The sequence below is a fragment of the Neodiprion virginianus genome, chromosome 6, assembly GCF_021901495.1.
Source record: "Neodiprion virginianus isolate iyNeoVirg1 chromosome 6, iyNeoVirg1.1, whole genome shotgun sequence".
Classification (NCBI taxonomy): Eukaryota; Metazoa; Arthropoda; class Insecta; order Hymenoptera; family Diprionidae; genus Neodiprion; species Neodiprion virginianus.
This window is the reverse complement of record NC_060882.1, coordinates 15612758-15684846: the sequence shown is the minus strand read 5'-3', so window position 1 is coordinate 15684846 and position 72089 is coordinate 15612758. Positions and strand designations below refer to the sequence as shown.

Here is a 72089-nt window from a genome sequence, read left to right as displayed (position 1 = left end):
TTTACAGTACCGCGCGCGTAAAGACCAGACTGTCGTAGACTTCTAATTAAAAACTGTTCTCTAAGAGGGCTTTCACTCCTAACAATCTGCGATGATTTTCGCCCCGACAAATCATCTGGAATTAGTTTTTTGGGTGAGTTCCTGTTGAAGAACTCGACTGAGGATTTGCTTCCCCTATTTCAATATTTTTCTTACGCCAGTTATAAGAGTTTGGATTCGAGCCTTGCATAGGTTCTCTACTAATTTTTTCAATTAGAAAACAATGATTGGCGTCATGGCCTGTTTTTTTACAAAATATACAAGTCAAGCCGGTTTGACTTGTCATAACCGCGTTCTTAATTACACGCTTGTTTTTCTGGTTTTGAAAAGAACCTCGATTTCTTGGTTTAAAATTACTATTGTTATTTTTATTTCTATAATTTTGAGGTTTTGATTCCTCCGAGTGTTCAAAACTTCGTCTTTCTGAGGTGTTTTCGGACACCTCAATCCGACGAAGCTTGTTCAGCCCAAAATATTGTTTCCTCATTGCCTCCACCTCGAGGGCTTTGGCCGTTGCCTCCCTCAGAGAAGTGAGGCCCGATGTTCCAACGGCCATTTTAATTTCTGGATCATTGATTGCGTTTAAGAAAGCTTGTGTCGCTAATAAATTACGAGACGGCTCGTGATCTGGCAAAGCTATACGAGAAAGCCGTTCAATATCTTGACTAAGAGACGCGAGGTCTTCGTCTCGTCTTTGTCTTCTAGTCTGTAATTGAGCCGTGTACAGTTTCGTCAAGTGGTCATTTCCGTATCTTAATTTAAGTGCAGAGCTAAGTTTCTCATAGTCGGATATTTCTTCCTCAGACAATGCCGTTAAAACATTCAAAGCCGGCGTTCGAAGACAAGAGGCAAGACTGTGGGCCCTCATGGCGGAGTCCCACTGGTTATGTTTTGCAATCATATTAAACTGGCGTTTATAATCTGCCCATGGAATCTTTCCATCAAAAATTGGCGGTTTTAAAGGATAAAAAGGTTTCTCGTTAATTTGAGAAGCAACCCCAGGAAATCTTGTATTATTTAATTGGCTTAAATGGGAATAACGAGGTTGAACGTGAGGCAAAGGCTCGGAAAAGCCATCCTCATTATTAACTATTACTTTACCAATTGGGGATTCATCTATTCCCCTAATAAAAGGCACAGACCTTAAGTCTCGTACATCTTGGAACTGTCCTGGATGTTGGACCTGTCGAACAGCGGGAACGGGAACAGGAGAGGGAAGCGGAGTAACGACTCTGGAACCTCGTGGGGTGACAGCCGGTTCTCCTGAGCCATTCACCTGATGAACAGCCTGAAGAGCTGCCACAGTCGTCTGGAATAGTTCATGCAAACTGCTCTCGGATCGTTCTTGAGCTTCTCTATCAAGCCTGCGCTGCTCCAACTGAGAGGCAATTCCCCTTTCTCGTTGTTCTTGTTCTCTTCTTCGCTGCTCCAACTGAGAGGCAAGTTCTCTTTCTCGTTGTTCTTGTTCTCTTTTTCGCTGCTCTTGTTGATCAAGAAGCAGCTAAAGAAGTTGCTGTTGTTGGCGCTCAGCAGCCTCTTGCTGTTGAGACATGATCTTCAGCAGATCAATTTGAGGGATTGTCGAAGGAATTGGATGAGGGTCCACTGAAGGTGATGGAATCGTTTCAGGGACCCGCGGATTCTCCATAACGAAAGGTTCTTCTTCGCCACTTTCCCTTCGACGTGAGCGCGTCAAACGACTGTTGCTCATAGTTTATTTCACGCACTGAATCGACTCAATTGAAAAGAAACTCAAGATCCCGCTTCCGACACCAATGTAACGTACTTTGACGTTACGGAAAATAAATATGGATCCGCGAGTTTAATTATCAAGTCAAAAGAAATCAAGAGCGTGAATAAAATGTTGTGAAAATGCTTTAATGCAAGATATGTGTTTCTCGTTTAAAGTCTGAAACAAGACTGTTTTTGCAATAATGTTGGTTGACGCAGCAACCTTATTCTTTTGAAAGACATAAGAGGTTTATAAACGTCTTTTATCTATGCTGACTACTAGATCATTAAAGAGGGGGCAAAACAGGTGATTTCATCCTTTGTAACAATAATAATAGTTATATAACAGTAGTAAAAATGATAAAGATAAACGAATAAATGAGTTAGAAAATAATTGAAATAAATAAATAAATAGATAGAGAGAGAGAGAGAGAGAGAGAGAGCAAGAGAGAGAAGCGTTTATTTATTCGCCCTGGGACAAGCCCCGTCAGGCAGCATATGGATAATCAAGAACGAAAACACAAAAATTAATAAATAAGAAAATAAGTAAATTAATTCATTAATACAGAATAAAAATCGAAGGGTCGATGATGAGCTTGAGATTTATCGATTCCTTCCGTTTCATGGCCAGCAGTCTTGACAAACTCTCGTCATATTTGGCCGATGCCGATAAACATATAACGCGTAAATTCTACAATAATCCGACTCAGTTCAGTTTGACAATGAATTATTTGCTTAGTCAGATGAGCAGCCATTTTGATTTTTTGCTTAGTTAGATGAGTAGCAAATTTGATTTTACTTAACTTTTAGACGACCCTGAAATGGCGTTATTTATCGTAAGGAGCAGTCGAGGCTGCGTAGCACAATGTTCTAATCGACACGCTCGGGCCAGTAACAGGTTTATGGGCAAAGATTTTGATCCTGGGAACGTGGGATCGTATCTCATGTATTTTGACGTAAACAATCTATACGGTTCGTTCGAGTGGAGGCATAATCCTGTCGATATATCAACTCACCCGGACGACCCACCGATCGGTTACAGCCTGAACCGGTGGATATCCGAATATCCTATAGAGCTTCACAAGGATCATGAAGATTTTACCTCTTTTGTCTCGAGCATTTTACACCTCGGGGTCTGATGAAGGATGGGAACAATGGAAAAATTATGACCGAATTCATCGGGGATACAAGTAAAACTAGGCACATTTACCGTAAAAGTGAGCAAACGTGCCAAGGATGCCGAAAGTGCAACGTTGAACACCATCACGTTTAACGATTATAAGCACCGCCTGGGAAGGCTTATAAAGAGTTGGTCCATACCACAATACCTAATACGTAGCAAAAAATAAGAAAACAAAAGGCAAAGTTAGCTCCATTGTACGTAAAAAATTGACGCTGAGCTGTTAAGACGATAATATGCAACTGACCTGCACCTGGACAAACAGGCACCAGACCTTGAGGGGTGTGCTGCAACTCCGCAATGAACTAGCCGTAAGATAGAACTGAGGATATAGAAATATATATGCATACACAATCGTGTGAACTCTAAATCCGGGGGTAATTACTACCCGAGCAAGGACAGCTCCTGCGACGACCTTGGAAGGGCGAGGATCGCGGTCCTCTTCGACTACGGTAGTGATGGGCTGCAGGCGGCCCCGTCGTCGATGGCGTTGGACCCTGGTAGCAAGGGGCACCTCCACCATCGCGTGCCGTGTCCGAAGGCCTTCAAATAACAACAACAACAACAACAACAACAACAACTGCAGTAGCAGCAGCAGCAGCAGCAGCGGCAGCGGCAACAACAACAGCAACAGCAACAGCAACAGCAACAACAACAACAATAGTAATGATAATCTACAATTTTTTCATACGATTAATGTTCACTCTATTTTTTGGAAAACATTTTTTCATTTTCAGAAAACTTTTTCTCGTTTTCTGAAAACCGTTTTGCATTTTTTGAAAACTTTTTTTACGTGTTTGTTACGGGGTAGAATGCGTAGGCTCCGATGAGCGGTAATCGGAGCTTACTCCACGCCCAGCCAAGGTGTTATTTGGCTATTATAGGGTCCGTTCACGTCGACTATGCGTAGGCGTGCTATCACTCCCAATGCAGGAAGTGAATGGAATAGAACGGGATCGGTATTAAGGGGAGGTAAACGATCTGAAGTATATGATTGTTTATTTGTAGTCAATGCAACGGAGTCGGTCGAGGGAAAAAGGTATGGTTTTGGTGTAGAGGGATAGGTGTCTTGCTTGAGCGCTAGGATGGATCTGCCGAGTTTAGCGGGATTTAGAAGGCAAGCTAGCCGCCAGTTACAAAAGAATCTGCTGACACGCGGACGATAAGAGTAGACTACAGAGCGTAAGGTAACTAAGAGTGTGGGAAAGGAATATGAAGTCTGGAGGACGTAACACGCCCCCCCCCCTTGGGGAAGAACATTCGGTGAGGGTACGGAATAAGATGTTCGGAAGGAAGTGGAATGCTATGAAACGTACTGACTCACTTACAGAATATTACAAAGAAGAGTCTTGAAATATACCGCCTACATGTTAGTGCGCGTTTAAGTGGGTTAGTAGACATTTGCATAAAAAAAATTTGTAACGACATCTTTGTAATACTATTTTCAAAATTAAAAATTAGGCTAAATCAATATTAAAAATCTTTTATAAAGTCCGAATAGTAGAGTGAAATTTTAATTCATTTGTAAGTATATTAAACATGAGTCGTCATTAGGTTTAAAATTCATTCATTCATCCATTCCACAATTCATTCATTCCATGTGTATATTGTTTCAAATAGTGTATATTGTTAAAATTGGTGGATATTGTTGAAATTATAAATAATTGTCAATAACTGTCTTTCGTCGAGGCACTATATTTTCTGATTTCACTTTTAATGTTCTTCGTTTTATATTGTCTCTCTTTAAAATTTGGCTTGGCTTTTCGAGTATTTAATTATTAATTTGAAAGATTTGTCCTCGTAGTTTAGATTTACTTTTTTATTCTCAGTTAGTCGACTTTCGATCAGTTACGATTTCGTTTCAGAGAGGGGAACCTCCGCACCTCCTTCCTCCTGGAGAGACCTCGACCAAGCAACTTTCCTTCTCAAATTTGTGACTAGGTGCCCCAATTCCTGGGTCTAACCTAATCCGCTCGTGCCGTGTTCATTGCGCGGTTATATTTGAATCATTACAATCTTATAAATGTGGTGGTATATATGATAGCTATTGTGTATATTATAAACGAAACTTATGCAACATGCTGATGATTACATTATGGCTTGTGACGTGGTATTTCGTACCCCGTCACATGGTTTAACCATCGCACTTCCCTACGTACAGAATATTGCTAAAAATACCGAAAGCACGTCTGAGGCCAATACTCTAAAAAGAACGACTAGTTATCTTTAAGTGAAATTGTCTTTATTAAGCTAATTTTATTATAGTTTTCAATTTTGTAACGCTCTACGAGAACCGACTCCGAGACCTCCGCTTCAAGATACCAAGACACTTCCTGACAGGAGTCACGTACTAGCTCAACACCGACCACCACCGACAACAGACGAACGAATACCGCTGAAACCACTCCCGATGGATGCCTATCTAAGTTGTGAATAGGGGCGTGCGTGATGCACAAACGGTACCTCCAACTATTTAAGACTTATCGGCCAGGAGCCGAACCACGAATCATCGCTTCTACCGCTCGGATGCATCGCCAGACGGCGTACAAGGCTGTGCGTCAAAAACACAATAAAGCCTCCTGTCGACGATACTTATCAGCCTGGAGCTGAACCGACCATGACATCTACTAACTCGTTGTCTATCAAAAAAGGGACGGTTGTCTCTTCATGAACCGTCCTATCGAAGGGCTGTGGCGTGGAATACGCTAGACTATGCCGACCACGTGGATCTGGTGGATATAGTGTGGGGATCCGGGTCTAGGGCCATCACCACCAGATCGTCCCGGCATAAGGGCTCCCATAAGCGAGTGCTGGAATGCAACGCCAACGAAATAGCCACAACGGGGAGTACCAGTAAAGCAGGGAGTGAAGTCCAATCGGTCGCAAGTCCAAGAGATCGGTAACGCAATATTATCGCACACTTCAATATCGCAACACATGAGTAGTACGACTTTCCATCTCACCAACGATACCGCACAGCTGAGGGAAAACATCTCCGACCACCTTCCGACGTCCCGATGCCTCGATATCTGTCAGCGAAGAAGAAGAAAACAAGCGGCGAGGGATTATCGCCCCCTACCTGTAGACCAGACCTACGCGACCTGATGGCCCAATTAGAATAACGCAAATTCGAGGAAGAATCACGTGACAGCAGCACAACGAAAATCAGGATCATCGCTCATCTCGACACTCTACATTCAGTTTTCGATTAATAAAGACGTGCTCTCGAAGTGTTTAGTATTATTATCGCTATCTATAAAGTCAATTTCTCGCTTTATTACTGCATCTTCGGTGCCTGTTCTATCTTCTTTTCACGTAAGTGAGGTTCTTTTTCTATTTTGTGGAGCCACGAAATTACTTGCAATATATCGTATCTTTATCTCCCTCTCTCTCACCCACCAATATGGGTGTTCCACAGGGATCGGTTCTTGGTCCTCTTCTTTTTTCAATCTTCATCCGTGATATTGGCATTGGTCTGAACTATACCCAATACCTCACTTATGCGGATGATACACAGATTTATCTCACCTGCTACCCCAGTGACCTGGCTCGTGCTCTATCCGATCTGACTCTCGACGTGAATTATATCTTCGATTATGCTGTGGTGAATGGACTCAAGTTAAACCTTGCGAAGTCAAAGGTTATGATTTTGGGCAGTGGTGCTTACATTAATCAAATTGATTTTTCGACTCTCCCTCGCATTCGAGTCAGGGAAAATGAGCTTCCCTATGTCTCGCACGCACGCAACCTGGGCATCATTATGCAATCTAATCTTTCGTGGCACAAGCACATTATGCACATTTCGTCCAAGGTGAACTTCACTCTCTTTCGCCTAAAATATAATAAGAACCTTCTATCGAAGAAATTGCGCATCATGCTTATAACTGCACTTGTTTTTCCTCTTATTGATTATTGTTGCCTCGCCTATATCGATTTAACCGGTGAACAGAACCTGATATTGGAACGATTAATCAATAACTGTATTCGCTTCATTTTCAACATACATCGGGACATCCATATCTCCCCATATCGCAATAGCTTATCTTGGCTTACGGTTTCTAATCGCAGAAATTACTTTATGGGCATCCTTATTTTCAAGCTCCTTAAATTAGATGTCCCTTCCTACATCCACGACCTCTTTTCTCTTGCTCTCACATCAACTCGTCCAACTCGTCTCCACTTTACACCAACATTTTCCATCCCCCTACATTGTACCTCCACATTACGCAATTCTTTCGTTCTCTCTGCATCCTATTTCTGGCATTCCCTTCCTCCTAGCATCACAACTCTGCAGTGTCTCTCCGCCTTCAAGAGAGATCTGCGGACGCATTTGCTGGCTTCCCAACTTCAATATATTTGGTTGCTCTCATTGCGTGCGGTTAATCGGCTTGCTTGCCACTCTCCTTTTCTTTTCTTTTCTTTCCTTTTATTTTTTCTTTTTCTTTTTCTTTGCACTATTTCTATGCTTTATTTGTGCTATATTTATGCTTTATTTGTGTTTATATGCGCTCGCGGTTTCTCCGCGTCTTGACTCTGTACTCTGTATGCTTCTTCTTAGTTTTCTTAGTTTTCTTAGTTCTAAGCTCTTAGGTTAAGTTTTATTACATTATATTTTATTACATTATATTTAATCTTTTTTCATGTACGCATTGCCCATGGAGTTTTTTCTCCAGGGCATAATAAAACTTATTCATTCATTCATTCATTCTCTTTTGCAGTTGGTTTGCGTGAGCCACCTGGGCTCGTACCTTATTCCCTACTATTTCTTATCTTATCACTTCAATTTCTTATTGCAAGTAACTTCGCAACTGGTTGACTCTTACTTACGCATTGTTAGTGACTATTGATTTATTTTATTATCTCTGTCTTCTAGAATACCTAAATATCTAATATCGCTGTATAGCAGCGTGTTCTGTTAAATTATCAATTCTTCGTAAATTAATTATCTTAATTGTATCTAAATCTTTTCACTTGTTTGCTTGTTATTAAAATTTATCGCTTCTTGGTCAATATATTTGATACTATTCCTGCTTCACCTGTTTCTTATTTTATCTATTGGATTCAACCCCTCCCCTCTACCATTATCTTGTCTATATTGAGCAAGCTGTGCAAAACCGTCGTAGAACCTGATCTTGTCTTTACCTATATCTTTTCATCTAATTATCTATTTTCTGACGCACGTGCGTCTGGCGCCCAACAATCATATCTTTTTCTCATATTATCTCTCAATATCTAATTATTCAGGTTAGTAACTGCGCCGTAGAGTAGTGTATATATGACAGTTCTGGACCACACAATGGCGCGCTCCCCCCTAGTTCCCCCCTAGCTCCCCCCCAACCCTAGCCCCCCCCCATGTTGACCATTTTTGCGGTTTGCCGCAAGATGGCTATTTTCATAGGATTTGACACGCACGCACGCACGCACGCACGCACACACGCACACACACACATACTCACACAAAATAATTCCTGTCGAGACTTGTTTGGCACCGGAAAGCCGCACATAAATCGGATAGGGTAAAAACCCGCTGGATCTATTGAAAAAATTCCAGGAAATGACCCCTGAAGAAAGATTCAAAATGGCGTTTTGAATGCTTTTAACAATTTTTTTATTCAACATCAATTACATTTAGTTTTCTTATTCGATTCTAAATTATTTTATTCTAAATTTCAACGAGTAAAATTATACATATTATTTTCAATATCCGTATTAATTAAACATATTATTATTCCAAAATTGACTTATACCAATTTTTTTACAGTACCACTATTCGGATTATATTCAACAAAGCGGTTATGCAAGATCATGCAGTAAGCAGAAATGTGTGGTGGGAACGTGATGCTAGAGTCAAATTCCAATCGAATGTCCACAGGTCCAGTTTTCAATGTTTCGTTCTGCTTGGAGCAATCGATGACGATAAGCGGAGCTTGGTTTAAAAATTCACGCTTCGATAGCAAAGGCTCAGCTTCTTTGTTATAGTAGGTCATTTGGAACCGAACATACATATCAGAGAGAATGGCGTATTAATTATTGTATATATCAAGATTCATATTTCCGTAGGGATAGCACTATGAGTTGAGGAAGAGTTTTACATCTCTGATCCGACAATGATCAAATACGCTGGCATTTCTCAGCGGCTCGTTTCTCCTCGCAGTTTGAAATCCTAGAACGACATATCTCGGCTTCTCAAGCTGCGTCGATGTCTTGACTGACCATATATGCCGCGTTGTTGACGGGAGCATCGGATACACGTACGTTTCCCAATAACGAAAACTCATGGATATGGCCGGATCCTTGGCGATATAGTTGAGTAGCCGAATTTTTGGTTTATCTGCCAGTTTGATGTAGGGAAACAACCACTTGATTTTGTTTAGGGTGATTTTAAAGTTTTCCGTAATCGAGGCCTGGATCACGGCATTCAAATCAGTGTTGGAACGTGTGAGAATTAACTCATGTTTAGTATTGACGATGACTCGACGATAATCTTCGGCGAAGCCTAGCACATAATTTAACGGTAAAACAACATCGAAATTTCCAGCGGCATCGGTTAGTTCCTTATCCCCACTCAACCACCCGGTATTCTCCAGACTATATTGCTGGCCTGGAGTCAAGGATACGTAACCCTTCATAGTGCTGGTGATGCCAACATTTTTATTCCGATCAATCTCTACACCGTTCAAATCGTAGCGTGATTTTTCCATGAATGTGTAGAGAGCTTTTACTAGGCAGTAGACACAAGTCTTGATGTTGAGCAACAATATGGATTTCATCGTTGTTCTGGAAGGTGGATGATGCAAACGGTTGATGAGCAATGATCTTATTATTTCTTCCGTGGTAACGCACACAGGATGCAGCGAACACGAATTCTTATTTTCCAAAATTTCCACGTAATCGAAGACCCAGGCTCTGGAGAAACCGAACGTTTAGATGTGTCAGTCTCGCAGGCGGTGTAAACGTTGTCAGAGGTGTCGGGCGACTGATGATTTTTGACCATGACGTTTGATTTTTATAACTTTTGCCAGACTTTCTCGTCTCAAACACGATTCCCATCATTTGAGTGATTTCACGTGTAAACGTACAGTAATCGTTTCGCCGCGAAAATTAATCAGCTCGTCGTCCTGATCGACTATTCTCAGCTGTAAATGATGTATCGATTGTACGGCGATTGGCAGGTAAATGACGTTGGTAGGCACTTCGACAATCTTATATCCCGATGGAACGGTTGGGAAAAATTCGTGAATCGTGTGAGCTCGATGCTCGTTCATGTACGCCCCTGTGGTTATGCTACACTCAACGCGTAAAGTATTAACCTTCAGTATGGCTACGGGTAATTCAGATTTATGAGTAACGTTTCGTGACAGCTCAACCACCTTAAATCCCAATAATCGGCCGACCGAATATTTGGGCTTAAAGTCTACCACATGATTGCACGTGACTTCACTGTTCAGCTCGTTGTTGTTAGCTGTCAGACTAAGGGTGATGTCGGAGGGTAGCTCCTTACGCAGAAAATTTTCAATATCCTCAATTTCATAGCTTCCCGTGGGTATCGCGATGCTCTCTCTGCTGTTGTCCGCTCGTTTCAGGTAAAATTTGTTACACGTCTCATGGATATTGGGTATTGAATTGAATGTCAGGAACTCGACGAGTCCGAGAACATAGTTCTTCTCTGGTGATAACTCGATTGGGGAGGAATATTGAGCCTGCAGCACGGCGGATGTGCCTGACAGTGTTAACGTCAACGATTCCGGCATGACTAATGCTTGCTCATGTAACACTTGTCTTTTTATAGTTGTTCGCTGAGAAATTTGAGGCACAAGTGGCCGCAAATCACAGTATCGTATTTCTGATACCTCTTATGATTGTATTCAACGCTACCAACACCGAGATACCTCATCAAGTCTTTAGGCGGTTTCAAGTCACCAGAACTATCGAAATACACAATATGGTCACCATTTTTCTTGTACGCAACCCAATGTGTCCCTGGACCGTTTTATCGCCAAGATTAATAATTGCGGATTCCAGCATTTTTGGTCCTAATTTCGGCAGACCATTCCGCATGAAAACACCACGAAAATGTGAAATTTTCATATTTTTAGCATAGTTGTGTTACGTTCCGAGAGGAACGTTTCGAGTCGATTCTGATTCGCCGCGTGATTTAAATTGTTCTCCTGACTTACGTAGTTGGTGTATGTAAATCTCGGGAATCCGCTGATCAGCTCCTCAGATCTTCTCGTTCAACTCGCCTACAATTCTGAGAGTTTGTTAGGTAGGGCTCGTGCCAACCATCACTATGCGTGATTGAAATAATTATTTATGACAACACTTGGGTTAATTACACATTTATTAACGGTCTCCTTCTGGTTCTCGATGGTAGGTTCACAATCGTGGTACAGATTGGCGTTAATCACTATCGCAGTGACAAACTGTTAACAAGTCTCGAAGGTTCTGAATGACTTATAATGATTTAATTCTAGGATTTCGGTAGAGATCTGATCTGTTCTCTATGATGTCTGAAGTTCTTCTGATAATTCTATTTTCTCGAAAGGTTGAATTAGAGGAAAAGTAGGAGGAGTTCAAAAGGAGTCGCGGTTTCTCGCGGGTCTCGGATGATTGGTCAAGGATGATGAAATAATTGAGGGTAAGATTTCTGATTCGTGCATGAGATCTCGGTGGTGGATTAGCGCGAGGTAGTTGGTTTAGAGAAGCAAGCGGCGGGGCGTTAATTGGTCTTATCGTTATTAAAATGAAGGCGCTATCCTGAATTCTGAGAATAAGGGTTTCTTTATCTATGAACTATCCGTGATTTCTCTTCCCATGTTTCCGGTGTTTAGTCTACTTGATTATCTTAATTACTGCAGGTGTTTATTACTTTAGGTTATTACGGTTGAGGTCGTAAATCAAAGGTTTTATGTGAAAGCTAATGTTGAAAGGTATAACGGTTAAATGAGAAAAAATATACATACCATGTATGTTATGAATATGACTGATAAAATAACGGTTAATCTAGCGTGTGAGAACTATCAATATAAGAATTTGGACGTTATGATGGTAACTATGTGTGTTAGTATTAATCTACGACTATCGGTAAGAGCACGTAAGGCTCTCTTATGGTAACTGCACGCTGGTCAGGTAGGGCGCAGAGAGGGCGCCGCCGTGGATATCGGCTGGCACGTAACACCTCCCCCGTTAAGATTCGAGCGTCCGCGCTCGAAGTTAGCGAGTGCTGTTATACCGACGTGAAGTTTCCATAATTCGATTACTTCTAAGGGTTAACGTGATAAATCGTATAACATATCACATAAAAATTGTGAATCACTTAAATTTACATGAAATTAATAATGAATTATGATTACTTGAATAATAGTAAAGTATAGTGAACAGAATATTGATAAACTAAATATAAGTGAATGTACTTAGAGTGGATATAATAGTGCTTAATATCTGATATTTTGATTATTCTAAGAGTATATACGATTAAGGTAAGTAATATTGATATAAATGCCAATTATTATTCTATGATTAAGGCATGAATTATATAATGTTTGAAATATGTAGTGAATATACTTAAAATTATTCATAGAAAAAAAAATTTCAATTTTATAAGCTATTATATGAATTCTTACAGTTCTATGTAATATTTTGGTATCATTATTATATATGTTATATTCTATGAATTATTCTATGAGTTCGGATCTTTGTAATCTGAGGTTGTTCGTTTCTATAAGATTGATTGATTTATTTTGTATATAAGTAAATTTTCTGAAGATTTGTATACTTCCGATTCTAGTACAAATTTCTGTGTTTTCCGTCTTGTCGTGGGTGGGGTCACAGTTTGAAGAGTGGGAAAGGGTTAAACTTTTGTTATTGGTCGGTTTCCGTCTGGGGGGTTGGTCGGGTCTAGTCTATGAGCTTATATAAGGGTCTGTTTTGAGGAAATTATCGTAAATTTGAATTTGAGTTCCGAAGAGAATTGCTGAGAAAAAAAAAAAAATATTGAGATGTCGAAAGTCTCAGTCGTAGTCGGTGGTCTGAAGGTGAATTTTGGGTGTTTTAGTTTGTGTTATTGTCGAGTTTTTGATCTTGATTATTCGCTTGTTTTGGACCAATCTTAGATTTCGTGATTTGAACGTGAATTGTGTTTGTGTTCTAGATTTAGTCTACGAATAATGTTTTGGTGTACTGTGTGGTTTTAAGTTTGGTTTATCTTGATTGTTTTAGTTTATCAGCATCGAGGAAATGAAGATGCGGCGGCTGCGGAGGGCCGCGTTGCGGGCCGATCTCGCGTATCTGGAGAGATTGGCCGAAGTGCCGGGGAACGGAGATGATGATTACATCGATTATTACGGGATCAGATGGATGATGGAGGGCCGGTGGGGGCAACCCAGTCCCCACGACGACTGGTTCCACCCAGCATGGCGTTCAGCCAGGGGGCTGTGGTCGGTATACGACTGAGATTTATAAAAAAAATTTTCGAGAAGAAAAGGTGTTTTTTTTTTAAATAAACAGTCCTTTGATTTGATCGTACTTGGTTCGTGTTCTTAGTCCGACTATATACGTGTCATTAGATCGTATAGGGTATATTTATCATTACGATGGATGCTAATTCCAGCATCGGGGTATTATATCTCTGTGCAAGTAGTAACGAATAAAATGCCAATATATCTCTGTGGCTGACAGGCGTAACCGAATAAGTCCATTTTTTGGGAAAATGAGTTTATGCCGGAATTTGGACTTTATGATCCGTATTTTATTTTAAGATATATAATTGTCGACATTTGTTTATCTGTATGGAAATATAGTGGTTTTGCTAAACCAAATAAGTCCATTTTCCCGGCATAACCGAATAAGTCCACTGGTTTCCGCCATAACCGAATAAGTTGAATTGTTTCAGTTTGGTAGCGACAAAATAATGACTCTATTATTTGAATGATATTGCTACATTCGATCTTCTATGAAATAGAATGGCCTCCAACAGTAATTAATTCTAGAACCGATTTTCCCGATGCGGCAGAGTATCTGTAACTTAAAATCGCGGTTTCTCGAAATCGCAATTTATGGACTTATTCGGTTATGCCTGTCTGCCACAGATGTAACAGTATACATACCGTTTGCTGAACCGCTGGAACCATTCTGCGTGATCTTTGAATTATGGAAATTGAATGCACATTTTAATCGGCTTTCGTTTCAAATCTGATCTGTCTACCAGTATTGCCAAAGACCCGGCTTGAACGTAGTGCAGAGACGATCGTACGTTTTGCATCTAGCTGCATCTCGCCTTCTATAAAATTTTCTTTCGAGGAGTTCCTCGAACTCATCTTTTTTGGCCCAAACGATGACTTTTTGTGACCCTGGCTCTATGGTCGAATCGTCTTCAACTTTTCCAGAAGAGTTAACATCTTTCTCGTTGGCACTTAGATCGTGCAAATCATTGTAGTCAGGCTGACAATCAGATGATAATATCTGTTTGCAAATATTATAATCACACGCCATAGAATAGAGTGTCCGTGCCGAAAGCTGACTGTTCAACTCTTTAGCTATCAGATTCCACACTGGATATAATTTTGACACGATCTTTTTATCGGGACGTAATATCACCGAATTTCGTCTCCGTATTGCACTAATCCACGACCTTTCGGTCCACTTTGAACGGTTTTCCTGGACCCCGCAGCATTTTTAGGAATGTAGTTTAAATTGGATAATAATTCGAATCGTATGTCTCCATACGAAAGAATGAACGCGACTGAGGATCACGACCTCTTGCAATTCTTCATATTCGAAAAAGATCAAAAACGCCGATTTCGTGAGCTGGCCTGACGATGAGCTGCGAAGAACAATGCGGCATGCAACATTGTCGCGCGCTGACGGCGGCCTGGCTTTGATAGCGACGTATTGCTTAAATCCGTTCTGATTTTGCGAACTAAAATATATACTGACCATAAAGCCGGTATCATTTGAGTACCAGTAGCTATTTTGCTGGATAAAAATGATTTTTTCCTACCGATGAGATTTAATATTAACAATGTGTACTACAAGCAATTACCGGTGAATAAAATTGATGAGTTTTTGATACATAATGGAATTTAACACAGGTCATTTAAGTGAATTTACTTCAAGCGCTTAGGCATTGACAAGCTTTTTTTGCTAATTGTCGAAATACCCTCTGTTCGCCTGAATTTTTGTGATCATGATTAAGTCATATTTTTTTATTAATATTGTTATTATTAAGTATCACTGATTTACAATTCAATGGATCAGGGGCGATATCGTCGGAAATGAACTGAGTCAACGTAGGGTAAAATATGGTTTGGATGACTGTGACTGGCTTATATGGGCAGAACACATTATCGCAACAGATTTGTGAGCGATGAACAATTTTCAACAATGTTGACACCTGATCCAATAGCACTGCATTTTTATGCACCAGCACGAAGTTACGGACAAAACCAGAAATTACTCAATTTAAAATAGACTCGGGAATCATGGATTGAAAAGGGGTTTCATGATTTCTGATAGCGACGAAGTAGTGAACTATACTGGAAAACGGTCTCGTGAAATCTGGTAATTGAGATGGATTACTTCGACTTGTATGGATTTTCTGTAACACAAACTTTTGAACTATGCAGCGGAGAGCCTATGATTAAGAAATCAATGTAACGCCTTTGAAAACCCTCTAATTTGTTCCGTCTAAGAGTTACAATGATTCCTCGAGTTTTGAGGTGGTTTGCACCCCTCGGGGGTGGAGCAGTTAATTCGAGCGGATGGTTTTCCAGGAGCCTTTAATTCTAGAGTAATTTTAGCGCCCGTACGAAATCTGTAAGTTGTTACGTCCATGAGTTACACCGATTCTTCTAGTTTTGAGGTGGTTTCCACCCCTCGGGGGTTGAGCAGTTAATTCGAGCGGTCAACATTTCGGGAGCCTTTAATTATCCTCCAATTATGACCGTCACACTTTTTTGAAACTTGACCTCGTTCCCGTTTTTTTTTAAGTCTGGTCCATCTCGAGCTAGCACGGCCACTGGTTTTTTTTAAAATACGCCAAGCAATTAATCCAAAGATGAGGAATTCCAAGAGCCTTCAATGAGCCTCAATTATGACCCTAAAACTTTTCCGAAATTTTACGTGTTTTCCGTTTCTTTCGGTGTGGCGGTTCCAGGTTTATGTCGAGCTGGCACCGCCACAGGTTTCTTTTGAAAAACGCGAAGCATTTAATTCGAAAATAGAGCATTTAATTAGCCTTTAATTAGCCCTTGATTATTCCATAGGAGATTTTTCGATTTTCGAATGTGGCGGTTCCAGCTTAATATGGCTCTTTTGATATTGCTCTTATTCTGCACGAGTAATCTATGATGCGTTTATATGGTTGTTGTGTAATTCTATCTTATTGAGCAGATAACTGGCATATGGGGATATCCGAGCGGTATGCTCGGATAAGGGTAGTTATGAGGTCCTCGACGTCATTACAGTTAATGCCTATCAAATATTGGAAAGCGGGGCCTGTAGCCTTTGATTGCGCAAATTTGGCGAAAGTCATTTTATCCGAAGCTTTTATAAGAGTCTCCACGCGATATAATTGTTCTAGGAATGAGTCAAAGGGCATGTTGTGGCCGTCGAAAGGGGGGATTGTCGGCAAGACATCTTTTACTGACCAAAAATTTGATCCAGTTTCGTTAGTTGGTGCCATGTTGATTTAAGCAGGGTATTGCAAGTACAGGAATAAAAATATCAACTTAACACTAAGGCTTAGAGTAGACTTACAGGGCGACGGTACACGCAAAAACAGAGTACAGCATGGTTGTAGGTAGCTGAACGCAGGTGAAACTTGAAGAGGCGATACACGCCATGCGCCGGCACGAGGAGGGTATAGATGAGGTACTCCGTGGCGTGTGGATAAATAAGTGTGGTAATCCGGGTCTTAGGGCGATACTACTCTCGGGTCTAGATTCTCGTCTTAACAAGGTTGCAGGAGTCCGAATGAGCGGGAGGGGTCCATTCAATATTTGCCGGTTCGAAAGGTGATGTGTTCAGATGCGGTGTGCGGCTTAACTTGGCTATCGCACTGAATTTCCACTCGCTACACAGTTATTCGACGTCGTACGTAATGATGAATTTCAATAGTACAAAAATGTGACGGAGTTATTGAAATTGGGGACTCTGCAGAGCCTATGTTCGTGGCGAGTTGAATAGGTTCAGCATGCCTGTAACAGTACTTTGGGGCCGGAGTTCATTTGCAACACGGCTATCACTGATTGGTACGGCGTTAGAAATTTTGAGCACTGAACACTTTCGTAGAAAACATGCAGCAATGCACTGAGGGGTAGGTCGACAGGCAAAACCGCAGCCACCAAAATGTTAAAGGGTAGAATGCGTAGGCTCCGATGAGCGGTAATCGGAGCTTACTCCACGCCCAGCCAAGGTGTTATTTGGCTATTATAGGGTCCGTTCACGTCGACTATGCACTCGCGTGCTACTACTCCCAATGCAGGAAGTGAATGGAATAGAACGGGATCGGTATTTAGGGAAGGTAAACAATTTAAAGTATATGATTGTTTATTAGTAGTCAATGCAACAGAGTCGGTAGAGGGAAAAAGGTATAGTTTTGGTTTAGAGGGATAGGTGTCTTACTTGGGCGCCAGGATAGATCTGCGAAGCTTAGAGGGATATAGAAGGTAAGCTAGCCGCGAGTTAGAGAAGAATCTGCTGACTTGCGAACCATAAGAGTAGACTACAGAGCGTAATGTAACTAAGAGTGTGGGAAAGGAATATGAAGTCTGGAGGACGTAACATGTTCATCAAATGGGAAAAAAGTGTTCTGAAATTTTTTTTTCATTTTCTGAAAATTTTTCTCGCGGTCAACGAATAAATATGAATAATTGCTCAATATTAATAATAAATAAATGAATAATTGATGAATATATGAATTTACATGGTATTCGCATTTTGAAACTTCGATCTGCCCAATATCGTATTCCTAGCGAAACGTCTCTGCTTCATGAAGGATCGCCCTGGGTGTCAAACGCATATATTTACAACGGTTCTATGCCCTCAGTTCTATCCTACGGCTAGTTCATTGCGGGGTTGCAGCACAGCCCTCAAGGTCTGGTGCCTGTTTGTCCAGGTATCAGTTGCATATTACCGTCTTAACAGCTTAGCGTCAATTTTTTCCGTACAATGGAGATAACTTTGCGTTTTGTTTTCTCATTTTTTTTTTGATACGTATTAGACATTGAGGTATGAATCAATTCTTTGTAAACCTCCAGATGGTTCTTATAGTCATTAAACGTGATGCTATTTACCGTTGAATTCTTACATCCTTGACAGGCTTACTCACTTTACCAGCGTTGCCATATTTTCGGTTCATCCTCAGCCGTGGTGGTAAATGTGTACAGTTTCACATAGATCTATCGTATTGATGAGGAAATGTCTTTGTTTGATTAAGGGTTGTCCTTACAGCAGTTCTATGTCCGCAGTTCTATTCTACGGTTAGTTTATTGTGGGGGGTGGCGGTGAACCTCTCAAGGTGTGGCGTCTGTTTGTCCAGGTACCAGTTGCATTTTACCGTCTTGCCAACTCGGCATCACTTTTACAGTACAATGGAGCTAACTTGGTATTTTGTTTTCTTATTTTTTGCTACGTATTAGGCATTGTGGTATGGACCAACTCTTTTTAAGCCTTCCCAGGCGGTGCTTATAATCGTTAAACGTGATGGTGTTCAACGTTGCACTTTCGGCATCCTTGGCACGTTTGCTCACTTTGATGGTAAATGTGCCCAGTTTTACTTGTATCCCCGATGAATTCGGTTATAATTTTTCCATTGTTCCCATCCTTTATCAGACCCCGAGGTGTGAAATGCTCGAGACAAAAGAGGTAAAATCTTTCTGATCCTTGTGAAGCTTTATAGTGTAAGTGGCGATGCGTAATTTGAATATTCGCGGCCTTATTAGGCCACTAAAATGTCATATGAGAGGAGACAGGTGACGCGGCGCCCAGTGGCGTTAATTGCCGATACGGTCGCGGTACTCGCTCGGCCAGTGAAAGGGGGAAGATCTTCGGTGACAACGGGATCTCTTTCTCTTTCTCTCCGGGGACGTTGAAGAGACCAGTTGAGTGACAATCCATAACAACCTGAGAAGGAGGAAGGGAGGGGAACGTGAACTGGATACCGTCGGCATATCCCGATCGATTTGACCACCTGACGAGTCCAAAAATTAATTCTCCGCCAACTCACCACCCGAGAGTCCCTGGTGTTTAAAAGAAAGAGCCAACAATCGACAAAGCACCTGGTCAAGATAAGTTGCCAACACAATTGTAATTTCGCACTGGAGGAATTGTACTGCTAGGGAGCTGACTATAGGTCGGGAAAACGTTCCAGCGAAAATAGCTTTTAACCATTATGTGTAGTAATGCGCCTGGTGTTTCTGTTTTGTTAATATAGATATGTAGATAGATGTACATGGATCGTTAGGTGATTTTTGTTATTTACTCTCTTTTTCAGAGACGAGACTGATAATAAATTATTCAGTTATTTTCTTAAGGGAAAATTAGACGTCGGTTTATTGGATCCATATCCCTAGGATTTGATATTCTTTTTGCTTTTTTATAATCTCATAATAAGATATTCGGATATCCATTGGTTCAGGCTGTAACCGATCGGTGGGTCGTCCGGGTGAGTTGATATATCGACAGAATTGTTAAACCAATTGTCGAGTATAGTTGTCGTGGCTATACGAGTAGAGAAAGCAGGAAGCGGGTAAAGAAACATACAAAATATATAGTACACGAATAGAAACTCTTTATTAAACTTTCATATATTTATATAGTACGTGATTCTTGCTCGAGATTTCGAGAGCGATTGACTCGCCTCAGAAGGAGACCGAGGTACATGTGCGCGCGCAGGCGCTTACAGTCGAGCAGGATAGCCAACCTCAACAAGGATTATGCCTCCACTCGAACGAACCGTATAGATTATTTACGTCAAAATACGTGAGATACGATTCCACGTTACCAGGATCAAAATCTTTGCCCATAAACCTGTTACTGGCCCGAGCGTGTCGATTAGAACATTGTGCTACGCAGCTTCGAATGCTCCTTACGATAAATAACGCCATTTCAGGGTCGTCTAAAAGTTGTAAATTTACGCCCGTGTATTTCAGCATAGCGTCGAAAGCAAGTCCAGGCTAAATCATATGTTTTGAGACATCCGGTCAGATCACCGTTTTTACATTTATCAATCTCTATAGTTCTGCATTGGCTCTAAATGGAATTCTCCCTAAACATTTTTAGCATGCTCGTAATCGCCGTTTGAAATATTTGCATCTCAGTAGATGTAATCATCATCTTGCTCCTCCGTTCGCGCAATCTTATAGTCGGGTAAGCCTTTACCTGATTTTTTCGGCGAGCTAACGTGTTGTGCAACGAAATTTCTATACTTTGCGCTTTTTAAATCGTCTCGAAGACTTCAACGAGTTTCTACTTTTGTGAGTACTTCATAGAATGTATGTGATAATGAGGATTATATTGAAGAATAAAATTTACAATTATTCATCCTGTATTTTACAGCAAAATAAGATTCATAATATTTTTACATTTTCCCACCAGATAAATTTATATGAAAAAAATAGATAAAACTTATAAAGATATATGCATAGTTGTATCAAATTCTATTTTTTTTTCTGGTTATGTAAATAATTTCATTTTTAATTCTATGTATAAACTGGTATATAATTGTAATAAATTGTATTTCATAGATAGTTAAATAATTGTATTGAATATTCCATTTTAATTCTATGTGTATATCGCCATCGGGTCCTGGTGTATAATGCAGGAGGCATCTGCGACAACTGGCGATCTTGTCATCCATTTTCATATTCTCAGACAGTTTATCCCACATATCATTGATGGCGTTTGATGCGAACGTGTAGATGAATGCTTTTGGTAAAAAAGCTATATCCTCAGATATCATTGCCCTTAAACCGTCCAATTCTTTGTACAGACGGAAGGATTTCTCGAGGGAGCTGGTACACTCCTTCAAATACCAACTCTTAAGTCGCTGCAGATTTTCAAAGGCGCAGTTGTATGCCGGGTAGTATTCAGGATTGTCATCGTACCAAATCGATCCTTGCTTCCATTCGCATGCTTCCAGATATTATTCGATGGGAAGTATCCATGGTTCAAGTCATGCCAGGATGCCGCTTCCACATGCCTCAATTTTTCCTCTGCAGGGGATTTGATGTGCAAATCTTCCATATTAATAACCCTCGTTGTACCATCGATGATCTCCGTCAGCCATGCTTTCTTCTCCTCCCCTTTGACGTATACGTAATACGCATTTCTCACCATTTCTCTCACAATCTTTGGCACATCCTCGTGCGATTTCTTGCCAGCATTCCATGATATTCCGTGGTAATTGTGTGTCAACCAGACATTAGTAGCTCTACATTCAAGTGATAAGTTTGCCAAATCATAGGGTAGCTTGAAAATGATGTAATCCAGACCCGAAACTTCTCTAGCATTTTTAAAAATGCCTTGTGCAGAAACAGGTGTTTGACAAAGTGGCTGTGAAGAAAAGTCTCCATCTTACATCGAGCATTGGAAACATCACGCAGAGTCGATCGGTGGATTATTGCTTAATCGATAATGCTGTGGAGGCACCATATACGAACCACAAACCTGTGGCAACACCCGGTAACACTAACTGTCGGTAAGATCAGTGGTAACAATTTCGTGGTGATTGTGTGACGAGGAACAATAAAAAATTTAAAATGTCTGCTCATCCGACGGTGAAAAAATCGAATTGGCTACTCATCTAACTAAGCAAAAAATCAAAATGGCTGCTCATCTGACTAAGCAAATAATTCATTGTCAAACTGAACTGAGTCGGATTATTGTAGAATTTACGCGTTATATGTTTATCGGCATTGGCCAAATATGACGAGAGTTTGTCAAGACTGCTGGCCATGAAACGGAAGGAATCGATAAATCTGAAGCTCATCATCGACCCTTCGATTTTTATTTTGTATTAATTAATTAATTTATTTATTTTCGAATTCATTAATTTTGTGAGTGCGCGTGTGTGTGTGTCAAATCCTATGAAAATAGTAATCATGCGGAAAACCGCGGAATGATCAAACGGTCAGGGGGGAGCGAGGGGGTAGCGCCGCGGTTTTAGGGGGGAACTGCGGGCCAGCGCCGCGGGTTTAGGGGGGTGCGAGGGGGGTAGCGCCTCGTGTCGAGGGGGAACGAGGGGGGAGGTCTGTGTGCCGAGGGGGGAGCAAGGGGGGAGCTAGGGGAGAGCTAAAGGGGAACTAGGGGGAACGCTGCCATTGTTGGTCCAGAACTGTCGTATATACACTACTTCTGTCGATAAGCTCTGCATCGAAATGTTGCGTCAAGTGCGCATCAGATTGCACAACAGGCAAAATTGATTGCGAATCAATTTGTCAATCGAATATTACGCAACGTTACATATATATTCATATGTTTATTTACGTTATAATTGATAACAACAATGGTGAGTGCGGGCGTTAACGTTATATTAAATTTATGTATAAGCAAAATTAGGCGTGCGTTACGCCGGGAAGCAGTATTGAGACTGCTCACACGGCCGCTCGCCGGGCTCGGCGACAGTGCATATAAAGTGCATATAATCGCGTAATTTGAGCACTGCTGCCGATAAGGAAGCCAAGCGCGCAAGGCGGGCTACGCTGCACGATGAATTTCGTACTCATTTAAATGATCCCCGGCAGGTTTCTACGAGAGGATATAAAACTGTTACATTTTATGACAAATGTTCCAGCTCTAACACAAATTATTACCAATTCTTGCAATGCGGGATGTCCGTGACAGGTGGTGCAAAGAGATCCGCTTTGAGGCAGATCAATAGATTTTGAATTACTCTCGTCTTGGCGTTTGGTACATTAAGAGGTTCTATTATTTCAAGTTTTGTTGCGATTTTTGTTAATTGCGCTTTTTGCCATGCAATATTATTTCTGTTGGCACTTTTTTGTGATGGTTCTTTGCGGAGATTAAGTGTTGCGTATTTCTTACGATCGAATTTCGAGTGTAGAATATTAGTGCCTTGCCGAGTAATGGATAGCCATTTTGAATGGCGTTAACAAGTGCTCGAAATTGGTTTGCCGATGACCGTAGTGCTTAATGATTTGATTTCATAACGACAAATTATGATTAGAGTCAGGATTTTGTTTAACGATCGATTTGTTATGAATATCATACAGCTAAAATCCAGCTGTAACAGGTCAAGTTTCGTCTGTAGATTGTGCAGTGTCGCTTTTCGAATAGTGTCGCGGATCATCATGCGTGAGAGTTCGGAGTAGCGTCTGTATTGTTTCGGATGTTATGAATAATGTTACGAATTTCGGATGCGTTGCGTTTATGATTAAGCTTACGAAGTGATGAGTTTTGGATGAATTGTGTTCACGACTAGATAGATTTGCTTTATAATTTCGATTACGTTGTTGAATTCGATTATGGTTGTTATTACGAATTGTTAATTCGACTTCACGGTAACGACTACGCTCTGTATTACAGATTTTATGATAACGGTTACGATTAGAATGGAGAGTTACGGTTACGATTACGCTTTGTGTGAAGGAATTACGAGTATGATTTGATTTGATTTCGGTTACGGATTTAGTTGACGAATTTATTACAATAAAGTATTACGACTACGGGCAATTTTAGTAGAGTACAAAAGTTACGGTTTGGTTGAGGGTTACGAATTAAGTTAGTTACGGTTAAGATTACGATATCGAATTTTACGATGATGATTATGCCTCAGTGAATTGGAATTTGACTTCATTGCATATTAACTGCGTTTTGGTTTGATGTTGACGATTGTGCTATGATTTACGGATTCACGACTATGTTTTTTATTTGGATCGAGTTTGTTTGATGAGTTAACTGTTCGATTTGGTTGCACTGTAATTAAAGTATCCAATTTCTAATTAGTAGTTAGAAAGTAAAATTTTAGATCAGTAACGACACAGTTGAGGAAATGTTTTGTTAAATTTCGTAACGTCATAATAATTTTCGATGTGCTACAATTTTACATTAGAGTCTTTTATTCAGCAACTCTTATCAAGAGTATTCATTGAGTCACGAAATACTTTGTATCGCGTTTAAAACAGAAAATCAATTAGGATAATTATGAAAATTCTTTATTTCAATAAGAGCATGTTATTTTGTTATTCCTGAACAGCGAAACCATGTTTGTTTAATTTCGTTTAGGATTGTCGCAGCGTTCTGACAACTTTTTGTTTTATTATCTTTCTTTTGCACTGCTAATGTTGGCAGAATATATCATTTTTGTTTTATTTCGTTAAATTAACGAATAGTATCGAGTGTCTCTTTCTCTCTTTCAAATGACCCGTACCCTTTTCACAATACTGCAGTAAGCGGAGGTGTAGCGATAAGACCGAGTTCGAGTTCGTAAAAATTAGTGCAGTGGTGCACCTGGCGCCCAAATAAATTAGTTACGTTACGACCACTTGATCTGGGATCACCGCGAACGACAAATTATTGTAAACATTGGTTCGTAGTTGTCAACTTCTCTAGTTGGGCGATAGAGTAGAAAAACCCAGGTTACAATATAAATGTTATTTACAGACCGTGGCTAGAGTATTTATTAAAAAATACCTTACTGCCAGTATATTCGACAGATATTGAGTATAAATCTTCCTCCACAGTGGACAGGATATGCTGGTTCTAATCACAGATCACTGCACCGACACGTTACCGGCCGAGGGGTTCTAATTAATTTACCCCAGGGTGACCGGTCTATGTGCTATTTACTGACGGTGGGTAGGTCATCGGTTACAGATCGATTTACCCCAGGGTAACCGGTCTGTGTGCTATTTACTGACGGTGGGTAGGTCGTCATCGGTTACAGGTCGATTCACCCCATGGTAACCGGTCTGTATGTTATTCACCGGAGGGGAGTGGGTCATCAGTTACAGGTCGATTTACCCCAGGGTAACCGATCTATGTGCCAGTTATCGGCAGTGAGTGGGTTACAGGTGAATTTATCCCAGGGTAAAGAGGTGGTATTTTCCATCAACTTCTCACCGATTCGCATGCCAAGATTTTCAATTTTCTTTGAGCTTTCTCATCGGAGAATCTCCCAGTTTATCGTGTGAAATGCGTGCATGGGGGTTATATGTGTATCGGTCCCTTGAAGCCGATAATCACCGCTTCAACACCCTGCTCCAGCTCGGAACAAGCATCCTCAAGTATGGCATTTATAACAAACCCAACAATGTAAAAACCAATCAGAATAGTGCTGACGTTATGTTGATAATCAGCAAAGCAGAAAAAACAAACATCGAACGTCGGGGGCAGAACGCGCCTTATTATTATTACTAAATTAGAAATACCTAAAAACTATGGGTACAGGTTTTGGGTGCGAAATACCATACGCAGACAAAGAATGAAAATTTTGGAAGACTTTTCTTTATTTATAAATTGCCCAGGCAGCACACTTGCTTCGTTTATGTAGCTGCTAGATCACAATGAAAACGTCAATGATATATCTGGTTAGGTACATAACTGATATGTTGTATGTGCCCTTTAAGGTACGTTGACGTTAGTGTAATGTAACCGCTACGTGAAAATGTTATGTTAAATTCACAGAACAGACGTGACGTAACATTTGTGTCTCAAAGCATTCGTCTTTGTGTGGTCCAAAGAATTGATATATCTGTTACATAATAACGTATACATAAATAAAATATATCGTCGTTAACGTCACAGATATGTGTCAAGGGATTCATTCTAGTGTGTTTCAAAGTATTTGTATCTTCGTTACATAATTACTTTCATGTAACAATTATGGACCATTGCTAATGTACTTCATATATTCGAATGGTTCTTTTTTTGTGTGTTTCAAGGAATCGATAGTCTTATTACATAATTATGTTTACGTGAGAAAAATCTTCAACCTAACTGATACATATATATACAAGAAAAAAAATATTAGTCTTCCGAACGAACTCTAAAAAATGTTTTTTAAAGCTAAAATTTTTGTAGAGTTTCTTTTTTGACAAGTACTTACAGCCATCAAACCCAATCGAAAAAAGAATTATGAATTTTATTTGCATCACCCGCTCGGGCCCCGCGACGTTGAGGGTTCGCGGCCGCATGGCGGCGGTTGCTGTGTTAAGTGGGGGTATAGCGTGAGTTAGTTAGGATCGAGCGCTCGGATAGGTAGGACGTGTTGTGAAGCTTTTCTTTCTGTTCGTGCGTCGCGATTGCATCATCTTTTCGTTCCGCGTAGTTTCAAGGTTCGCGCGTGCCTAGTTTTGGTTTGTAGGGACGCGGTCCATCCTCCGGTGATCGGAGGTGCCCGTTCCCGGGGCGAACGTCGACGCGGCGACAGATCTGTTGCTCGAGCATCTCAGCGTTGGATCCCCGAGACGTCGGGGCCGCTGGATGCACGGCTGTGGGCCATCTTGGACGCTCCCCGTTACCCCGCTTCCACGTGACCGTCGGAAGTTGCGGCGTTTTATTTATTTAAATCCGTACTTGGTAAACTAGTTTAATATTATTGAATGATCATTCAATTTAGTTAAGAAAAAACATGTCAGCGAATTTATTGCCTTGTATTCTGTCAATTTGATTTGTGTTGAATAAATATTTGACTTGCTTCGGCTTTTCCTTCTGTCTCGTGAGGGAAATTATGCCGCAGCAAGCATCCTTTCCTTGTCTCGCAAATTAAGGTTTTATTCATTCGCCCTCTCACTCACTCATCCCATCTCGATTAGCGTTAGAAGAGAACTCTTGATAAGTGATTAAACACTCGAACAACCATGCTAAGAGCGTGTACTTATTTCTCGCTGTAACACGTTGAATTTTGATATGCTCTTACCTGTATATTAAGCAAAATGCGTGTAACGGCAATATATACTCGTTTCCCACATTGTTACTTGTATGACACTACATGTTGAATTTCTATATTCTAGTATCTTTGTTATGCTTTGGCATTTCAAGCTGGTTTCGTTTATACACATTCTATTTCAATGTTCTGGGTGGTAATAAACAATCCTTTCTATATATATATATATATATATATATATAAAGTATACAAATACCAGAATATATATATATATATATATATATATATATATATATATATATATATATATATATATATATATATATATATATATATATATATATATATATATATATATATATATATTCTGGTATTTGTATACTTTTTTTAAGTAGCGTGCACATGTGCAAGTGCGCATAAAATGAATCGCAGGATGTTACGCGGGGTAGCAGATATGTATTGAGTACGTTATTTTCATGACTCTGATTTGGATATATTACGTAGCAGTTATAAATCTGATCTGTCACTATAAAATATTACTGCGTTGGATGCAACAAATAAGAACATAAATGATACATAACGGACTCGGAAGGATATGTATCTCATCTACATCTGTGATATCGTTGATACGTATCTCTGTTCTGTGCCTGTTACATAGCTGCCACAATGGTTTGTGGCGGACATAATAGAGTACATATACGGTACATGTAGAGCACATGTGATGTAGCTGTGATTTAGGAGGGAACACGATTCAAGTATTTGTTACGTACTGGCCATATGATTGTGCTACCTGGGTGTATACAGTCATACAGCCCTTGGGGATCTGCCACGCTTGGTGACCCCAGGCGGTTGCCGGATGCTTCTCACCCCAACGACCCTCTTGCAGCCACCGGATCCCCAACAAATCGAAGCTGTCATTGCCTCGATTGTCAACCCGATGTTGCTCCTCCTCAAGTGATCCCGCTCGCATCGAATACACCGCATTTCGCTTATTATCTCATGGATATACTAGAATTAGACGGATGAGATCGCGGTATTATTGTTGTTGTTGTTGTTGTCGTTGTTAGACTTGCACATTTCTTCATGATTTTTGAAGAAAGAAAAGTAACTCTTAACCATGTAGGATTTTTATTCGAATTGGTGATTATTCACTGATCGTTGAACTTACCCGGATTCTCCAGAATTCCACTTTTTCATTTCTCCATCTATTTATTCTCCATTCGACAAAAAAGTTTGTAGAAGTGAAGTAACGTTTTTTTCTCACTGGAAATACTCAATGCCGAATACTTGTCGAATGATGTTGGATGTTGCAGAAACGCGTCTATTTATATAAACTCACCTACCACCACTACCACCACCCTGCGGGTTGGCGTGGAACAGACGATTTCTTTTTCCCCCATTTTGATGAACAAAAATTAGCGGCAGATGCGAAGCGATTTCACTATTTCGAATAGAAATTAAGGGTGGCATTGCGTGATGATAATGAGGCTCAGGCTCATTCGTTTGCAGACTCGAGCTGTATCATTGTCTCGCATACTTACGGGTCAAGCCGCGCATTGGGTGAATCCATCCCCAATAAATAGCTGTTACTGGCCCATCCAATCAGAGTTACCACGCAATGTTTGTGTGTGTGTGTGTGTACGTGCGTGCGCGCGCGCGTGCGTGTGTAGGGTGTGTGTACGATTGGGATGATCATTCGCTCTCCATCCTCTAAGGTGATGTTTCTGTGGAAAACATGGTTCAGGAATTGTGCTCGGATCTCATGGCGTCGATGGCGGAGGCGAACGCTCACCTACATACGGTGGTGCGGGATGCAACTAGTCACGAATATATTGTACACTGGATCGAGATCGGGCAGCGCATTATTCTAACTTTGAAAAATCTTATAAACCCACCAAATACGCGCACCTCCGAAAAGCAGTCGATGCAGAGTAAAATTTCACTGCCACAATTTTGGTTGACAAAGTTTGTACAGCTTCGTCGGTCCATCGTTGGCGCGGAGATTGGCGACACCGATAATATTCACAATCGCACCCAATGGGATGATCTTGACGGTGCATTCTATAGCAGGATTCGTACCGGTATCGTCAATAATCTTAAGCATCGCGATCTTATGGGGTTTTTAATCGATGCCGGCGTGCTCACCAATCGAACATCTGAGGAAAGTACAGCGGAACGAGGGTCAAATTAAAGTTAATGTCAACCTCACCTGCAAATTTGAAAACGTGAAGGGGGCCAGAGCCGAGGATATGAAATCGTTTACCACCAAGAATGAGATAATAATACCTCCAACGGGTCTCGCAGTCTGGTTTAATGATAAAATAATAAATTAGCTGCTGGTGAAGGTTGAAGATTTTGAGCAACGGGATTCCGGTTGAAGTATGATAGAAATTATCAATGTGGTGATTAACATTAACCGCCACCAGCCTCTCACCGGTGGTCTTTCAACCTTTGTTACGCTACCTAAGAATATTCAACGGAAAAAGGCTGTGGTTAACGTTCAAAACAAAGATGATCGTTGCTTTCTCTGGGCTATGACCGCAGCTAGACACCCTATAAACAACCATTCGGAGAATGCATCCAGATATAGGCTGTATATCAACGAGTGAGATTGTACAGGCATAAGTTTCCCCATGACCTTGCACAGTGTGGAGAAATTTCTAAAATTGAACAATCTTAAGATAAATGTGATTTTCGCGATAGTGTAAAAGGGGAAAAAAGTGTAATTGTACCGCTCTATTTGAGTAAGAATTTGACAAATCCAACCGATGACGTGATTCACCTACTTATGGTTGAGTGTAGTAATGATGACGAGGAGATGGATGTTGGTGATATTGATTTGAACAATTACACACAGCGATTCCACTTTGCTTGGATTAAAAATCTGTCACGTTTGGTTGGCAGCCAACTGTCAGTCTGTGCTCAACAATTTTTGTGCGACAGATGCTTGTGTCATTTCAGGGTACAGAGCAACTATGATAGTCATAGAGACCATTGCATGCGATTGAACAAGGTGCGAATCCTCTTCTCGGATAAAAAGAAAAATGTGGAATTTACAAGTTTTCGAAATAAGGGTCGGGTACCGTTCGTCGTCTATGCGTATCTCGAGTGCATATTGAAACCTGGTGCAAACAAATCCCACGAGCATATTCCGCATAGTGTGGCATTTTACGTGCATTGCTCATACGATGCTTCATTATCGGGATATGTGAGCGAACGGGGGACCGATTGTATCGAATGGTTCGTTACGCAGCTTCGTGCCTTGGCCGTTAACGTAGAATCGCGAATTAAAAATATCATCCCTATGAAACCGTTAACTCAAGTGCAACGGCATCGACACACGCGCGCGAAAAATTGTTACATCTATGAGAAACTGTTTTTGCCGTACGATAAAAAGTGTCACGATTATTGCCATTTCTCTAGCGAATATCGTGGCCTTGCGCATAAGGGGTGCAATTAAAATTACAAGAAAACACACATGATTCCCGTGGTGTTTCACAATTTTTCTGGATACGATTCCCATTTCATACTCACATCTCTAGTTACATCTTTTCCGCGTGAAATTACCCTGCTGCCTATCAATAAAGGAAGGTATATTTCGTTTACGAAGCGGGTTGACGGCACCTTTATGCACTTGAGATTCTTATAGCGTTCTCGAGTAAATACTCCAGATCCGCTCTCAGAGCGCTCCCACTTTTCTGCCATACACTTTAGAAAAAGATGAAAATATACTCTGTGCACACCAGTGTGATCAGTCGAATTGGCTATTATAATATTGCTTATGATTATCGTATTAATATTATTTTTTTAAACTTATTGTACGCATCAGTGGAAGAAATTTCCTATATTTCCAACTCTTGTATTTTTTAACAGATATCGTTTGTTATATTCTTTAAATTTATTTGTCATATTATTACTTCTAATTTATAAAATGTTATATTACTTCCAACCTGTAAAAATGAGTCTCATCCAAAGTATCACAAACAAATATCACTGGATACATTATCAATTCTCACTTCAAAAAATATCGTAAAAGGGCCAAGCTCAAATTAAATTGCAAGATTTGCAGTGATACTTGTTTGCGGTATTTTGATTTTGAACATTAAGAGGTGTGGCCCCGATAAATGTTCAAACCGAGCATTGTTGCATGACTAACTTATTTCAGGTTAGAACAATCAAACCAGTGAGATTATTTATCGGTATCATGTCACGTCAATGTTGTGATAATGTATCCTGTGATATTTATTTGTGATGTTTTATTATCATTCGTTAGAATGTTTGATAAGGTTAATTTGTTAGTCAAAAAATATAAGCAAAGATAAGGTTTTATGGAATGTATCTTTATTTCTGTTAATTAACTCCACATCATAATTTTTCAACCATCAATTTCCGTCAACGATAGATCCAACTGTAAAAAATTGACACTTTCACCACAACAGTATTGCTTTTGGAGACAAAACGAGGGAGTTCATTAAATTATTTATAACAAAATAGATAGTTTCAATTTTAATAATTTTTCATCTTTAATGATCTAGATCTCAATATTTTCGGTAGGTGAATTTTTTATGCAGTATATCAGACGTTGCCAAAATTATTTTTTTGCAAATCTTATAAATTTACAAATGATGTACGTTACAAATCGCAACGCTTCTATATTTACATGAATTGCCTGGCCAGCAAATTGCGTTTCAATACACCTAAACGCCGAGCTTCATCGTTTATAATAAACTCTGCTTCAGGCTCAGGTTTTGTCACGTAATGTTCAATTCCATCCAAGAAGTCGTTCCTTTCAATACATAAATTATCACGCAGCATGATAGTATAAATTTCGATGTCTTTAAAACACCCCACGTATCTCTTCTTATCAGTTGCCTGAATCTTTGCTTCAAAAGCCTGAAAGCATTAAAACTCTCGTTGAAAAGAACCGCCTGTTGTATTCTCTTTGTTCATCTATTAAATTTCCGTAATCTCGGATCGGTGTCATCAAATTTTCACACAACGGATAAGCAGAATCTTCGAGTATGCGACAATCTAGGCCCATTGATAGCACGGTAGGGCGAATAAATGACAAAGTAAATACTCTCGCGTCATGAATTTTTCCTGGTATTCCGGTAAATACATCAAGGAACTTCTTCTTCGCATCGCATATTCCTTGCAAAGTCAATGCCGTTGTATCGTGACGATTAACGTAGGTCGACTTGATTTTATGTGCGGATGTACGGATGTTTATAAACGTACCATCAATGCATCCACATACTCCTGGATATCCTGCAATCTGAAATTTATATGTATTGTGAAACTCGGTCTTGTTGCTGCCCCTAATTATACCTGGGTGAAAGTATTCCCTAGAATCTGATGGATTATTGTAGAATCTGGAAAAAATTTCCCAGGATATTTCAGATCAATGTAGCACAGATGTGTTTTAACATGTTAGTCATATATTCGCTACTTCACCTCCTCAAATTCCGCACAAATGTCTTGTTTATCCTACAAGGTACGAGGAAATCTGATAACCACCCTAGAAAATTTTGCCAATCCTCTAAATATGGCCAATGATGGCTGCAATTGTTAACTACCGAGCCTCGAAATAAATTGTAGACCTGAATCCGAGCCAATTGTACCACCGACGCTTAACCAACGCCTTCTTCCATTATCGAAAAAAGTTTGAATGCCAAAGGTTGATCGAGCATCGGCTCAAAATTAGCGATAGATCGTCGGTATTCATTGGTTCTTCTACTCTCGGGCCAACGCTAATTTTTAATATTAATTCAATTGTTGATTAAGCGTTGAATATTTTTTAGTCACCAGCATTGGTCGAGTGTCGGTTTAACATCGGCGATATGTCGTTGATATTCGTTGCTTCTTTCACTGTGGGGCCAACGTTAATTCTCAAAATTAATCCATCTGTTGATTGAGCATTGACCATTTTCATCTCATCGACATTGGTCGAGCAACGGCTTCACATCGGCGACAGATCCTTGTTATCCGTTGCTTCTTCCACTCTGGGGCCAACGCGAATGGTTAAAATTAAATCAACGGTTGATTGAACGTTGAATATTTTTCAGTTACCAGTATTGGTTATGCGTCGGTTTAACATCGTCGATATATCGATGATATTCGTAGCTCATTCCATTCTGGGTCGAACGCTCATTCTTAGTGTTAATTCTATTCTTGATTAAGCGTTGAATATTCGGCAAACGCCAGCATTTCTCTAAGATTGAGACGAAACCGGCTCCACGACAAACGAGAAATATGCCAAATCGAGACTTGCCCAACTTTCGATATTTACCGAATTTTGGCGCCTGATAAAAATGTCGGACGAACAATGGCTTGGTCATTGGCCCGTATTTTCGAACAAATCGTTGACCAATATAGTTTTATCTAATCTAGCTCTTTTTAGAATGTATACGTCTTCGTCATAATATCTTTTCCGATCATTGTTTTCATTATTATCAGCCGTGGGAAAAATACGTGGCGTAGTATATGTACCAGCAGTTGTTATCCGATGACTCCACAGATTCTCGATTTATCTAGCATAGAAGCTAGAGTATATTTTTACACTCTATGTATTCGTGTTCCTGTGGTGGGCGAGTACACGTGGAGAAATAACCTCTAAAACAAAATTTTAACGACAAACCTTATCGGTTATTTCTTTCTTTTAAAAAATAAAATACAAGTTCGCGGATGAATACATAAAGCGTAAATATGTCAAAAAAATACCACGGTGCAAAAAAACGTTTATTGGAGAAAGAACAAAAATATGAGAAAATTTTCGCGGGTGTATTAAACAATTCTGAAAAAAGAAAAAAGTCGTGCGGTGACGAAAAAAAAGAAGAACCGAAGAAACCGTTGCATATTCCATAAGTTATTTCGGTTCATGATGTGGAAGTTGTCCCATCTGAAATTTCAGAGTGTGAAGAATGCATTGATGACCAAGCAGCAAGAGCTGATGAACACGACGGGATTGCATCTGGGAGTGAAAATCCTGAACAATCTGTCACTGGGAGTGACGCAGACGACGTTCATGGCCCTACAATAAAAGAAAAATTAATAGCACTTGCCTTAAAACATGCAAACACATTGACGCATGCTGTCTTGACAGACTTTTTGTTATTTCTAAGGTCGAAAGGGTATGTGAATTTACCAAAAACTGTAAAGTCTCTCTTAGGAACTCAGCAATGCACGAGCAATATTCAATCTATGCTGTCTAAAAAAGGCACCGCAGGACAGTACATATATCTTGGCCTGGAAAAATCTTTGAGAAAAAAAATCCCGCCACACATTTTCGATTCCTCCAAAATTAACGTTTTTATAAACATCGACGGGGTTCAAATTTACCAAAAGTCCAGCTTGCAATTTTGGCCGATCTTAATGAAAATTCATGCTGAAGCTTTCGTGAGCACACCTACGGTCGTGGCAATATATTCAGGGGACTCAAAGCCAAATTCTGTCATGGATTTCCTGAAAGATTTTATTTCAGAAGCCGATAAATTGATAACCCATGGAGCAATCATCGAGGGGAAAAAAAATAAATTTCGAATTGAGGCGATAATCTGTGATTCACCAGCTCGATCATGGATAAGATGCTCCAAAAGTCACGGTAGGTTTCATGCCTGTGAACGGTGCACGGTAAAAGGTCTCACCATCAATAAAAGAAGAGTCTACCCTGAGCTTGATTGTGCAAAAAGAACTCAGCGCTCATTCCGCCTGAAAGAAGATCCTAATCATCATTTGCCTGGTTTGTGTTCTCCACTGCTTTTACTGCCAAGATTTAACATCATTTAACATTAAATCTATGCCACTAGACTCCATGCATCTTTTATATTTGGGCATCATGAAATTACTTCTTGATAAGTGGATTCGTCGAAGTAGCCCTTACCGGATAAGAAGATCACAACTGCGTCGTCTCAAAGATTTGATGGCTTCGCTTGAGAAAAATATCCCTTCAGAATTTCAGCGCAAAGTATACAATACAGACGAAGTGGCGCGGTGGAAAGCTACGCAGTATCGTTTCTGCCTTTTGTACTGTGGAGCTGTAGTTTTTTCGAATATTCTCCCAGAAAACCAGTACAAGCATTTTCTTCTTTTGGTGGTCTCATGCAGAATACTCTGTAACGAAGAATGTGCTGTCAAATTTGCAGACTACGCAAACACGCTTCTACGACAATTTACACAATTCATGCCCACACTGTATGGCATTGACTCTCAGATTATGAATGTTCATAATCTGATTCATATAGCAGAGGATGTAAAGAATTTCATATCACCCCTCACCGATATTTCAGCTTTCTGGGCAGAAAACTACTTGGGAAGGCTGAAAAAACTTGTTCGCACCCCCAAGAATCCCTTGGCACAAGTTGTCAACAGACTGGCAGAAATAGATTCGCTGGAAAAAGTACATCCTCAGTCAAAAAAAATCGTAAACAAAGTTGTAAAAAAACGTGACCAGATTAAAGCAATACACGGAGGAAATTGGATAATTACCTGTTCGTCACCCGATAATGCTTTCCTCCTCAGTAATGGCCAAATCATTTTTATAAATGTTTTACACGCTCACAACGATTAATACTTTGCCGCCGGTTATTTGACCAAAGAAACGGGAGATTTCTTTGAGGAGCCCGATTTATCTAGAAAGTTTGGATTATTCCAAATTATCGAGGTGCAGAAGGATACTTTGACGATACCACTCACAGCAATTGTTACGAAATGTATTTTTTTCAAAGTTCGCGGTAACGATTACGCAGTAACCTTGCTCCACGCCGGCGAAGCATAGTTGTGCACCCACCGGTGATGTCCAGTACTACACATGCGTGAGTCGTTCCAGTTGTATGTGTGTACCGGTAAACGCGAAGAGTCCGCGTCAATTTTGCGAAAGACAGTGCCGGAAGTTTCCGACAGGAATAAAACGCGTGCGAGAGCGAAAAAAATAATAACTAATAAAAAATATAAGCAATCTTAAGAACAATAAGTGTACGAGCGTAATGATAAATATTCCATAATCACCACGCCGGCGTGCCGGGAGGTAATTTGAGGTTCGACACGGACGCGAAGAGCCCGCGCGAATTCCCAAAGACGTGCAAATCCGTCACAGGGCGAGAAATAATTACATTTTTTCAATAAAATCCATAAAAAATCGAAAGTAAATAATAACTAATAAAAAATAAAAAGAATCTTGAAAATAATAAGTGTACGCGCGTAATATAATCATTCCATAATCACCACGCCGGCGTGCTGGAAGGTAATATGAGGTAAGACGCGTTCGCGACACGTGCGAAGTCGTCAGAGTGCGAGAAATAAATTTTTTCAGTAAAATCCGTAATAAACTGAAAGAAAAACGAAGGAATCAGTGGAATAAACAGTTTAGACTCATAATAGAGTGTTATAAATAAAATATTCAATCACAATTGCAATTACTGGCGTGAAAGGAAATTTGAGGTGAGTACAAATTTATGCTCCTAGATCTAATAAACATCCTTTCCTAATTTTCTTGTCATTCTTTTGCTAATTTCGTTTCTTTTTACTTTCAGGATGGCAGAAACCACAAAAAAATATCATTTTGCGGTGATTGAGTTTGAGGAAAAGTGCGAAGGGGACGAGCCCAGCTTCGACGTAGTTCCCAAGTCGTGGCTGTTCGAAGAAGAGTCAACGATTCAGTGTTTCTATCCGAAGAAGGGAACGATCCACAAAATTAGAAAATGGGCATCCGAAGAGAAGTCACCAGAGAAAAACTGGGGGATATACAGAGTCGCGAGGATCGTCTGCGAAGCGAGTAAGTGTCTAAGTCTATTTAAGTGGATATATTCATATTTTTTTTTGCAATCAGCGTCAAAGTACTTATGCATAAAGACCTTGGTGTGAGCATAGTTGCACTGTGTTTGCACCAAGAGAGACGCCCAATATCACAGGGCGTCGGTGACAAGATGCTCCGCAACGAGAATCTTTTTGCTCAAAATGTACAATGCTTTGTGATTGAAGCGTGTCTCGGATATAATAGTTAATAATAAAAAAATAATGATAATGATTGAGAAAAATTAATCATCTTATTTAGAGACGTGGCAGCGTCTTGATGCCAAGTCACTAAGAATCTCAGCGCTATTTCCCTTGACGCACCAATTGATTGTAATTTTCGTCCTTCTGTATTTTGATTTTTTTTTTTTACAGAGAATTGGGAACAGGGTTTACGGCGGCTTAATAGGACTTTTGAACCTCCAAAAGACTCGACAGACATCGACAATACGGAAAGTCAGGCTATCCACGAGTTGGTCAGAATTATCAGCGAAGAAGATATGGGTCAAACTCTCCAAGAAAAGCAACCTCTCCCTTTCATAGGAGACGAAACTTTGCTGAACAATTTAATCCTTGGTAAGTATTCTGGTGTTTGATATCATCCGACAATTCGTAAAATCCAATTTAACACTACTGCAGTACATATTTATTACAATTTTTTTTCAGAGGACCCAACAAACATCACGATCGTGCCGGAGCCAAACAATAATACTAGTTGTATTTCAAAATTCTTAGTGACAAAAAAAAGCTCCTTCAAGACTAAAAATTAATAGAAGTTCTTACAAATAATATTAATAAATTGATATTGTCCACAGAAATACTGAAAGATTTCAACGCTGCTTTGGAGGAAATGGAGGACCGCATCGTCAAGGTGATCAAATCTCAGAAAAGATCTCTCCAATACGACATCGATAAAAAGGTCGATGAGTTGAAATTCATGCTGTCCGCATGTGCCAATCTGGGGACGGTCGACAATGGCAATGGCGAAAATGATGTGCGAGCTCAACTCGGAGTCACCATGCCCATCAAAATCCTCGAAGAATTTCAAGCCTTCAACAACGTTTTGGCAGGTTCGGCAGAAAAACGAGAGTCTTTGGTACCTATTTAACAAATTACTATTAAAAAATGTAATAAATTCAAGATTCTGTTCTTCATTTTATATAAGAAGAAACATGAAGAAAATGTAAAGAAAAATTCGCTGACGTTTAACATGTGAAATATTAAATTTCCAATGATCAACTTTTCTCCAAGTGCGTCTACATTCAGTCGTGTTTCATTTATAATGAATTGTAAAAAAAAATGTATCAAGGAACATGTTTGCAGATATGGGCTATATAGAAAGGCTATAAAAAATATTAAATAAACGAAACTCGACTTCAATTAATACTTGTTGAGATGAGGGAACTTGAAAATTGGAAATTAAATATATCAAATTCTAGACATCGGAAAATTTTCTTCGTAGGGAAAAATTAATAGTTTCCATGTCAAGAACATTTATCATGTGTGATTGTTTCCATTTTTAATCAATATACATTTTTTTCTAATTTTTTTTTATTTTTATTTTTATTTATTTTTTTTACAAAAATATGATCCAATTTGTGATTGGCGGTAATAGTAATTTCCGAACAGCTCTGAATCGAGCTTTACTAGCAATTTTGGAGAAGGAAGTGCAACTTTGCTACAGCGGATGCGGTAGGCAAACGAAAAACCAGCCTGGAAAACTTCCCTTCATAAAAACTGTGGTTTTTATTTGCATAAAAGGTAAAATAAAAATAAATTAACGATTTCTCAATCTACTAACTTTACAATTGAATTTATTGTCATAAGAACAAAAGAATTAACAACTATTAACAATTTTACATTTACAGATGTGTTCCTGTCAAGATTTGCCAACGATGTGCCCAGTATCCAAACGCTGGTTTCGAACGTGAGTCGCTGGCTCGCAGGCGCAGGAGACAGAGATGGTGGCCGAGCCCTTCGCCTTTCTGTTCCAAGTTTCGAAGAAATAGAGAATCCTCCTCGTCCTCGGCTGCAAAATCTTCAGAATTTTAACAATAATAATGAATAACAGTTATAGTGACAAAGTAAAAAAACGACTGAAGAGAAAAACACTCGAAAAAAAGTTTCATTTTTGTTTTTAAAAATTTTAAATTTTATTTAATTGATTAATTTAAATCAAGAGAATTTTTTTCAAGTTCACGTAATTACGGAAACATTTACTTATTTGTTGCAATGCGTTTCCCAATACTTTTCCTTCCACAAATATTAATTTTTGTTTAACTATTTAATTCAAGTAATTGGAGAGATTGTTTTAAGCTTATATGTTAGTTGACGAATTTGTGATAATTAGTGCTAAAAGCGTAAGAGTGACAGGGTAAAAAAAACTCAAGAGAAAAAGACTCGAAAAAAATATTTTATTTTTATTTCAAAAGATGTTGAATTTAATTTAATTATTTAATTGAAGCCAAAAGATTTTTTTTAAGTTCACGTTATTACGAAAACAATTTTCATTTACTTACCGTCATGTCACTAAGGCGTTGCATTGCTCATTACTTCTCTTTAAATATTAAACTTTGTTTAACCATAAATATCTATAAATATTTATTATGAGAACGATAATTATAATGTTTATATCCCTTGTTACCAAAATAAAATCAAATTTATCGCATTTTGGGATAATTTTTTTTCATCTTTATAATCGGCAGACATTCTCCACAGCAATTGGCACGAGGATTGACATAATGTGATAACGGTATTCGAAGCGATGCTGGTTAACTAATGGCCAACCATATTGTCAAGCGTTGGCCCATTAACATTATTAACGCTGACTCGACTGTTTCTTAACCATTGGCATGATACAATCGTTGACCGATGTATTGACAACGGTTGGGCCGTGCCTATGGCCCCAGTACTCATTCAACGATGGCCCAGTGAAATTCCCAAGCGTTGCAAGCTTGGCAGATGCAATTGGCATTTTCCTGGACCAGCGTTGTGCCAAGTGTACGAGTTTTCTAGGGCAGTGAACCCAATTCATCTGTTCAATAAGTCGTTACACTTTCTATCATTGCGTGCGCTGTTGACAAACTCAAACCAAAGAGTTGAGCTACAATGTGGTAAACAGATTTGTGACCTGCAAACTTGTTGAGTCAAAAAAATTACTAAGTCGTCGCAAAACAAAAAACAAAGTATCATTGATTATCACTTACCATAAATAACGTAGAACATACTCTTCAACAGTTTTCACTCTCACACCACCGAAAGGTGGTCCTTTGGGATGATGTTAGTAGTAATACAAGGAGAGTTCTACTTACAGATTCCTGTTACCGACACTTTCCGCCATCCTCCCCAGACTCAAACCCTTCTCCGCGATGACGTCACAGTGTGCCGTACCGACTTGAAGTCAAAAACGTGCAACCTTACCGACAATTTTATCCGTCGACGGTCAAAATCGCACTGCTTTACCGACAATCCTTATCGGTCGAAGGTCAAAATCGTGCTGCTTTACCGACAATCTTGCCGACCGAAGGTCAATGTCTCTATGTTGTGCTCGCGTGTCAACGGTGATGGATGCAGCGAGAGGGGTGAGGGGGGGGGGGGGGGGGGCGTGAATTTTTTCACTGACCTGGATGTCGGTTACCGTCCCGCATTCTTTTCCCACGGTAGGACTACTGATGTGTAACATCAACCACCTCACATTCCTTTCCCACGTTATCAACCACGCGACATTTCAAAATTAATAGTTCTGAGAATTGTTTTTTACCCACTTGGATGTCACTGATGTGTAACATCAACCACCTCAAATTCTTTTCTTACGGTAGAACTGTTGATGTGTAACATCAACCACCCCACATCATTTTCCCACGTTACTAACCACGCGACATTCCAAAATTTATGGTTTTGAGAATTGTTTTTCACCTACCCGAATGTCGGGGTGATATCAACCACCCCACATTCTTTTTCCACGATATCAAATACGTGACATTCCGAAATTAATCCACTTACCCGGATGTCCGTTTGATATCAACCACGTGATATTTTTTCCCCACCAAATTTCAAATTTATGTGGTGAAAATTTTAACGCAAGTCTGAAGCTGTTCTTTCTGCAAATGAAAAGTGCTCTACAACAACAACGTGAAATTAAGAATATTGAAGAAACTCAACATCTACTGCAAATTAGAACTCAACTAAATCAACTCACTAGAGATTCTGAGAAAACACAAATTAACAGTGACGATCATGGATCTGTCAAAACTAAACGAAATCGCGCGGCTGGAGAGGTTTCTGCCGTTGAAAAAAGTTTCGGACCTTGAAGCCTACTTGCAATACAGAATCAGCGGTGTTCGTCGGGTTAAAATGAAATTTGGTGGTAAAATCGTTCTGAATTTGGAGGACTCGTTTACGATTATTCTGACAAATCGACTAACGAAAGCTCTCCAAGAAGACGAAGATATATTCCAGAAGATGGTGACAGCAAGTAACGACACTCGGTCGAGTCTACGCTATCTGGGTGGGCCATATAATCAACTCGAATTTGTTTGTGTGTAATATAAGTATGAATTACACATACTTTATACCATTTAATAGCACGACGTTCAATATTAAATAAAAAATATCAAATATTATATGTATTTGTCACTCAGCTCTAATCAGTCCAGTCCACCTTTAACTCAACCAATTTTTGTAATAGTAATTCCAATCAAGTTTTACAACCTAAGAAAGTGATATTCTGAACACCAATGAGCAAAGACGGCGGATTTTAAGCTGCATTTGAACTTCGTAACTGTAACGTGAACTCTACGATGATGTTTCAGCGGGCACAGTCAAGGATAGAGTGCAAGGTCCACCAACATCTGAGTTAGCGTACGTTTAAAGCCGCAGATTCTACGGAGTTGGGTTACTATCTCTCTTGGAATGCAAAACATGATTACGTTGGTGTACAGATTAGTTAAGGATGAGATGCAAGGTTGAGACGCAGTTGAGATTTCGTTTGACAAGTTTTTATTTATTTTGTAAAAAAATTTAAAATATAACATATACATAAAAAATGAATATTAGTATGTTTTTTTTTAAAGATCAAATCTGTTGTAACGAATTTCTTATGCCTATATGGTTTATGTAAAAGATATGAATAACTAGATACTTAAAACAGACTAATAGGTCAAGTATATAAATTTCTTTGATTTAGATATTTAATAAAGAATCTATAAATAAGTATAAGCTTTAAGTTATGTGAAATATTATTGACATTAAATGGTAAGCTCAAAAGCTTGGAAACATAAACAATTAAACATATTTGTATAATTTTTTATAATTTGTCCTTACGATGTACGAAATATTATTACTCTGCCACAAATACTGAACAACTGATCCTCAGCTCAGCGTCACGCGCCACCAGCCGCACGTATACATATAAAGATGCTTGTGTGGCAGTATATGATGTCCAAATAAGCACATTTTTTTAAAGATCAAATCTGTGAAGCCAGGTGTCAGTGGCTTCATCACACGTCATTTTGATTAGAGTGTTTCGGTACCAAAAAAAAGCTTGGGTACCTCGAACGATGGCATCTAATCTGGTTACCAATTCCACCAGTTCCTCGATTTGCTCATCGTTTGGTCGGGTCTGTATTTCTTCGTAGATGCAAATTCTTTGGATGTTCGGTAAATCCAGATCCGGAAATGGAGGTTCCGGGGTTGGGGATAAAGAATATTCACGCTGCATCTCGGGAACCATCGTCTGAAAAGAAATTCGTAGTTATTTGATTTCATTTAATGAAATTTGAAAGTTAAATACTCCCAATCATAAGTGACATTAAAACTAGAAAAAAAAATCAGAAGGAGTAACCCCAGTAAACACAGTTCTGTACTAGCAATGTAACGGCAAAGTAACCGAAAATAACGAGTAATGTTGACCAGAGAGTACATGCATCTTACATTTTAGTTAAAATTTCCCACTCATGAGCATTACTCGTTATGTAATATTTTATGTAACCGTTACATTTATGTTATGTTACTTGTTTGCTGTATAATGCAACTGCTATGTAACGGCAATGTAACGGTAACGTTACTGAAAGTTACAAGTTATATTACTCGAATATTGCATGCAACTTACGTGTAAGTTGTTATTTCCTGCTCATACATATTACTTGTAACGTACCATCTTATGTAACCGTTATACCTCAGTTACATTGCTGGTTCATCGCGTAATGAAACTGTAATATATCAAATAGCATAACAGTTTCGTAACCGCAATTTCGAAATGTAATACAACAGTGAACCTAGCTGTTACCTATCAGCTGATATAACTGCAATATTACATTAATTTGAACAGTTATTTAATGGTTGATATTACAAGTACATGAATGGTTAAATAACAGTTTATGTAAATGTTTTGTCATATTCACACGTATCTTTACGCAACAATTGAGGTAAATTCAATGTTGTATCAAAATTAGAGTGTTTTTAATTGTTATGTTACCATAACATTGTGTTTACGTTAAAGAGACCCGTTCCTACAACTTGAAATACAAATAATTGTACACTATGGTTCAATTACAATTTTTCACCAAGCTATATTCGTAATTACCGTCAAAATATGATTAGTTATTTATTATATTCGACCTTATACATTTTATCGTTTTATGAACACCTTTAAAGTCTTTTTATGAAATATATTGCTAAATTTTAAAGTATAATTAAGCCATAATGTAATTTTAAATATTTCCATTCTATTAATGGATCTATTAATGGATAAAAAATGATTAATAGTCAACATTTCCATATATATATATATATATATACATATGGAAAATTAAAGTTCTTTATTTTCATAATTACGATGAAGAATACATTGTTTTTCACTTTGCCGATCGACTAGATATTAACATTTTCACAAAATATAATATTAATTGCTATATGGGCTCTGATTGCAAAAACGAATATAATTTCCACTCGAACATCACTTTTATAACCTCAATCAAACCACACGCGCATGTAAATTCGGGTTAATATGAAATTTGCATGCTATTTTTCTTTTATCACTTGAATAACACACATGAAATACACACATATATTTACGGGGTATTATAATATTTTTAAATATTCGACACAAAAAAAATAAATAAATAAAGAACGCAGCAATTATACCTTTTACTTTGAACACTTCCGAAACACTGGAAATACGATGAGAATGAGATGCGCTGGGCCCAAAGCACGAGGTATGAAGCGCTACGGGAGTCACGCGTCACAGAACACGGTGTACGATACTAGCGACGCTTATGGTGAATTCGTAAAGCTTACACACACACAGTTGTTATACGCTTTCTGCGTAACCATTACAGGACTTAGGTATATAAATGTATGAATCGCAATGTTATAGCGATATAACACTTTTTTGACAGGCTTCTTTTTTTACCGTAAGAAGGCTGGCCGCACACCTATATAATTAACTTCCCCCATATAATCTCCTATAACTTTTGAAGTGCTCGTAAAATGCCGCCCTTTTTTCGTGCGTATACCGGCCGGCAGGCCCACCACTGGTTCTGAATGGTGGCGGGAATTGTTTAAATCGAAATTCGAGGTTGCACTCATAATAAGTCTTATTAAGGATGTTCTTGCGTTATAATCATGATAGTATATACAAAGTAAAGACAAAACTATCAAATACAAATTTATAAAAGATATATTGTTAGGAAGGTTCATACGAATTTGAAAAAACTCACCTTTAAATTCGTATAACGTAAAAACAACCTTATAAGGATATGCGGGAGATTTTTCTGATGAAAACTTTATTTGATTAGAATTAATGTACTTCGTGATTTATTAAAAATCTGAAAAAATTCAGCAACAATTGGCATGCTATGAACAATAATAACCAATAACATTAAAATCACTCGAAAATTATTAAATAATTGTTTAATCAATCAATCATTTAATAACATAACGATGACCCCTTGATTTTTTTATACGAATTAAATTTGTTAATTTTTCTTTTTTCAACATTTTTCACCGATTTTGAAATTACGTTTTTCAAACTTTCAAAATGGCCGTATATACATATAGCTTTTTCGGATAAGTGTCGTTGAAAGTTTGCAAAACTAATGGTAAACCTGAGCGCAAAAACATATTCAAAATTAATATTTTTTAGTTGATATTTTATAATTTTTTCTCCAAATTTTCCTGCATTTTGAAATATTTCGAAAAAATGATTATGAAATTAACATATCCCGCAAAACAAAATTTATCATAATTCGGCCAAAAATAAAAATACTCAGCGAAAATCAGTGAAAAAATGTAGATCGATTTGTGACAATTTGTTTTAAACATTCGCCGTTATTTTGTTTTCATCGATTTTGTATTAACTGTGGTAAATTGTTGTGCAAGAAACTTTACTCTTCAACATGTTTTTTGATTTTTTTGTCTCAGACTTTTGCCAATCCTGAGATTATAACTATTCCTATCCTGTATTATAACTGTTCTCACATAGTTGTAACAATGTTGTGTGACTGTTGCAAGTACTCGGTATACAACTGCAATATTGCAACATTTCATCACCTTCGCATAACCTGAATATTATTAATGTTATAACCATTGTTATACTTACATGGTTGTAACAATGTTATGTGACCGTTGCAAGTACTGGTTATACAACTGCAATATTACAATATTTTATAACATTTACATTACGGAAATAGTACCAATGTCATATTCACATTCACAGACAGACTGAGTATACGTGTTTTCAATCGCTTACGTTTATTTACCAAATACGGACGAATTAAGCTACGCATAAAATCGTACGTGTGCTCATTCGGTTCCGAAAAATTTGTTAGTTGAGTGTAACGATGAAATTCATTGTGACCTAATACTCAGAATTTTTATTCAAACAAATTTTTATTCTCGGGCTGAATTTTATGGTTATTCGGTTAGCAAAGTGCCAAATACGCCTAAACTCACGTACGCGCTCTGTTCCGAAAACATTGCTCGGGCCACGGAGGGACTCTTTACTGGAGCTGTTTGTAAACACAGCTTTCATACAGAATGTGTCAGGATTGGATTAAACGCTGACAGTGACTTTGAGGCTATCCAACGACTACGTTATCAGTGCCCAGTTTGCTCTATCACTGACAGTTCGGTTCAGAGTTGACTAGAATCGATCAATAATAAACTGGATGGACTGAAAACGTGTGAATCCAAAGTGGATAAGATTGTAAATGAGTTAGCATCGCTTCGGGAAGACATTGGGTCACTTAGGTCTGCCCAACAAGATACTGCCGAACGAGTTGAAACAGTAGCAAGTCTAGCTAATGACCTTGACCGCCGGCTTAGCATTGTTAAGACAAAAACAACTGGGGCAAAATCCTTACTTTTAGCGGCTCATGAAGCTGTATTAGTACGTGCCGCCTGCGACCAGGTTTCAAACCAGCTAATCGTTAACGGGCTTCCTGAAGCTGACGGTGAAAACCTTAAAGAATTGGCTGGCACCCTTATTAAAGCACTAGGTATACACTCGGATAACACTGAAATTGTCAATGCATACAGAATGGGCAAAAAGTCAAAAGCTCGAGGGCTAAGTGAAAATGGAAACTCAGCGGCATCGCACTCAATCGTCCTCATGATGAAGAACAATGACTGCCGCAAGAAAGTGATCAATGCGAAGAAAGAGAAGAAGAACCTAACTGCCAAACATGTTAACTCTTCTTTCCCAAAAAGCAAAATCTATGTCAACCATCGTCAGCCAGCCCAGCTGCATCAGCTTAGAGACCGGGTCATACAGGCATTTCTACAAATTGAACGAAAGCACATCTGGATCGCTGATGGTACTGTCTTCTTAAGGCAATCTCAACACTCGCAAGCAGTGAGAATACTGCCGTCTACGGATCTGCAAAAGATCTCACGCTAATTATTCGGGTCTCTCATAACGGCGATTGTCACCAGCAAAACTGAACTCTCAGTACTTAATATCTGCTCCCTAAATGCACAATCTTTAATGGCTTATCTTCACGAATTCAGAGAATTCTTCCGCGCTAATCCTTACCACATGATTGGAGTTGTCGAAACCTGGCTCAATGACGCTACTGGGGACCAACACGTCGAACTACCAGGATATACCATTCTGAGGGTTGATCGGCAAAATAAGAGAGGAGGCGGCGTGGCGATACATATCAAGAAAGAACTCAACTTCCGTCTACTAAGCTCATCCTCTGGAGATGGGCAGGTAATCATTCCAGAATATTTGATAGCAGAAATCTGGGGCCCATCACAATACAAGATCATGGTTGCTGTTGTCTACAGACCACCCAAAGCGGGATACATGGGTATGTTCGAAGATGATATTGCACCTAGAATAGTTAACTACAAATTTACATGTGTTTTAGGGGACTTTAATGCAGATCTTCAAACAACAAATGATAAAGCAGTAAGACTGAGAGACCTCTTTGACACGTCCGGACTGAGTATTGTACTATTACAGCCAACCAATCATTCAGCACAAGCGAACACTTGGATTGATGTATGCGCAGTCGGTCACCTAGCTAATCTTCACGCCTGGGGTCAATCAGGTCAACCTTTCCTATCATCTCACGACCTTATCTACATCTGCCTCAGATACAAACACCCAAAACCGGCAAGACGGATCATTAAATGCCTATCATGGAAAGAGATTGACTCTGATGCAGCCACAGAACTGATCAATAGAAGAAAACATGAGCTGGATGGTACTAACGGTACTCAGCAATCACTAGACCAGTACCTAGACAAGTTGAATTGCCTGGTTCAGGAAATCATCAACCAATGTGTTCCAGTTCGAAAGTTTGTAGCAAAGCACCGCCCAACCCCTTGGTTAACACAGGAATTGTGTGAGAAGTGTAAAGAAAGAGACAAATGCTACAGACGATTCAAAAGAAATGGCCGCTGTGAAGCATGGGAGTCTTACATTCAAATACGCAGACCAGCACAGTCTTTATGGAAAAAAGATCAGGCAAACTATCTACAATCAGTTTTCAATCACTCAGGTCACACAAGGCAGTTTTGGGGTGAAATGGACAGACTTCGTCTCACAGTAGCTTCAACAAAATCGCGAGGGGCGCTGAACTTTAATATCGAGGCATTAATCAATTACTATGCAACAATAATTGCAGGCAGGAAGTTTCCGCCGCTCGACGGCCTATTGACTAGTTTGAGCCGAGTGCAGGCCAATGAAGATTTTCCTTTTACCCATGCCAATATCGATGACGGCGTAAAACATCTTGCAGCTGGTACCTACGGAGCGACTGGGATTGATGGACTATCTGCGCAAGCACTGAAAATGCTGAAGAATCTGATTGTCCCGCTTATTACGGAGCTAATAAATAACTCCCTAGACACTTGCTGCTACCAGACTCAATGGCGATCATCTCTAATCACGCCAATACCGAAAATCTGAAATCCAGAGTCGCTGTCGGACCCGCGGCCAATATCTATCCTATGCGGCATGTCGAAAGTCTATGAACGAATTGTCTTTGATCAAATGCTCAAATATATTGATGACCATGATATTCTTGATCCTTATCAAACTGGCTTCAGGCCCGGTATGGGCACACAGACAGCTGTTCTAAGATTTTCAGATGACATACGTGCTACAATAGATGAACAGATGGTGACCATAGCTGTGTTCCTGGATTTTGCAAAAGCATTCGACTCGGTAGACCACAAACTGCTGTTGACCAAGCTGCGCAGACTAGGCTTCTCAACGGAGGTCATTCGATGGCTATATTCTTACCTCGCAGGATGAAAACACGCGGTAAGAAATGGACAAAATATATCTTCGTGGCAAGAGTGCTGGACGGGAGTCCCACAAGGTGGCATATTAGCACCACTGCTATTCTCACTCTTCATCAACGACCTTCCCACGTGTCTGCGCTACTGCAATCATCTTTTCTACGCTGATGATAGTGTTATTCATCTCACCTGTAAATTAAGCGAACTGGAAGAAAGTGTAACCAAGATTAACGAAGATCTTGCGGCAATTCTGGAATGGTGCAAGGAAAATAAACTCAAAATGAATGCCACAAAGACAAAAGCGATTATCTTCGGCAGCGCCTTCAACATTAATTCCATAAATGTCGATCAACTACCAAAACTTACACTGGGCGAGGAAGAAATAGAATACGTTGACAACTTCAAGTATCTAGAAGTCATGCTCGACCCGAGGCTCTCATGGACTTATCAGGTCACAAAAGTATGCAACTCAGCGTCAAGAACACTATACCGTCTTCGCCAATCGGTAAATGAGGTCGGGGTGTCATTGAAGCGACAGCTGGTCGTCAGTATGGTACTCCCAATATTTGACTACTGTGCAACCGCTCTTACAAATCTAAAACTTAACCTGGAGAAGAAGTTATGTGTTGCGCTGAACAACTGTGCCAGATTCGTACTGCGGAAACGACTTGGCGAGCACATCAATGGCACGCGCCTTAATCTCGGATGGCTTTCACCGGAAAATCGTCGCCTATATTTGATAGGCTGTCTCGTCTACGGCATCCTTGTACTCAACAAAAATGCCCTGCTAGGAAAGCACATCAGAATTAATCATAATGTAGCCAGGCACAGAGATAATAACTGAACTGATACGCTAATTGCGCCAATTCCAAAGACAACTATGTTCAAAAACTCATTCATAATTACTGGCACTAATCTCTGGAATTCGTTACCGCCGGACAGTACAACAGCAACAACATGTTTCCGTTACCTTCACGCGATGGAGCAAACAAACTACGATTAGCAGTGCCCTGACGAAATACAGTGCTGTGAGATGAACCTATTCAATCCTAGTGATCGATATTATAATTGTTTCCATATTCATAATTAAATTCTTATTTTTATTTTGCTGTGTTAAGCAATCTGATACTGAGAGACCATAAAATTAATATTACCTAAAATCTTATACGATTCCTTATTTATTATTATTTTATCTCATTTAATTTTTTTTCTTCTCTTTTTTTATATCGGTATACCTGGATATCTATATATTATTGATATAATTAACAAAAACTGTGTACTCTGTATAAATAATAATAATTACATAATTGTATGCCTTATGGCCGTTAGAGGACTTTGTTCTACGGCCAATAAATAAATATTACATTACATTATTACATTACATCGTTACAAGCATAATGTGTAACGGTTACGATATGTTGACTATGTAACTGCAACATTTTGCCGTTATAGAATATTAACGTTATGTACGTATAACCATTGTTATACTCACATGGTTGTAACAATGTTATGTGACGGTTGCAAGTACTGATTATGCAACTGAAATATTACAACATTTCATAACATACACATAACGTGAATATAACCAATGTTACATTCACATCGTTACAGGTATAATATGTGACACGGTTACGATATATTAGCTATGTAATTGCAACATTTTGCCGTTATAGAATATTCACGTTATGTACGTATAACCATTGTTATACTCACATGGTTGTAACAATGTTATGTGACGGTTGCAAGTACTGATTATGCAACTGAAATATTACAACATTTCATAACATACACATAACGTGAATATAACCAATGTTACATTCACATCGTTACAGGTATAATATGTGACACGGTTACGATATATTAGCTATGTAATTGCAACATTTTGCCGTTATAGAATATTCACGTTATGTACGTATAACCATTGTTATACTCACATGGTTGTAACAATGTTATGTGACTGTTGCAAGTACTGGTTATACAACTGCAATATTGCAACATTTCATAACATACACATTACCTGAACATTATTAATGTAATATTCACATCGTTATAAGATAATATGTAACAGTTACAATATGCTAGTTATGTAACTGCAATATTATACCCTTTCATAATGTTTACATAACCTGAATATTACCAATGTTATACTCACATTGTTACACACATGTTATGAGATTCTTATACACTTTGGTAATGTAACCATGATGTTACCATGGTGCGTTACATGTATATGACATACACGTATCGCGTGAAACATTGCGGTGTTATGTCGATATTACGTAACAGTTATGCTACACAAGTGTAACATTTGTGATATTAATTGTAACATCCACCTTATATTGCCGTTACATGACTGGTTTACTGGGACCGTATTGGATAGATGTGGCAAATCTCACTCGAGGGTTTTAAAACTAGTTGGAAATATTTTTACTACAGTGACTTGGGTAAGTGTCTGACGAAGAAAAGGTTTTAGAAATTTTGATGGTAACAATAGTAGGATTGAAGTACTTACCGGTTACGTTCTCAGAGAATTGAAGCACAATAACGTAGCTCAATTCGACTGACAATGAGCAGATCCAGGATCCACAGTCTTATACATATAGGGAACCCTTGTGTTGATGTTTTGCAAATGAAAAAATGCGATATCGTAAGGTGGTCCGCGTGTTCGCCGAATGTCATTATCTCGATTCATGTAATTGTTCCAGTGCGAACTGCTCCACACACACGGTTGGCTTCGCGCGTACACACAAACATACGTACAACTGCCTTAAAAAAGGACGCTCATCACTGAAAATGATCATTCAGTATCAACTTGTCAAGCATACGTGAGGAAAAACCTAAATATGGAATCCATGAAGTGTTTGAGAATGATCGATATTATGGAATCGGCGTACAAAATCTTGCGAAAATCATCATCATCAGCAGCAGAAATTTAGAAATGGATAAAAGTCGGAAGTCAAAATATTCGGCTTCTGAACAAAATTTTGCGAAAGGCTTCAACTATTGGAGAAAAGATGAGAATTATCATAACGATCGGACTCTTGAAAGCGCTCGCGGAAAATTTCAAACGTCTTTAGAAAACGGGTGGAGGTACGTGGCCGACGAAAACAATACTCGGAATCGTCCGACGAGTTTCGACTAGACGTTGAGTGGCCCGCGGTCAGAAGATTTCGGTGCAACGTTGAATTCTGGAAGTTTCTGAAATAAACTCTTAACTAGCAGGATAGAGGTTCTGAATTAAAACAGCTGATATTGGTGATAAAGAATATTTTATTAGCAAAAACTTAAGATTACAGTTTTACATAGAATTCGTAATGCTGATATATGAGTGTAATTATATGTTTCTTACTTAACGGTATCGTGACCATGCTTTGGACAATGGGAATGAAGAACTGTTCAAGTAGACACCGATCGGCATATGTGTTTTAGCAGAAAATTTCACAGTAACAATACGTTTTGAGCTGCACAATTTGGATGTAATATAGCATGATGCGCACAATTTGAATTAGTATCTGACATTTTGTTCAATTTCTGCAAGGACAGACAACCCAAATCCATGAAATCAACGACTTCAACTTTTTTACTCAGAATTTTCTGCAGCCAAATTTTCTTTTCCAAACCTTTCACGTAAACTGTTGAAGCACCAGGAAGCGACACGCATTCGATGGTGAAATTTTTTTCAAAAAACCTGTTTATTCTATTACTATGAAATTATTCGTATATTTGATGACACACTACTACTAATACTACCACTATTAAACTGTCTGCCATTTGTTGACCATTAAAGAGATCTGAAACAAAGAAAACACATATAATGTAATTTTTAAAAATTTAAGATACCTAGAATCATGAAGATTTACAAATTGGAAATACTTAAGGAGGTTTGGGACGTACAGTCCGTTCACTGCATTTTATCTCTCAATACATATACATATATATATTTCATCTTACTATATTATAAAATAGTTTCCTTCCGGGTCCTGATCATTGTTTGGGTTATCCGTTTGGGTCAGCCGTTTGGGTCAGCCGTTCGGGTTAACCGTTTGGGTCAGCCATTTGGGTCAGCCGTTTGGGTTAACCGTTTCGGTCAGCCGTTTGGGTTAGTCGTTTGGGTGAGCCGTTTGGGTTAGCCGTTTGGGTCAGTCGTTGTGTTGTTTGGGTTGGATTTTGTTTGGGTTCAATTGGACGACACTTGTGTTGTTTCTGTTGTACTTCACTGGAATTGGGAGAGACTGATGGATACCAGATGATGAATTGTACAGCAACATTCCGTGGTATGGGAGAGGGCTTTTCTTGCATTTTATTTCCGTTTTGTTCGTTGAAATTGAATGATTGAAAATGGGTTGGCTTTCATTATATCATCATATCTTCATTATTCTTTCCTATCTTAAGGGCGTTGCCTATGCCTCGAAGAGCGCGCGCGAACAGAGACTCACGATTTTCCTTCTCATTTCCTCATTTTTGAAGATAATTAGGTTCTTAGGTGGTCATTTTGAAGATAAAGAATAGATTTGTGTCGCATATATTGCCAAATTTTCGATTTCACTTTCAGATTTGCGAAAAACGTACTTGAAAGTACGTTATCTTTGAAATGAGACACAGCGGACAGTGAATTTTTTTTCGAAATTCGGCAAAACACGCAACACAGATTTATTCTTTATCTTCAAAATGACTCCCTAAGAACCTAATTATCTTCAAAAATGAGGAAATGAAAAGGAAAATCACGAAGCATAAAACAGCAAATTTTTCGCGCAAAAGGCGGGCGGCTGCTAGCGCCACGACCGCGTTGGCCGGCGGCCATGCGAATTACAGGCGAGGAGAGTAGACTCAAACCCCCCCACTACAATTCCCCTCCTTCGAATCCTCGTCGTTCGGCACGTGGATAGTGTTCCGCGCTTTTATTTTTGTTTGTGTTTTTCTACCGTGTTTTTCATTATTTCGAGTCAGTATTTATTTCCGCGATTGCTAAGAAGAGAAGGAACCTGTCTTTGAAGAAGAAGAAATGACCCGGCATAAAGATTTTGGCAAATTTCAGGAAAAAATTAGGTGAATCGAATTATTTATATGATTGATGTCGCATCCTCTCCGACTTCGAGATTCAATCACTTGAGTACGAACAATCGCAGGGCTCTAATCGAAGAAGGTACTTTCAAGAGCCGATATTGCTGTTCATAATAGCAGTATAAATTCATTCTCAAGTTTTTTATACATACGGAAATATAAACTAGAATGCATTGTGACGTGTGGTACTAGCCCGGTTTGCATTAGTCGCTAAAATATGTCATCAATTTGTTACGTGTTCAGGTTACATGATCGAAATCACTATTCGGCAATTTGCATTAGTGTTTACACTTTCATACACGATCATAAGGAATATTCTCATCACTTATTATGACTACCTAAGTATCCAAGGTAAAATTACAAGGTATCTGGCAGAATTTTCCATACGAAGTGAATACAGCGCGTATGTATTAGGCCACTAAAATACGCGCGTTTTGTTTTTAGAAATAAGCTTGACGTAAATCTGGGGTAATCATACATGCATACATTACCTACAAAACAGCCACCTACAAAACTGTCATCAAATCAGATAGTACTGCCAAGTATAATTTATTTAGAAACTAATATAACTAATATACTATAACTAATGATGACAAGAAAAAAATTAAAATCAAAATTGAAATTGAAAGAAAAAAAAAAAAACTTTTGATAGAAAAAAAAAAAAATCGGAGTACGTAGTACTTGGCGGGCCCATGTTTATATTGCCATTACAACATTGATATAGCTTGACTTGTATTTTCTTGTGCTTGTTTTGAAAAGGCCCGCCATGTACCACTATCTTCAATTTTTTTTTTCAATTAAAATTTTTTTTTTTTCTAATTTCAATTTTGATTTCAATTTTTTTTTTGTCTTTATTAGTTATAGTATATCAAAATCATCATTAGTTTCTAAATAAATTATACTTGGCAGTAGTATCTGATTTGATGACAGTTTTGTGGGTGGGTGTTTTGTAGGTGGCTGTTTTGTGGGTGGCTGTCACATTATTATACTTGGCGAAAGGTTTTTGCAAGAGGTGCTTTTTGGAGATTTTTTTGGAGTACTTTTTGTGGAATTTCACTTGAACATTTAAAAATTTTGCTCGCTCGCTACGCTCGCTCGATAGGTTTTTGGGATACAGAATTAATATTTCAGACAAAAATAATCGGTGGAAAAGCCAAGTTAGAGCTTTCTCATAATAACATGTACCAGGTCGAAGGTCTTCTACACATTACGAATAGGAAGTGGTGCTATTTTATAGTTTGGACGGCAAAGGGATTGATTTTTGATAAAATAAAACGTGACGATAAATTCTGGATTGAAAAAATGGAGAATAAATTAGCAGATTTGCTTCACTTTTGTTTGTTACCCGAGATCGTAGATTCTAGACGCGTCCGACAACTCTCAATCCGCGAACCCCCTGAAATCATCGAAGCCCAGATTAGGCCGCGCGTAAGAAACAGTAAATTCACGACCGACAGACAACAAAAAACCGTAACATAAATATATGTACATATGTACATAAATATAATAGCTTTGTACATAGCTTACGTGCAATATTTCTGTGATTTATGTTCAGTTAGTTATGTGTATTACTGTGCTAAAAATTTGCTAGTCATATCGTTATGATTATATATCTGATTATTCATTCCAGGAATACTTTCCGCAGTCTGACCAAACTGCGTGTATACCTATATATTATGTAAATATTCCATAGCCTATTTTTTCATTACTATCTGTGACCTGCACTCGTGACGTACTACTTTCCATAGCTTGCGCTTTTTATAGAATTTATTTAGCCATATAATGTATACAATGCTCGATGCCTTGTTATGATATCAATTTTCTCTATCAAGATTACTGTCATGTTTCACTTGTACTGTTTCAATTTAATTTCTATGAGATCCTTTTCATACAGATTTCGTGATTATGTTTATTAAGTTTAAGCGAGTTTAATTCTACTTTTATCATTTTATATTATTTTTTATCAATTTGTATTTGTTTGGTGCAAACCCGATCATGGTTGGGAGGTAGGGACGGGTTAGGTGGATCTCTGTTTGATAGCGACCTCCACGTGGTGAGACCTGGGAGATTGATGATATTTTCGTTGTTATATCATAAATTTGCTCACAGATATTCGTTGCAATTTTCAATTTAAAATTACCTGTGACGACGTCTGGCCGGTATTCGTAAATAGTTACGTATTATTTTCGAGACTGTATTAGGAACAGCTCTCAGCCGATCAAGCTATGCTTTGAGCTGATTCAAGACAGTCCTGCAAATCGAACCTGACTATGAATACCGGCTATAAAACTATTACCAGTCACGTGATCGCATTGCGTAGAAATACGGACGCCGGTGTATATGTATAATTTTCGTTGAAATATTAAAAATGTATATCTATATCAACATACGTATAAGGAATTCTACGTCACGTCAATCAAAAAATGACCTCGTATTTTTTCAATCTATTCATACTTTTTTTTACATGAAATAAAGGTAAAAAGAATCGATACGCATTTTGGTGTTCGTCCGAATTATGTTTGTTTTCGAAAGATACAAGCAATCATTCAATTTTGATGCAAAAGAGCGCGCATATATCCAGTTCTATTCGACGTAAAGACATCGTTTACACTGCATTCGAAAGGTGAACGAATAAGCTTTCATAAAAAAATGCAATGTTGAACATTATTGAAAATCCCAATTTTTATAAACAAATCAAATGTTTGACGATTTTTACCTCATTAATGACAAGTTTTCGAATTATAAAAAAAATAGTTTCGGGTTCCTTATTAAATTCTGTATTCTTAGTAAATTTTGCAAGTGGAATCTGAAAGGAGTCTATTTGTTTTTCCATTATTCATCAGGTGCTGCGTGGTGTCGAGCGCGGCTCACTGGGCTGTTTAAAAGTATCTGAAACCGAATGCCCATGAGGGGTGGTGAAGGCTAGCCGCGTCACTCGCCCCACTCCGGCGACAGCTCGGCTGCTCCGTCTCACTTGTTTCTTTACTCTCTCTCTCTCTCGCCACGGTTAACGCGGGAAGCGGAGTAGCCCGCGCTTTTTAGCTGGGCAACGCCCTTAATATCTTAATATATTCATTATTCAACCTTCGAGACGCTAGTGGAAAGGTTATCTGTGGCTTTTCTTTTCGGTTGTTCGTTTCCCAGAAGAAGATTTCGTAACAGCACTTCTGAAACCAATTTTTTTACACATTTCATATTGTTAACATGGAAATACGTTGTCTCTGTGAAAATAATTGTGCCTCCGTGACTAAGGATTCGTATACCCTGTTCGGTCTTGAAAAGAACCGGGTGAAAAGCATACACATGGAGCTCTCGAATTGGTTTTTTTGTCGAAAAATCGAAAAATACCGATAGTAAAAAAGAGTACTTAAGACATGTTCTGAAGTATTACCATTGTTTTCTATTTTGCCTATAAGTTTAATATTTCGCCCTCTTTTCAATGAAATTTCATTCTCATAATTTGATATTACCACTTCCAAATTATATCGGCCATCGGTGATTGCCCCAAAAACTTGATTCGTTTTGCAAATGTTTTTTGACACGAACTCATTCCGTATGTATCCCTTTACTCCTGTATATATTATTATTTGTATAGATAAATGAATTTTTTTGTATCTTTTTCTATTCACTTGTATGATGCTAATAAGTACGTGTATTTTAATTTTCATTTTTATTATTTCGTAATGACTTACGAACAGAATCAAATGTCGTAAATATATCTTTTAAATCGGTTGTGATAATTTTTGCATGATCTGGTTCGGCGTCGTAGAAATCCAATTTTGTGATTTTTGAATAACGTTTGACCAGAAGTTCGTAAGGAACATTTCCATTGTTAAATTTTGTTTCCTTTGCAATTACCGTTTCGACAAGGACGACCTAAATAATTGTTTATGGGAATTTGAAATATCATGGAAATTGATATTTAAATCGTGCCGAATAAGGGACTATTCCATTGTGAAATTTGTTGAGAACGTTTTTTTTCCATTATCCAAAAATATGGACTTTCATAAACATTTGGTATGTCATTTGAATTAACGAAAAAAAGAAATCAAACTGATTATCAAATTTTATTCGAAAAAAAAAATCATGAATATCCGCGATTTTCAAGTCAGTCACACTTGAATGGTCCTTTAATAAATACCTCATTTGAATGTATTCTTCCAAAAACAACTTCAATATCGTTGTTCCATACGACACATTGCATTCTGGTCCCTTCGGAATTGATAATGATGAATCTAAATACCTCAAATTGTTTCAATAAATCTCTCGATTCGATTTTTCTCGGTAGATCGACTTCTTCTATGTACCCAACTATAGATCTATGAAAAATTGGAATATGGAATTGGCATTTCATTTAACACAATAGAAATCATTTTCTATAACAAAGAATTCCTTAAAATGTTGAATATTAAAGTGAAATAACAAGAATTACAAATCAAATTTTTTACGGAATTCCGAATTACGAATTAATTAATTTTTAACATATAATATCTCATTTTAAAAAATATCAAAGGAGCACTATTTATTTACAAGACAGAATAAAACTAACACAGATTTTTCACCAATTTTAATTTTCTTCAAGTAATCCGTGCTAGAAAAAGGTATGGATGATTAATTTTTTTTCTTCCAATTATCTTTTGAAGTAGATGCATATTCATCACTATTTTGCGACCTTTTGCGACTTGGGCCAGGCCCCGTACTTCTATAGGCTCTCCATTTTTATTTTTATATTGGGTCATTGTGTAAAATTTAAAAAAAAAAAATGATATAAAAACGGTCATATAAACTGTTAGAAACTGGACGAAATAAATAGTGTCGGTCTTGAAGTATGAATTGAAATTGAAAGTCGAAACAAATCAATATAACGCTAATTTCGGGCCGTATATAAAAACGGTTATATAAATTGTCAGAAACCGGAAAAAATAAATAGTGTCAGTCTTGACGTGTGAATTAAAATTGAAATTCGAAACAAATCAATACAACGTTAATTTCGGGCCGTTATTTGATTAATGATAAGCAGCTTTTTCGAAATATAAATTTGAACAGTTATATATTCCACATTTTTTACTATGGTTTTGAGAAATAAATAACGTCTAAAAATTATAGACTGCAAAATCGTGCTATACAAATATCTTGAAAATAATCGAGAAATAGTGTTAAAGAAAAAGAAACATCGAAATGGATTCGAGAGATAAGCGACGCAAATGCCAAGAAAAATATGCACAGCAACATCGGTCAACGGAATTGAAATGTAAACGCAAGTATCGGGGAAAAAAAAGAGAAAAGATGTTGAAGAAAAAACGTATCGAAAACATAAGCATTGCTGAAATTAAAACGCAACAAAACCGCAACGGATTGACAGTGTATGCGAGGAAAAAAAGATGGAAATACGAACCCGAGATCTTATTAGGCAACGAAATGGTATCGCCCTTGAGGTACTTCAAACAACAGTCAATACTATGATATTGGTGATATGGCATATGTTTGTGAGTATTGCAATGCTGTATTTTGGATCAACGATTTTCTGAAGAAAAACTGCTGCCATGGAGGTAGAGTATCTTTACCTTCATTGTCACCGTATTCCGAAAAGTTGAGCAAATTTTTTGATGATATCGTGTTTCGGAGTATAATTCGTTACTATAACAGTAAATTTGCTTTTACGACGTTCGAAACAAACTTTTTGAAAAATTCTAGGTATGGTGTTTATAATCTGAAAATTCAGGGTCAGGTTTATCATTATGCACCTACTACTTTATATCCAAAGAAAAACGAAAGTCCCAAATGCGGTCAAATTTACATCTACGATGATTATGAAGCAGTGAAAGAAAGATTATTGAACAGTCTTTAGTTAAAATATGCAAGAACGAGAAAAATTATTTCCGAATTGAGAGAAATTAATCCGTTTGTTAAAAAGTATAAACATTTACATCAATGCTCAAAAAAATTTGGAAATTATTATTGTTTATATTTTATTTGGAAACCGAATGTGGACATGCGTAGATATAACAAACCATTAACTGCTGAATATGCAGCGTTAATTATTTCTAAAGACGGAACTGTTCCTGATTTCGACTTATGCGTATATCCTGAATATTGCGATAGAAAAAATAAAACAATTCGGATTTTAAGTAAACTACCGTCCTATGTCGACCCAATGACGTTCCCTCTTCTTTGCCCATCTGGCGTTTTAGGGTGGAGTCCAGAAATGAAGCAGACGAATAACCTTAAGCGTTTATCCATATTACAATGTAATTCTTATCCCTCAGCCTATAGACCAGACGAGCACTTCAATCCAATCTTGAAAGGTGGTCGCTGAACGCAACAATACGTTATTCATGAGTAGTATAACAAGGCCGGTTCTGAGTACAAACATCTTCTTCACCGACCAAGCCGCCTATCCGCCGACCAATCCGCCTATCCGTGCATCCCAGACGCAAACCCTTGAAGGTTACCCCCACTCTTGTAAGATAGAATGTGCTCTGCTGACCGCTCGTCGGTGAGAAAATTTCCCAAATGACCATGATCGTCGGTAAAAAATCCCTGAAATTGCCGTGGTGTTACCCCTTGTGGGATAAATTGTGCTCTTTGTCGGTGAAGAAATTCATGCCATCGAGCAGGATCGATAACTGCATTACCGAGCGCACTCCGTGAATCCTCAGGCGTTCGAGCGGATCCCGTGGATCCTCGAACGTTCGACCGAGAATCCTGGCATGTGTCAGGTTTTGAGCGCTTCCAGAAAGTTCGCGAAGATTCTCCGGGGATAAAGAGGTTTCGAGGGCGAAGGTACGACGTTGGTTGGCTCATGCAACGGCCTTGAAAGAATCTGGGCTGACAAACAATTCGTCCGACGTGTTTCGGCTCGACGTTGAGCGGCATGCGGTCAAAGGATTTCGGTGCGACGTTGAATTTTGAAAGACCTGCTCTGACCTTAAACGGATTTCGGGTCGACGTACAATTCTCGGAATCGTCCGATGAAAACAATACTCGGAATCGTCCGACGAGTTTCGACTTGACGGCGAGCGGTCTGCGGACAACGGATTGCGGTGCGACGTCGAATTCTGGAAGGTTCTGAAATTTGTATGCGGCTGCTTCGACCCTGACCGAATGTAGGCTGACAAACAATGCGTTCGACAAGTTTCGACTTGACGGCGAGCGGTCCGGGACCGTGAGAAAGAGCTTCTTTGACCCTGCAAGATTCTCGGAATCGTCCGACGAAAACAATACTCGGAATCGTCCGACGAGTTTCGACTTGACCGCGAGCGGCCTGCGGACAACGGATTGCGGTGCGACGTTGAATTCTAGAAGGTTCTAACGTAAAATCAAAGACACATCATTTCGGTAGCTTCTAGAAGTTTTTCAAGGATTCTGTGTGCCTGGTGGGAGGAATACGGCTATAAAGGACTGAATTTCAGGTCAAAAAGACAGTCTTGCACCTTCAGCTCTCATGAGGAGAACTTCAAACAGAGCAGAATTAAAACAGCGAAGCGATCTGTTCTTGAAAAATATTCACGACTTGAAAACCGTTAATAACCAGAAGTCAGAAATCAATGAAGTGACAAAAAAGTTCGCAAATCTGAATTTATTAAGAAACACATAACTACCAAACGTTAAAGAAAATATGGATTTCACAAAACTCAACAAAGTTGCAAGCATGACCGAATTTCTGCCGACGAATAAATTAACGGAGCTGAGTAGTGTATATATGAGAGTTCTAACTCAAAGATGGCGGCGCTCCCCCCTAGTTCCCCCCTAGTTCCCCCCTAGTTCCCCCCTAGCTCCCCCCCAGCCCCCCCCCCCGACTCGCGGCGCACCTTCTCCCACGCGCCCCCCCCCCCCCCCCCCCGGCCGCGGCGCACCTTCTCCCCCCCCCCCCTGGTCATTTTTGGCGGCTATTCCCATAGGATTTGACACACACACACGCGCACACACACACACACACACACACACACACACACACACACACGCGCGCGCACACACACACACACACACACACACACACACAAAATAATTCCTGTCGAGACCTGTTTGGCGCCGGAAAGCCGCACACAAATCAGATAAGGTAAGAACCCGCTAGATCTATTGAAAAAATTCCAGGAAATTGCTCTTTGAGATGGTGCCGACAATGAACTTAAACCAGTCTGGGGCAGTGGTCCCCATAAAAATTCCTCGCACAATATGCGTGTCGAGACTTGTCCAATGGAAAAATTGTAGTGGGGGTGGGTGGTATATAAAGCGTACGTCTATCGTGATCGTCACTCTGTTCTCATCGTATTCTCATTGTGAACTGTTCTCGCTCGTGAAATAACCTCGAAACGCGATGGATCTAGCAAAAGTTAACCACGTCAGCCGCCTGGAGAATCTGCCAACCAAGAAGATGTCGGAACTCGAAATTGGGGGAGTGTATGACGTCATCGGGTTACGACTGGTCAAAACAAAATTCGGGGTACGTGTTTTGGCGACAATCGATGGAGAATACAACGTCTTCTTACCACCGAGAATCGCAAGAGTTCTTCAAGAAGATTCCAGTCAGCTGACTGAAATGTGTAGCATGGCCGGAGAAAATCGTCTGCAAATGAAATACCTTGGTGGAGAATTCAACAAGTTCGAATATTCATGCAGTTATGCGCCTTAAATGAACTATACGATCCCCCTCTACTTCCACAAAATTCATCCACGAGGGGGTAAAAGCGGGTGTGCTGGAGATGGAATAGTCAGTCTTCCACATACAATCCGTCAGTATATAATCGAGCGCAACATTCCCACTCCTCAACATGGCGATGATCCTAGACGTGCAATGTTTTATCGGTCATAACATGAAGTTTGTACCCAAGGAAGTCGCAGTCGTGAATGTAAACGGGTCGGGTCTGGATTACATGATTTTCAAGCCGCCCTATGATTTGGCAAGCCTACCACTTGAATGTAGAGCTACCAATGTATGGTTGACGCACAATCACCACGGAATATCATGGAACGCGGGCAACAAATCTCACGAGGATGTGACGAAGATTGTGAGAAAAATGGTTGAAAATGCGTGTTACGTATACGTCAAAGGGGCGGAGAAGAAAGCATGGCTGACGGAGATCGTCGATGGTACAACGAGGGTTATTAATATGGAAGATTTGCATATCATACCCCCTGAAATGGAAAAATTGAGGTATATGGAAGCGGCATCGTGGCACGACGCGAACCATGGATACTCTCCAGCGAATAACCTCCAGCAAGCAGCAGCGCCAGGCTCAATTTGGTATGATGACAACTCTGAATACATCCCGGCATACAATTGCGCCTTTGAAAATGTGCAGCGACTAAGGAGTTGGTATTCGAAGGAGTGTACCAGCTCCCTCGAGAAATCCTTCCGTCTGTACAAAGAATTGGATGGTTTAAGGGGAATGATGTCCGAGGATATAGCTTTTTTACCAAAAGAATTTATCTGCACGTTCGCATCAAACTCCATCAATGATGTGTGGGATAAACTACCAGAGAATATGAAAATGGACCACGCCGTCGCAAGGTTCCGCAGATGTAGCATACATTACACACCAGGACCCGATGGCGATATCGTGGATGGACCGAATCCTCTAATTAAAGACTGTTTAGCTTGCAATCGCGTGTATAGATAATATGGACAATATCTGTCAAAATAACAATAGAATTTATTACGATATATACAATTATATTCGCGTTTATATGTAGAATATTCGATAAAATTAATCTCAATTATATCATAGCTTATACATGGAATTAAAAAAATTTACTATTCGATAAAATTATAATCTAGAAATAGGATACATTACAAATATATATCTTTATAACTTTTACCCATTCTCGTCATACAAAATGTAAATGTTATGAATTTTTACTTGTGAAAAATATATAATCAATAATTATGAATTTTGCGTGGTTTATTCCTCGAAATCATCCATAAAATCATTATCGCTATCCTGTTCGTTAACATTATCATCATCATCGCTATTTTCGACATCTATAATTATTACGATAGTTTCATTCGCCTATTTTTCTACAATTATTTGCATACATATATCACCGTAATTTATATAATATTGGCTGTTTGGTCTCACTCGAGCAGCTCGCGCATCCTCAACGAGATCCCGAAGCTCCTCCAACGAGAACTCGCGTGTTGCTTCGGAAAAGCCTATAATTATCTCTTCCTCAGCCTCCTCATCCTCGCCCCAATCAACGCTCGACCACTCGTCGTCATCATCACTCGAATGAGATGACATTCTTTCCAAAATTGATTCGCAATGAAAAATCTGTAAAAAGAGCAAGCCGAAATAGAAAAGTTGATGCTGCTGCACTCATCATTTATATGCATGATAAATCTCCAATTCAAAAAAGTTTCCACCTATTCAAAATGAGTGATACGGAGAAGGTGTGGAAGATACTACAATTTTATTTTAATTTAGTGCTACACACCAATCCTCGTCCGAATAATAACCATCATCGTCAGCTCTATCTATGTCTCCCAGGATTTCACGGATTTCATCAATCTGATCCAGAAGTAAACCGAATTCAAAGCGTGCGTCATTACCGCCATTCCAAACACCCTCCACCTCCTCCACCTCCTCCTCCTCCTCCTCCTCCTTCTCCTCCTCCTCCTCCTCCTCCTCCTCCTCCTCCTCCTCCTCCTCCTCCTCCTCCTCCTCCTCCTCCTCCTCCTCCCCCTCCTCCTCCTCCTCCTCCTCCTCCTCCTCCTCCTCCTCATCCTCCACATCACTCGATGATGATGATGATTCGAGATGATGCTCGCCAGCCAAATTATGTTCAAACTCGCGATGATCATCACCAACACCATCGTCAATACATCGCTCAGGGTTGATAATTAGCGTATCAGCATCACTATCAGTCAATTCATCCTCATCATCCTCCTCATAATAAGCCGCCCCTCTGCACACCCGCTTATATGTCGGCGATCGTGGTGGTGAATGGGGTGGGGAGTCTGATGGCCCCCTTTTCTGTCCGTTCATATTTTTTCGATATGATTCCAAAATTTTTCCAGAATTTTTATGGATACGATGATAGGGAATACAGAAAAGTTAAAACAAATCGAAAAAAACTTTTGTTAACATACTAATCAAATGCGATAATCATTACGGAATTCAACATTCACAGTATCGTAAGAGGATTGGCGTAGCACCACATACATATATATGTGTATTCTATAAAGTACTCACAAAAAAATGTAAACTCGTTGAAGTCTTGAGATTTTTCCAATGAACACCGATTTTTTTTCTTGCTCACAGCTCACTTTATCAAAAACGTCTGTTTTAACACGAAGGATTTCTCAAAATTACCAGAGAAGTTTTCAAACCACTGTTCGAATTAATACTAAAGGACTCGCACCCGCCCTCCACCGAGCAAAACCCAGCCGGCCAATCATTCGTAAAGCACGCACCACGTGACATAGAGACGAAAGAGTGATGCGGGGGGAGGCGGTATAAGCTAGGAGATAATTTTCTCAAGAGCTCTCCAGCTTTCCGTTGCATACCCCACGCTAATATGGTTGGGGATGTGCAGGCTCGGACTTGCTCGCTATGAAGAGTCGTAAAACCCCAAAACTACATGTGCACATACCATCCGGTGAAGAGCGGGCAAGATAAGATTTTTCTTACACCAAACACTGTTCGCCACCCGCTGCTTAACGACTCATAAAACCCAATAATTTAGGGATGGTGGGGGGGGGACTGCGGACCCCGTCGCCTCTGACGTCATTTTTTACATGAATTTCAGCATCTCTGCAGAGTCGGGAGGGCAATAAAACCCAAAAATTTAGGGATGGTGGGAGGGGGACTGCGGACCCCGTCGCCTCTGACGTCATTTTATCCTCCAATATGCGCAGAACGCAGTGAGCACCGTTCCCAAATTCTTGCGATCTATCGGTCTATATACATATAAGCTCAACACATCCGATGCAGACTCGTCAGTCTTACACAATACGTGCAAGTCAAAAAAGTTATACAAAGTTCAGCTTATATCAACGTCAAAGTCATGGCAGTCGAAGCGTATATGGGACTTGCGGAGCAGATGGAGGGGACGTACAATTTGCTGAGAGAGCAACCACCCGGAGAAGAGAATGACGCTGTCATCAATCATTGGACTGATATTGGAATTGCAAATATCCAAGTTCTGCGTGATATTTCCATGCAACGAGAAACAACCGTTGGTGCGAAAATACGGATCCAACATACGATCGCACTCCTGCAATCTTGGGTGACGAAGATCAAGCAGTTGCAGCAGCGCACAGTGGTGACGGGTGGAAATATCGGTACTCCTGCGGGTGTACAATGGGACGACGTGGATAGCGCTTTTGCCAGCCGAATCAGAACGGGGGTTGTCACAAATCTCCGTCATAAAAATTTGGACGCCTTTCTGGACGATGTGCAGCGCGTCGTCACCGAGAAGTTGGAGCTGATACTGCGCGAGGAGGGAAATGTGAAGGTTAACCTCATATTGTCATGCAAATTTGAAAATGCCAAGCACGAAGAGATCTCCACCGAAGTTAAGAGTTTCAACACCTCCAACGTGGCGATTCTCCTCCCATCAAGCGATATAAATGGTTGGTTTATACGTGCACGGGGTGATCTGCAGTCAAAGGTGGAAGATTTCGAGCAACGCGATTCCGGCTGGAGTATGATTGAGATCCTTAACCTCGCTGTAAATATCAATCGCTACCAGCCTCTCGCCGCGGGGGCTTCAACATTCGTCGAGCTGCCCCAAGACATTCAACGGAAGAAGGCTGTGGTGAACGTGAGGAACGAGGACGAAAGATGCCTTCTCTGGTCCATCATAGCAGCCCTCCACCCGGTCAAGATCAACGCCGATAGGACTAGCCGTTATCATCAATATATTTCCGAGATGGACTGTACAGGTATCAAATTCCCTGCTACTCTACATGATGTGAAAAAGCTTGAGAGATTGAATAATTTGCGTATCAATGTATATGGTATAGAATCTCAAACTTTTTCGCATCATGCAAAATCAAATAAAAGTGTCATAGTGCCAATTTATTTGAGTAAAAATTTGCATAGCGTAAACATTGACACGATCCATCTTCTAATGGTTGAGAGTAATCCGGAAGACGATATGACTGGTGAGTTTGCTCCGAGATTCCACTTTGCTTGGATTAAAGATCTTTCCCGATTGGTGAGCAAACAATTGTCTGATCATAATGGCCAGCTGTTGTTATGTGACAATTGTTTGTGTCACTTTAGCGTGAAACATGCCTACGACAATCATCGACAAGATTGTATTACGGTAAATAAAGTACGCATGGAGTTTCCCAAGTGTAAAGATTTAGTATTTTCCAATTTTCAAAACAAAGGCACCGTTCCGTTTGTCGTATACGCCGATCTCGAATGTACTCGTATATTAATCCCTGAACCTGTGGATGAATTTGAAACTCATAAGACTTGTGAAATTCAAAAGCATATCCCGCACAGTGTAGCGTACTATGTACATTGCGCGTACGATGAGACTTTATCAGAGTTCCACGGTAAACGCGGTGTCGATTGCATAGATCGGTTTATGAAACAGCTTAAAGATTTATCAATTCAAGTAGAGTCATGCATCAAAAACATAATTCCGATGAAGTCTCTTACCCAAGTGCAACGCGATCGTCACATGCGCGCAAAGAATTGTTATATTTGTGAAAAACCGTTTACCCCTGAGGAGAAAAAGTGTTACGATCACTGTCACTTCACGGGTAAATATCGTGGTCCTGCTCATAATCGGTGTAATTTGAATTTCAGAGAGACGCACACAATTCCAATAGTTTTCCACAATTTGTCCGGTTACGATTCTCACTTTTTAATAAAATCCCTCGCGTCAACTTTTCCTGCTAAAATTACACTGCTACCCGTAAATAAGGAAAAATATATATCCTTCACGAAACGCGTCGATGGAACAATGATGCACTTGAGATTCATCGATTCGTTCCGATTTATGGCTAGCAGCATCGATAAACTTTCCAAATATTTGACCGATACCGATAAACGCATAACACGTAAATTTTATAATAACCCGACTCAGTTCAGTTTGATGACCCGCAAAGGCGTTTTTCCCTATGAATACGTCGATTGTTGGGGGAAACTCGATGAACCGCGATTACCTGCAAAGAAGCATTTCTACTCGCACCTCTGCGATGCAAATATTTCAGACACCGATTACGAGCACGCGAAAACTGTTTGGAGGGAATTCCATTTAGAGTCATTGGGGGGCTACTCAGATTTATATTTAAAGACCGATGTTCTTTTGCTTGCCGATATTTTCGAAAATTTCCGCGCTAGCTGCTTTAAAACATACAATTTAGATCCGTTGCACTACTACACTGCACCGGGGCTTGCTTTTGACGCGATGCTCAAGCATACTAATGTAAATTTGCAACTTTTAGACAACCCTGAAATGGTGTTATTTATTGAAAGAGCCATTCGAGGCGGCGTAGCGCAATGTTCTAATCGACACGCTAGGGCCAATAATAGATTCATGGGTACAGATTTTGATCCAAACAAAGCGGAATCGTATCTCATGTATTTTGACGTGAATAACCTGTACGGTGCGGCTATGAGCGTGCATTTACCAATCGGTTCGTTCGAGTGGGAGTATCAGCACATCGATATAACGAACCATCCGGACGATTCGCCGATCGGTTACTTTCTGGAGGTAGATTTGGACTACCCTGTAGAACTCCACGAGGATCACAAAGACTTACCTCTTTGTCCCGAACATTTTACTCCTCCAGGTAGTAAAAATGCCAAACTCGCGACCACCCTTCACCCCAAAACAAAGTATATATTGCACTATAGAAATTTGAAACAGTGTTTGAGTTTAGGATTGAAATTAACGAAAGTGCACAGAATTTTGAAGTTTGCACAATCTTCATGGCTCGAGCCTTACATCACGCTCAATACAGACATGCGTAAGCAATCTCGAAATGAATTTGAGAAAAACTTTTACAAACTCATGAATAACGCTGTGTTCGGCAAGACTATGGAGAATGTGCGAAATCATAAAGATGTTAAATTGGTTACAAAATGGGAGGGAAAAGGTGGTGCGAGAACGCTTATTGCCCGAGCAAACTTTCACAGCTGCACCGTATTTGACACTGATATGGTTATCATTGAAATGAATCGTGTCAAAGTTCACTTCGCCAAACCTATTTACGTCGGCGCATCAATTCTAGATCTGTCAAAAATCTTTCTCTACGATTTCCACTATAATTATATTAAAACCAACTTTTCGAATAAACAGGCTAAATTGATGTATACCGACACAGACAGCCTTATTTATCAATTCAATGTGCCTAATATCTACGATATCATCAAACGTGATGTAGATACAATGTTTGACACCTCTGACTATCCGCCCGACAATGTGTATGGTATTCCCCTTAAAAACAAAAAACAACTAGGGCTAATGAAGGATGAAAATAATGGTAAAATTATGACAGAGTTTGTGGGACTGCGAGCAAAGCTGTACACATTTACTACGATGGGTGAGGATGGGGAAAAATATGACAGTGGCGTAAAAGTGAGTAAGCGTGCCAAGGGTGTAAGAAATTCAACGATAAATAGCATCACGTTTGATGATTATAAGCGCTGTCTGACGGCTTACCGAGAGTTGACTCTTCCACAGTGTTTAATATGCAGCAAAAAACACGAAGTAAGCACGATCGTACAAAAAAAATTGGCTCTGAGTTGGCAGGATGACAAGCGACAATTGATACCTGGACAGACCGACACCGTACCTTGGGGGTTTGTCCCAGCCCCCCAATAGCTATAGGATAAACTTTAAACATAGAATTGATGTAAATATTTGATGTTTGACGCCTCGAACGATCCACCATCGGGCGGAAACGTTTCATGATCAATACGATATTTAATGGATTTGAAGTTTCAAAATGCGAATTCATATACTCAACAATTGTTTATTCATTTATTATTGATATATCAAGCAATTATTCATATTTATTCGTTTACCACGAGAAAAGTTTTCAGAAAATAAAAAAAATTTTTCAGGAAACGAAAAAAACTTTTCAGAAAATGAAAAAAACTTTTCAGAAAACGAAAAAAAGTTTTCAGAAAATGAAAAAAAGTTTTCAGAAAACTTTATTCCCATTTGATTAACACGTAAAAAAAGTTTTCAGAAAATGAAAAAAAGTTTTCAGAAAATGAAAAAAAGTTTTCAGGAAACGAAAAAAACTTTTCAGTAAATGAAAAAAACTTTTCAGAAAACGAAAAAAAGTTTTCACAAAATGAAAAAAAGTTTTCCAAAAAATAAAATGTGTAATAATCGTATGGCAAAATTGCATATTATCATTATTATTATTATCACTATTATTATTATCATTATTATTATTATTATTATTTTCGTAGTACAGAGTATGGCACATGTGCGCACAAAGGAGATAAAATGTGGAAATATTTGTATATTCAAAATCTTTTATTGTAATTCGGAAAATACATACAAATTATGTTACATGTCTGTTTTATTTATCCAACTATTGTGCGAATTATCAAAACCCAACCACTTCACATAGAACAGATTCCCCCGCTTGCGTAATACTTTCTCCACAAGGTAGCCGTTGGGATATTTCACTTTGGCGAGCTCTTCCTCGTAGAAGCCCCCCTCGATGGGATGATCTTGATAATCGGTAAGTTTGTAGGTGGGTGGATTGGTATTTTTCACCTCACTCACGGTGAATATTTCAGTCGTCCAATTGGGTGTATAGCCTTTTTCAAATACATTCTTGTACTTGCTGATTCGAACTCGATCGCCTACACTGAATTTCCGCGCTCGATCACTTCGTTTGATTTGCCGAGGCTTGTACACGCTACGATACAGCTGTTTTTCATTCTCCGTGCTAACATCCACCGGTTTCATCCGAATCGTGCGATGTTTGGTGTTGTTGTAGGACTTCATTAAATCATTCAAAATATTAATCCACTCGTACGATCCTTGGAGAGTAAACCGCTTCCACATTTTATTCTTCAATGTTCGATTGAAACGTTCACATATCGACGCCTTTAAGTTGCTCAATGTCGAATACATGTTGATATTGTGATGCTTCATGAGGGCTTTGAATTCGCTGTTGTAAAATTCTTTGCCTCGATCAACGTGCAGATGTGTGGGTATACGACTCTGGATCAGTACAGATTTCATGGCAGCGGCAACATCTTTCCCACTCTTGGACTTTATCGGCACCGCCCACGCGTACTTGGAAAATATATCGATGATTGTTAGTAGGTATTTGTATCCCTTGTTGCACGAACTGTATGCGGTCATATCGACGAGATCAGCTTGCCAGGTCTCATCCAGTCCGCGTACATCTACGAATCGGCGCGGATAGTTGCGTCGAGCCTGTCTGTGAAGTTCGGCAGCTATTACAGTCTTCATTGTTCCCAACTCTTCACCTATCAATTTTTCGAAGTGCTGTCCAACCACTCTGGTTCCTCAATCGATACTAATTCCCCGCTGGTCTGTCCCAACGTTGGTGTTGCCTGCTCCCCAATATGTTTGATGCGATTCAACGTATTTTCAATGATTTTGTTATTTATGCGTAGCTGTTTCAACTCCTCCTTGTGATTATGCGCGAAACTCTCAAAATTTGATTGAAAAGTATCCACAATATCCACAGCCATAGACTGTAAAGCAGTATTGAGAACTTTTAAGGAAACGGCGTCGGTGGAGTGCTGCGGATCAGCTATGTTACACAATCGTTTACCGTCCAAATCATACTGATTGTCGCTGGTGATTTTGAATCCAACACCCGGAGGCCCTCGAATAAATTCTTTACCCCCACCACGCTCCGAGTGTCGCTCGAATATGTCTATGCTCATCACTGGACGGTCGCTGAACAAATGATGATTTTATGTTTACACGCCGCTAATAAACGATTCCAGCCTCACGCAACTCCTCAATAATGGAGACTATTTCGTTGGAATGGCTGGTATTGCCTGCAGCCTGTGACGCCATAAGCAGCCGGAGACGATCTACAATTTCATTTGGATCATCCCAGTAGACGTAATCGACATCTTGCTCCTCCTTTCGCGCAATCTTATAGTCGGGTAAGCCTTTACCTGATTTTTTCGGCGAGCCAACGTGTTGTGCAATGAAATTTCTATACTTTGCACTTTTTTAATCATCTCGAAGGCTTCCATCGGCTTGGTAACGTTTTCGATGCGCATTTGTCGTCGTTACAATTTTTATATAATTATTCTTGTCCGCGTCATTTACAACCGATGCATCGGGTGATTTTTTAAACAGTAATTCGAGTAATCCAGGTGTTCTCTCATAACTTTTATTCCCCACATTGACCAGATTATCAGTGAAATTGATCGGTGTATCGCCAATCATCATACCGCTTGTCAACTTTCGAACGCCGTATGTAGTATCCAAATCCCTCTTTTTACTTGAGCTGAACATTTTCAAATATTGTGCTGTGGAATCCGTTGTTTTCTTCACCGGTGTACTTGTAGTAGAAATTTCGCCAAACTTCAGTGTTTTATCATTTGCATCCATGAAATTCCCCACATCCATATCCTCATCCCCCTCATCATCATCATCATCATCCCCGGCACTCTCGTCATCTTTTTCCTCTTCTTTTTTCATTGTCACATCCGGTAGTTCCGTTTTAATTTCACGTTTAATATGCTGCTGCTGCAGCTTTGAAGTATCCAC

At 39.3% G+C, this 72089-nt stretch overlaps 2 protein-coding genes across 2 annotated transcripts; both read left to right on the top strand.

Moving 5' to 3' along the window:
* Positions 1-36125: 36125 nt before the first annotated feature.
* On the top strand, positions 36126-38584 carry LOC124306629 (uncharacterized). The gene is made up of 7 exons (XM_046767449.1): positions 36126-36230; positions 36323-36564; positions 36957-37157; positions 37248-37295; positions 37397-37677; positions 38211-38342; positions 38450-38584. Exons 2-6 carry the CDS (start codon positions 36324-36326, stop codon positions 38214-38216), a joined length of 777 nt encoding a protein of 258 aa, XP_046623405.1. The 5' UTR covers positions 36126-36230; position 36323; the 3' UTR covers positions 38217-38342; positions 38450-38584.
* Positions 38585-46566: 7982 nt separating this feature from the next.
* LOC124307962 (uncharacterized) lies at positions 46567-48000 on the top strand. The gene has a single exon (XM_046770212.1). The coding sequence runs from the start codon at positions 46567-46569 to the stop codon at positions 47998-48000; it is 1434 nt and encodes a 477-aa protein (XP_046626168.1).
* Positions 48001-72089: the final 24089 nt, after the last annotated feature.

Excerpts from the sequence above, each read along its gene's own strand:
- LOC124306629 (XM_046767449.1), top strand. The coding sequence starts at position 36,324 with ATGGCAGAAACCACAAAAAAATATCATTTTGCGGTGATTGAGTTTGAG. Across the intron at positions 37,158-37,247 it reads GCTGAACAATTTAATCCTTG|AGGACCCAACAAACATCACG; the intron begins GTAAGTATTCTG and ends ATTTTTTTTCAG. Across the intron at positions 37,296-37,396 it reads GGAGCCAAACAATAATACTA|AAATACTGAAAGATTTCAAC; the intron begins GTTGTATTTCAA and ends TATTGTCCACAG.
- LOC124307962 (XM_046770212.1), top strand. The coding sequence starts at position 46,567 with ATGGCTTATCTTCACGAATTCAGAGAATTCTTCCGCGCTAATCCTTAC.